The sequence below is a fragment of the Rattus norvegicus genome, chromosome 11, assembly GCF_036323735.1.
Source record: "Rattus norvegicus strain BN/NHsdMcwi chromosome 11, GRCr8, whole genome shotgun sequence".
Lineage (NCBI taxonomy): Eukaryota > Metazoa > Chordata > Mammalia > Rodentia > Muridae > Rattus > Rattus norvegicus.
The window spans coordinates 51,802,274-51,874,362 of NC_086029.1; the positions used below are offsets into that span (position 1 = coordinate 51,802,274).

At 37.0% G+C, this 72,089-nt stretch overlaps 1 long non-coding RNA gene and 1 pseudogene across 2 annotated transcripts; one reads left to right on the top strand and one right to left on the bottom strand.

Annotated features, from left to right (window-relative positions):
- Positions 1 to 21,551: 21,551 nt before the first annotated feature.
- LOC103693547 (uncharacterized) lies at positions 21,552 to 57,198 on the top strand. Of its 2 annotated transcripts, none has more exons than XR_010056092.1 (3): positions 21,552 to 21,725; positions 24,504 to 24,579; positions 56,816 to 57,198. It is a non-coding gene; the product is annotated as an uncharacterized LOC103693547 (long non-coding RNA). The 2 variants fall into 2 exon arrangements; XR_595037.4 differs by lacking the exon at positions 56,816 to 57,198 and adding an exon at positions 52,263 to 52,488.
- Positions 57,199 to 70,922: 13,724 nt separating this feature from the next.
- Positions 70,923 to 72,089, bottom strand: part of Pkm-ps15 (pyruvate kinase M1/2, pseudogene 15) — a 1,676-nt pseudogene continuing 509 nt past the window's right edge.

Below are 72,089 nucleotides of genomic sequence, written 5' to 3' on the forward strand. Positions count from 1 at the left end.
CAGTCTTCTTGAATCTTTTGAGGCCTGTTTCGTAAACTTTTGAGAAGGTACCATGAGGTGCTGACAAGAAAGTATATTCTTTTGTTTTAGGATGAAATGCTCTATAGATATATTTTAAATCCATTTGGTTCATAACTTCTGTTAGTTTCACTGTGTCTCTGTTTAGTTTCTGTTTCGATGATCTGTCCATTGATGAGAGTGCTGTGTTGAAGTCTCCAACTATTATTGTGTGTGGTGCAACATACACTTTGAACTTTAGTAAAGTTTCCATTATAAACTTTGGTGCCCTTCCATTTGGAACATAGATGTTCAGAATTGAGAGTTCATCTTGGTAGATTTTTCCTTTGATGACTATTAAGTGTCCTTCCTTATCTTTTTTGATAATTTTTGATTGAAAGTTGACTTTATTTGTTATTAGAATGGCTACTCAAGCTTGGTTCTTCGGTCCACTTGAGACATTTTTTTCCAGCTTTTAGTCTTAGGCAGTTTCTTTTTTTGTCACTGAAGTGTGTTTCCTGTATGTAGAAAAATGCTGGGCCCTGTTTATATATCCAGTCTGTTAATCTATGCCTTTTTATTGTGGAATTGAGTCCATTGATGTTAAGAGATATTAAGAAATAGTGATTATTGTTTCCCGTTATTTTTGTTAGAGGTGGCATTATGTTTGTGTGTCTCTCCTTCTTTGGTTTCATTGCAAGGAGATTACTTTCTTGCTTTTTCTAGAGTGTATTTTCCCTCCTTGTGTTGATTTTTTTCCATTTATCCTTTATAGGACTTAATTTGTGGAAAGATATTGTGTAAATTTGGTTTTTCATGGAATATCTCTAGTTCTCCATCTATGTTAATAGAGTTTTGCTGGCATTTTTGTTCTCTTAATATCTGCATGACATCTGCCCAGGTAAAAAAGTAGAAGCCCTTAAAGAGGAAACACAAAAATCCTTTAAAGAATTACACAAAAACATAGCCAAACAGGTGAAGGAATTGAACAACACCACCCAAGATCTAAATGGAAATACAAATAATAAAGAAATCACAATGGGAGATAAGCCTGGAGATAGAAAGCCTAGGAAATATATCAGGAGTCATAGACACAAGAATCACCTAAAGAATACTGGAGATTGAAAAGAGAACCTCAGGAGCAAAATATATCATAGAAAAGATTGCCACAATAGGCAAAGAAAATGCGAAAAGCAAACAGCTCCTAACCTTAAACACTGAGGAAATCCAGGACACAATGAAAAGACCAAAACTAAGGTATAATAGGTATAGAAGAGAACAAAGATTCCCAAACTAAAGGGCCAGTAAATATCTTCAACAAAATTATAGAAGAAAACTTTCCTAACCTAATGAAAGTGATGCCCATGAACATAGAAGAGGAAGCCAACAGAACTCTAAACAGACTGGACCAGAAAAGAAATTCCTCCTGTCACATAATAGTCAAAACACCAAATGCACAAAACAAAGAAAGAATATTAAAAACAGTAAGGGATAAAGGTCAAGTAACATATAAAGTCAGACCTATCAGAATTACACCAGACTTCTCAACAGAGACTATGAAAGCTACAGATCCTGGACAGATGTCATACAGACCCGAAGAGTACACAAATACCCACCCAGGATACTATATCCAGCAAAATTCAATTAACATAGATGGAGAAACCAAGATATTCCATGAAAAACCAAATTTACACAATATCTTTCCATAAATCCAGCCCCACAAGGGATAAATGGAAAAACCAAACAGACCAAGCAGAAGGACAAAACTATATTCCAGAAAAAGAAAGAAAGTAATCTCCTTGCAACAAAATCAAAAGAGAGATACACAAACATACCACCTCTAACAACAAAAATAACAGGAAACAACAATCACTATTTCTTAATATCTCTTAACATCAATGGACTCAATTTCCCAATAAAAAGATATAGTAACAGACTGGGCTTCTACATGTTTACCTGTGTTGTTCTGTGTTGTATTTCTTTAAGGGAATTATTGATGTCCTTCTTAAAGTCCTCTCTCATCATCATGAGATATGATTTTAAATCCAAATCATGCTTTTTTCTGTGTGTTTGGATATCTAGTATTTGCTGTGGTAGGAGAACTGGGTTCTGATAATGCCATGTACCCTCAGTTTCTGTTGCTTAGGTTCCTGTGCTTTCCTCTCACCATCTGGTTCTCTCTGATGTTAGTTGGTATTGCTGCCCATGACTGGAGTTTTTGCTCCTGTGTGCCTGTGGGCCTGTGAACCTGTGAGCATGTGAGCCTGTGATCTTAGGAGTGAGAGTGCTCCTAGCAGACCAGCTCTCTGCTGGCAGGTTTTGGGTCTGAGAGCTGTGGGATAGCCCCAGCTCTGGGCTCAGATGGAGACCAGAAGTTTCCTGTCCTAGGCTGCAATGTGGCTCCCCTTGTGTACTCCCTGTGTTTCTGTCCTTGGACAGTCATTGGAAAGAAAGTAAGGTCCCACCTGTGGGCTGTTGGTTTAGGCCAGAGAGTGTCTTGGTGGACCAGTTCTCTGTGGGCAGGTTTTGTGTCCAAGGACTGTGGAACAGCTCTAGCTCTGGGCATAGATGAAAAGCAGAAGGCTCAATTTTCAAATTGGTAGACTCTTTTTCTTTGATTCTGATTTTTCCAATATGGACAGGATTAATGAGAGGAGAAGAGTGAGGAAAGGCTGGCCATGAGTACATGGAGGGAAGGAGGGAGGGGAATGGGGAGAGAATGGACAAAGGGAAAGAGGGCAAGAGAAGAGCAAAGAGGATTCTGATTATTATATTTGTGTTCAGTGTGAGTGTTTGTGTATATGTATGTGTCTATATATGTTTATGTGTGTGAGTTCATTTTTGTTTCTATGTCTATTGATTGAATTATCACCCTGTACAAAGCTCAAGTCCAAGTGGATCAAGGACTCCATGTAAAACCAGATATACTCAAACTAATATAAGAAAAAGTGGGGAAGAGCCTCGAATACATGGACACTGGGGAAAATTTCCCCAACAGAACACTAATGGCTTATGCTCTAAGATCAAGAATCGACAAATGGGACTTCATAAAATTACAAAGCTTCTGTAAGGCAAAACACTGTCATTAGGACAAAATGGCAACCAACACATTGGGAAAAGATCTTTACTAATCCTACATCCAATGGAGCACTAATATCCAATATATACAAAAAAACTCAAGAAGTGAGACTCCAGAGAAGTAAATAATCCTGTTAAAAATTGCTACAGAGCAAAACAAAGAATTTTCCACTGAGGAATATTGAGTGGCTGAGAAGCACCTAAAGAAACGTTCAACATTCTTAGTCATCAGGGAATTGCAATTCAAAACAACCCTGAGATTCCACTTCACATAAGTCAGAATGGCCAAGAACAAAAACTCAGGTAACAACAAATGCTGGTGAGGATGTGGAGAAACAGAAACACTCCTCCATTTTTGGTGGGATTGCAAGCTGGTACAATGACTCTGGAAATCAGTCTGACAGTACCTCATAAAACTGGACATAGTACTACGTGAGGACTCAGCTATACCACTCCTGGGCATATACCCAAAAGATGCTCCAGCATAAAAAAGTACACATGCTCCACTATATTCATAGCAGCCTTATTTATAGTATCCAAAGGCTGGAAAGAAACCAGATGCCCTTCAAAAGAGGAATGGATACAGAAAATGAGATACATCTTCACAATGGAATAATACTCAGCTATTAAAAACAGTGACTTCATGAAATTCATAGCCAAATGAATGGAACTAGAAAATATCCTGAGTGAGGTAACCCAATCACAAACAACAACAATACAACAACAATAACACAACAACAACAACAACATCCCCCCCCACACACACACAGTATGTACTCACTGATAAATGGATATTAGCCCAAAAGCTCTGATTACCCAAGCTACAATCCACAGGTCACATGAAGCTCAAGAAGGGCAAACCAAGTGCAGATGCTTCAGTCATTAGAAGGGGGAGCAAAAATATTCATAGGAGGAAATAGGGAGACAAAGTTTTGAGCAGAGACTGAAGGAATGGCCATCCAGAGAGTATCCCACCTGGGGATCCAGCCCATATACTTACAGCCACCAAACTCAGAAAACAGTGCTGATGCCAACAAGTGCATGCTGACAAGAGCCTGATATAGCTGTCTCCTGAGAGGCTTTGCCAGAGCATGACAAATACAGAGGTCAATGCTAGCAGCCAACCATTGAACTGAGAACGGCGTCCCCGTTGGATGAGTTAGAGAAAGTTTTGAAGGAGCTGAAGGAGTTTACAACCACATAGGAACAATAATACCAACTCGAACTCCCAGGGACTAATCCACCATCTAAAGAGTACACATGGTTAGACACATGGCTCCAGCTGCAAATGTAGCAGAAGATGGTTTTGTTTGGCACCAATAGAAAGGGAAGCCCTTGATCCTGACAATGCTGGACCCCCCAGTGTTGGGGAATGTTTTTGGCAGGGAGGCCAGAAGGTTTACTGTTGGGGGAACACCCTCATAGAAAAAGCAAGAGGGGAGATAGTATAGGCGGTTTATGAACAGGAAACCAGGAAAGAGGATACCATTTTAAATGTAAATAAAAACATCCAATAATAAAAGAAATATTTAATAAGAAAAAACCATAAAATATAATTTTTATACTTTGTATCTGAGTAATTTGTAGAAGAGATCTCCACTCCTTGGGAAGGCTAATTCTTCCTCCTTTAGCCACCATTAAATGCCTCTAGTTCTTTGTCTAGAGATGAAATCCTATGATATTTTCAGCCTTTCCTCTCAGAATGTGTCCTTGAATTACCATTGTTAAATATGACTACTTTGTCATTTCTAATAGAGGAATTCTCACAGTAGACTTTCTGGTATTCTGGTCCTTATAAGATTTTCAGCTACTTGTGTCTGATCTTCCCTGAGCCACAGATGCAGGACTTGTTGCTGCATATATATTTACTGGGGCAAAGTTCCCGACGATCCATTGATCTTTGCACTGTATCTAGTTGTGGTTTTATGTAATGGTCTCCATTGACTGTAGGGAAAAGATTCCTTCTTTAATAAAGGGTGATGCTTACACTTATCCTGGAGAAAGTAATGACAGGCAAACACTAACAATAGGCATGGAGCCAGGTTTGTGCCTGTGGAGATGGCCAAAACATGTCTATTTTCACACACTTTTATTAAAATATGGTAATTATAAATTCTGCCCCTATAATCATATAAATATAACTTCAAATTAAGTCTTATGATTAAAATAAAATAAGATAAAATAATTGTCCATAAATGCATAATTACTGACGGCTGTGGAGATAGCCCAAACAAAAACAAAGTCAGTGTGATTGAAGAAGATCCTTGATATGACTTAAGTTCTCCATGTTCTCACTTGTTTACCACATAAATAAACACAGACAGACAGACAGGCAGACAAACACACACACACACACACACACACACACACACACACACACACACACACCCACAAATAAGAAACACAATACCCCATATACACAAAGTAAAATATACTAATTGCAAATATTCATACAAACTTATATAAATGGAACGTTTCTTGAACTACAGTAGTCTTCTTAGAATACCTAGTGTCTCTATTTCCAGGTGATATAAATCTAAAGAAAAGTACTAAAAATATTTTACTAAATTCCCTTGAACAAGGAAAAAATAGATTTACACTATGAATTATCATCAAAATCACTTGTTTATTATATTTGACTTTATTTTGTCAAATAGTATTATATCTACTATAATTTCACAAGTCTAACAATTCAAATAATCAGTTAAATTTTTATTGTGCTGAAGAAAATTACAGCACAAGCTAGAAAGAATTATTATAATTGAATTTTTAAAAAAATCATTAATGAACTCATCACTGAACTAACAATAAATTACATAGGAAATAATTTGTTCTATAGAAAAATATTTGTGAGTAAAAGTAAAAACAATTTGGGAACATTTGGGAATTCAAAATATCTGAAATTTACAAATATAGGAATATAAGGCAAAATTTTAGATTATAATTTTCAAAAACGAAGAAAGTATGTACATATTTTAAATATTACTAGAACTTTTAAAAGTTTATGGTCATTTATATATCATATTATGAGTCAAATTCATTTGTATTTGTGATTTATGGTAATAATCTATATGTCTATCATAGGTCTTGGAAAATCCAAACTGCCCATCTAAGGAAATAATTGAAAAGGAAAATATATGTCTGTAACTTATTTTACTAAAAATAAATGTTACTAATCATCAATATATTTCAATATAGTTATTGCAAATATTCACACATAAATTAAAAAATACAGGTACTACAATAGTCTTTTCATAGAATACCTAGTGTTTCTATATTTCCCAATTGGTAGAAATCTAAACTCTTAGCTTATTAGGAGAAAAATACTAAGAAAATATTCCCTTGAACAGGGAAAACTAAAAAAAAATAAATAAATAAAAGTTTACTGTATCCATAACTAATAGGGATTTATAAATTTGTATATAATAAATTTTAAAGATCAAAATAGCTGCAAAATCATTATGTCACATTTGATTACTATTATGTGCATAGAAAAAAGAGTAGTAACCCATGTTTGCAATTGGTAATTATAAAAGAAAGGTTAACATTCATTTAAAATACTTAAGTTTGAATTCTTTCTGAGTTCCTTATATAATAATCAATTATAAATACTTCTGTGCAATTTACTATTATATATATGACTTACTTTTCAATAATTGTTTTATTAAACTATACAAATTGCACTTATATTAATATTTGCAATATTTTACAGAGTGTGTGGTTAGATAATAACTAAAATATACTAAAATCAAAGGTGTGCTGTCACTATGCTTAAAAATATCTTTGCAAATGATATCTAAAATAAATTCATAAAATACAGAAAGAAGTGCCTCTTTTTTATGGATTTCTATTTGATATCTTTTCTTATGATTGTTTGATTGCTTTGCACTCCAGATTTTATAATCCTCCTGGTCGACTCTCCAACTGTTTCACAACCCATACCTACCTTACCCCAGTCACCACGAGCATGTCCACCCACCCCCCGACCAGATTTTAAAACCCTGTGGGGCCTCCAGTCTCGTGATGGTTAGATGCATCTTCTGTGACTGAAACCAGACCCAGAAGTCTTCTGCGTACATGTGTTGGGGTCTCATATCAGCTGGAGTATGCTGCCTCATTGTGACCCAGTGTCTGAAAGATATCCGAGGTTTATGTTAATTGAAAATGCTGGTCCTCCTACAGGATTGTCCTCCTTCTCAGCTTCTTAGAGCTTTTCCCTAATTCAACTAGAGGGGTCAGCAATTCTGTACATTGGTTGGGTGCACATATCTGCATTTGACTCTTTCAGCTGCTTGTTGGGTCTTTTGGGGGGCAGTCATGATAGGTCCCTTTTTGTAAATATCCCATAGCCTCAATAATGGTGTTAGGTCTCCGGGCCTCCCCTTGAGAAGGATCCCACTTCGGGGCTATCACTGAACCTCCTTTTCCTCAGTCTCTTCTCCATTTCCATCCGTGCATTTCTTTCAGACAGGAAGAAATATGGGTCAGAGCGTTGACTGTGGGATAACAGCTCCATGCCTCACTTGATGCTTCATCTTTCTGCTGGAGGTGGGCTCTACAAGTTCCCTCTCCACACTGTAGGGAATTTGATCTAAGGTTCCCCCCTCCCTTTGAATACTGAGAGACTCTCGCATCCCAGGACCCTGGTACATTCTAGAGGGTCCTCCCTAGGTTGCCTGTTTCCATTCTTTCTCCTCACCCTCAGGGCTTCACTCCTTTCCCCAATTCAATACCAGATCATGTTCCTCTCCCCCACCCCCATCACCTTTCCCTTCCTTGTCCCTCCCTCCCCCTTTTTGGTTGTTTTCCCCTCCCTCTCATGTGGGACTGAGGTCTCCTCAGCTTGTTGAACTTTCTGAGTTCTGTGGACTGTATCTTGGGCATCTTGTACTTTTTTTTTGGTTAATATTCACTTATTAGTGATGACATACTATGCACGTCCTTTTGGGTCTGAATTAACTCACTCAGGATGATATTTTCCAGTTCAATCCATTTTCCTGCAAAACTCAGGATGTCCTTGTTCTTAATAGCTGAGTAATATTCTATGGTGTAAATGAACCACTTTTTCTGTATCCATTTTTCTGTTGTTTGGCATTTGGGTCGTTTCCAGTTTCTGGCTATCACAACTAAGGCTACTATGAACATCTTTGGAACATATGTCCCTGTGGCATGGTGGGGCATCTTTTGGGTATATTCGCAAAAGTGGTATTGGTGGGAATTTAGGTAGATATATTTTCAATTTTCTGAGGAACCTCCAAATTGGTTTCCTGAGGGGTTGTCCCACCAGCAATGGAGGGGTGTTCCACTTTCTCCAAATTCTCGCCATCATGTGTTGTCACCTGAGTTTTTGATCTTAGTCATGCTGATAGGTATAAGATAGAATCTCAGGATCGTTTTCATTTGCTTTTCTATGAGCACTAAGGACTTTGTAAATTTCTTTAGGTGCTTCTCAGCCATTCGAGATTCCTCTGTTGTGAGTTACTTTAGTTCTATACCCCATTTTTTGATTGGTTTGTTTGTGTTGTTTTGGTTGTTAGCTTTTTGAGTTCTTTTACATTTTGGATATTGGCTCTCTTTCAGATGTGGGGTTAGTGAAGATTTTTCCCCAATCTGTAGGTAACCAATTTATCATGTTGGTTATGTCTTTTGCCTTACAGAAGCTTTCCAGGTTCATGAGGTCCCAATTAATCAATTCTTGATCTTAGAGCACGATCCATTGGAGTTCTGCTTAGGAACTTTCCTCCTGTGCCAATGATTTCAAGGCTCTTTCACACTTTCTCTTCTATTAGGTCAAGTGTATCTGGTTTTATGTTGAGGTCCTTGATCAACTTGGACTTGTGCTTCGTAAAAGGTGACAAATATTTGTCTATTTTAATTTTTCTAAATACAACCATGTAGACCAGCACCAATTATTAAAGGTGCTATCTTTTTTTCCATTGTATATTTTTGGCTTCCCTGTGAAAGATCAAGTGTGCATAAGTGTGTGGTTTTATTTCTGGGTCTTCAGTTCTATTCCATTGATCAACCTGTCTGTCTCTGTCCCAACACCGGGCAGCTTTCATCAGTATTGCTCTGTAGAAGAGCTTGAGGTCAGGGATGGTGATTTCCCCCAGTCATTAATTTATTAAGAATTGTTTTTAATATTCTCATTTTTTGTCTTTCCAGATGAATTTAAGAATTGACTTTTTCATGTTTTTGAAGAATTGTGTTGGAATTTTGATGGGGATTGCATTCAATCTGCAGATTGTCTTTGCAGGATGTCCATTTTTACTATGTTAATTCTGCCGATCCATGAGCATAGGAGCATTTTCTGAGATCTTCGATTTCTTTCTTGAAAGACTTGAAGTTCTTATCATACATACCTTTCACTTTATTGGTTAGACATACCCCAAAATATTTTATATCATCTGTGGCTATATTGAAGGGAGTTGTTTCCCAAATTATTTTCTTAACTTGTTTATCATATGTATGTACTGATTGATTTGATTTAATATTATTCCAGCCAATTTGCTGAAGTTGTTTATCAGTTGGAGAAATTCTCTGGTAGAATTTTTGGGGTTGCTTATGAATACTCTCATATCATCCACAAATAGTGATACATTTAATTCTTCTTTGCCAATTGGTATCCCTTTGTATACTTTTTGTTGTCTTGTTATAGCTAACACTTCAAGCACCATATTGAATAGATATGGAGAGATTGGGCATCCTTGTCTTGTCCCCTATTTTAGTGCGATTGCTTCAAGTATCTCTTCATTTAATTTGATGTTAGCTGCTGGTTTGCAATTAATTACTTTTATTATGTTTAGCTGTGGGCCTTGAATTTCTGCTCTCTCCAATACTTTTAACTTGGCAGGATGTTATTTTGTCAAATGCTTTTTCTACTTTTCTACATCTAAGGAGATGATCATGTGATTTTTTTTGAGTTTGTTTGAATAGTGGATTATGTTAATGGATTTTTGTATATTGAAACAATCTTCCATTCCTCAAATGAAGTCTATTTGATCATGAATGATTGGTATTTTTGATGTGTTCTTGGATTATGTTTGCAAGAATTTTATTGAGCATTTTTGCATTGATATCCATAAGCAAGGTTGTAATAACTTTTTTTTTTGGTACGGTCCTTGTGTGGTTTCGGTAACAGAATAACTGTAGCTCAATAGAATGAATGAATGAATTAGGTAGTGTTCCTTCTGCTTCTATTTTATGGAATATTCTTTGAAGGTCTTGTCGAATTCTCAACCAAATCTATCTGGCCCTTGGCTTATTTTGGTTGGAAGTTTTTGTTGGCTTCTATTTCTTTATGGGATATGGACCTGTTTAGAAAGTTTACCCGCCCTTGATTTAACTTTGGTATGTGGTATTTGTCTAGTAAACCATTTATTTCATCTAGATTTTCCAGTTTTGTTGAGTAGGATCCAATGATTTTTTTTTTTAATTTTCTCCATTTCTCTTGTTTTCTCTCCCTTTTCATTTCTGTACCTCTTCTTACTTGCTTGACTGATCACATTTTGGAAGGACCTTTACAAAAATTTTGTACATTGAAACTCTGAAGAAATATGCTTCAAGTCTTTTTTGCCAATAAAACCATAGCATCACACAAATGAGAGGAAAGTGAAGTCTCAAATATTGGATGGATCTCCAGGTGGGCAGTCTCTGGATAATCATTTTTTCAGTGCCTGCTGTACTCTTTATCCCTTTATTTCCTTCTGTGAGTATTTTATTCTCCCTTCTAAGAAGAACTGAAGCATCCATATTTTGGTCTTCATTCTTAAGCTTCATGTAGTCTGTGAATTGTTTCTTGGGTATTCTGAGTTATTGGGCTAATATTCACTTACAAATGAGTGCATACCATATATATTCTTTTGGGACTCAGTTACCTCACTCAGGATATTTTGTAGTTCCATTCATTTGCCTAAGAATTTAATGAAGTCATTGTTTTAACAGCTGAGTATTAATCCATTGTGCAAGTGTACTACATTCTCTGCATCGTTTCCTTTCTTGAAGGACATCTGGGTTCTTTCCAGCTTCTGGCTGTTATAAATAAGGCTGCTATGAATATAGTCCAGAGAACCAAATTATCCCACTAAAAATTGCATACAGAGCTAAACAAAGAATTCTCAACTTAGAAATATTGAAGGTTGAGAAACACCTAAAGAAATGTTCAACATTCTTAGACATCAAGGAAATGCAAATCAAAACGTCCCTAAGTTTCCACCTCACACCATTCAGAATTGCTAAGATCAATGACTATCTTCATACTCATGAGAAGAGGGCATTTGATCTCATTACAGATGGCTGTGAGCCACCATGTAGTTGCTAGGAATTGAACTCAGGACCTCTGGAAGTGTCTCCGGCCACAAATGTAGCAGAAGATGGGCCTTGTCAGGCACCAATGGGAGGAGAGGCCCTTGGTATTGTGAAGGCTTGATTCTCCACTGTAGGGGAATGCCTGGGCTGTTCAGCAGGAGTGAGTGGGTGTGTGTATGGAAGAGCTCCCTCATGGAGACAGAGGGTGGGGGGATGGGATGGGAGGTTTTTGGAGGGGAAACCATGAAAGGGGATTACATTTGAAATATAAATAAAGAAAATATCCAATAATTGAAAAGAAAAAATCCTCAGGTGACAGCAGATGCTGGCGAGGATGTGGAGAAAGAAGAACACTTTTCCACTGTTGGTGGGACTGCAAGCTGGTACAATCACTCTGGAAATCAGTTTGGAGGTTCCTCAGAAAATTAGACATGGTACTACATGAGGATTCAGTTATTTGAACTTAAAAAAGAATCAATTGATGACTATTTTGCTGTTTTGATTTTAAAAATTAAGGTCATTTAATTTTATTTTCAGTTTTTCTTTGGTAGAAAATTCAGTATTATTTTACAAATTAAGATAATTTTGCTAGCATTTGTTCCCCCCTGACAGGTTAACATGCAAGGAGTGAATAATTATATTGTATCAAGAAATATATATTACTATATGGCATATTTGTTTTAAGGAATTTCAGAAATATGGTTAAATCTTTGAGAGAAGAAATAATCTTTCAGTTTTTCTATTTACATTTCTGTTAAGATAACTGCTTGCTGCCTTTCCAAGTTTCTTCACGTTATAAATTTATTTTGTTTTCCAATGAAAAATGAAATAAGACATAGATAAATGATAAACAAATGTTACATAGGGAGAGAGATAGTTTGGAAAAATGATAGATGGATAATTGGTAGATGATATATATATATATATATATTATACATATATATAGTGTAAATAGTGTAATCAGTTTGGAAATAAGCATGTAATTTTCTTTAAAATTTAGATATAAAGCTTATGACCCAGCACTAGAGCTACTGCTCAGATATCCAAAGGACACTAAGTTGTACTGAAAAGATACCTTCGTATTATGATCATGAATGGCTTCCTCACAATAGCTATGTATAAATAAGTCTATATGTTTACCAACTAATGAATGAATAGTAAACATATACACATAAAATTTTATACAACGGTAAAAATAAAAATTTGAAAATTTCAAATAATATCAATGCCATATGTTCTTATAATTCATTGCATACAGGTATAAAACTTTCAAACAATAAATAAAAGACATCAACCCTTATTTCTACTTTATCTTGAGTCAATGGCACATAAAATTCCTACACTATTAATACCATTTTCATGTTTTGTTTGGTAAAATTGTATAAATTTGCATTTGATAGAAGAAACCTGATATTACTAATATTCTACCTAATATTATATGCACTGTGAAGTGCATCTAGTTTATGTTTTGAAATGAGCATATTTATTTGAGGTAAAATAAATTGCTTTTTTATACTGTATATTTTAATAGAATTGTCTCAGTCTAAAAGCAATTCAAGTCAGCCACATTGAGCTGTAATTGAAGATTCATGACTCCATTAAAAGGTAATGTTGTAGTTAATTCCTAATAATAAAACACTTCATAAAATTTCAGTGTTACAAATGATGCAGACAACCAAAGGCAAGAACTTCTAATTATTTAGGAGGTTTTGATTCGAATACCAATAATAACACCTTAATTTATAATGTATCAGACTGATTTCACTTTTTCATTAAGGGTTTAAGTCATATGTCTCTGAATATTTGTAAATGTATTATGCTACATGGATGAGTAAAAATCCACACTAATTCCTTTCAATGAATTCAGTTTTTTAAAGTAATGAATATCAAATTTAAATATTACAATTTACTTATGTTGTTATGTTCTTTTAAGCTCCAACTATATAAAAGTAAACCAAAATATGTAAATATTACTAGCTAAAATGTCATAGGCAGGTGAAGAACAAAGAGAAAACTATGTTCTGAAAACCACGGTGTTTGATCCATATAAACGTTCTCGTGAAAGGTGTCAATGCATCCTATGTGTGATATTCAAGTTGCAAAAGAAACAGGAAAAAAAAGATGTTACTTCCAGAAGGTATGAAAAAATACCAATGCCAACAAGCTGTACTTTCTAAGAGTGGTTGATTACAGAGCACTGAAGACCCCTCTTCAACAACATTGGCTATTATCTTTACTCTTAGTTACCTGATATAACCAGGTGGTGAGTCTTTTTTTTTCCCCACCCCGGTGAGTCTTTATTAAATTTTCATTACTCAAAATAGAGAAATGGTTTGCATTTGACATGGTAATTTTTTCACTACTGGTTACTTACTGTACCTCCAAAAGGTGTTAGTCGGGCAACTGTAGGAGAAAGTCAGCATGGGTCAGACCCAGAAGTGGACCCTAAGTACTACAATAGCAATCTGCCAGCCAGCATGTACCCACTAGTGCAGTCCTACTATGACTGCTTTGAGGTAACTAAGAACCTTCTGATTGGATTAATAGTTCATTCCATATGAGTATAGACATGCTAGTATGCTCTTATCAAGAACAGGAAGTGATGGGGAGTTCACCAGGACAAAAAGCAATAGATGTGTTACTCATGATATGATAAATAGATATGTAGTACAAAGAGCAATAGATGTGTTACTCATGATATGATAAATAGATATGTAGTACAAAGAGCAATAGATGTGTTACTCATGATATGATAAATAGATATGTAGTACAAAGAGCAATAGATGTGTTACTCATGATATGATAAATAGATATGTAGTACAAAGAGCAATAGATGTGTTACTCATGATATGATAAATAGATATGTAGTACAAAGAGCAATAGATGTGTTACTCATGATATGATAAATAGATATGTAGTCAAGCTGTCTTCTCAATATTAAGATTTTAACCGTAATTAAAGCTGCTCTCTTCATAGGTCAGAAGGTACTTTTGTCCATGGGCAGTCGTTAATGCTACTCAAAACAGGTCAAACCACTGATTACAAGTGACTGTTAAATATTCATCCAGCCCTAAACAAGACAGGTATTCCATCCCTATTCTATTGCTCAGGAAATGGCATGGAAGAGTTATCAGAAAATGTTAAGAGTAGAGGACGGGGAAAGTTGCTGTGAAACATTATCTTCTGAATATTATGGGTACTTTACCCAAAAAATCCCCACCCTAAAACAAAAAACAAGAACAAAAAATCAGTTAGTCACATTAGCATGGGTAACAGAGGGGCTTAGGAGGTCCAACTTCCAACTGGACAGCTCTTGGCAGGTCATACATGCTGTGCAGGAGGAAGCTATTTTCCTCGCAGGTAGGAAGTTGTTTTCTTTGCAAGATGTTACTCGGAGCAATTTACTGATGTTCCTCTTACCAGACCAACATCCATACACATGTGGGTATATTTGTGGTCATAAAATTTTAAAAAAAAGAAAGAAAAAGGAACACAGGAATTGGAGGAGGGTGTGTCTGAGGATCCTAGAGGAATGTAGTAGTGAAGTTATCAAAGAATAAATGAAATATTATTAAAGTAAATGGAAACTTTTAAAAACAATCTATTACTCTAAAATAAATAGTTGAAAATGTTTTATACTAAAGTACATACACATATTTCCCATACCAAAAGCATAATTATTACAAATTAGATAAATTATAAATGCAACAAATTTTAACATCGAATGTTAAAGATGTTAAAACATTAAATAAAATGTTTAAAATATTAACAATTTAACATGTTAAAAAAATCAATGTTATAAAATATAATGTAAAATATAATGACACCTCAACTAACATTAAAGAAAACATTCAAATTTCTGTTATTTGAATGACAAAGTTTTAATAGGTGAAAAAATTACTTTTATTGTTTTACACTCCATTTGCTAACCCCTCCCGGTCCACTCTTCAACAGTTCTTCATCCCATTCTCTTCTACCCAGTCTGCTTAATAGAAATGTACTTATTGTGTAGCATAAGTTATATTATGTATAGTATGTATGATAAATATAACTTGAATGGAGGTTTATGTGTATACACAATGGAATTCAATATTCTTAGAACAGTTTACTGAGGAGACTACCATTTTTTCTATTCTGTATTCATGGGAGTTTTGCCAAACTCAATTAATTGTCCCCAAGCATGCTCAATTATTTACATCTATTCAGCTATATGGGTTAATAAGTTTGATTTTATTCAGAAACGCATTTTCAATATAGTGATGTTTAAAATCAGGATGTAAGTCATCTTTCTCTCTCTCTATTTTATTGGCTTAAGACTAATTGTCCTTATTGTTTATAGCAGAAGTAGAAATTGGAAAAGGAGAAAACACTGAGGTGTCAAACTTTACATTTATATCTTTATTTTCCATGAGGAAATGTCTAATCTTTTCACAGTATATTAACTCAAGTTTCAAAATCTTTATTTTAAAACTTATAATATGTTAAATAAATCTTTAGGAAAATCGTTAATACATGAGAATTTATAAATCTCATGAAAATAGTTTACTTTTTTGCTCAAAATACAATGATTAAAGTGTGCCAGAGATATGGCTCTATGACAGAGCAGTAAACTAGCATTTGCAAAGGCCCCAGGCTAAATTGGAACTCTACAGTAAAAGAAAAGAAATATGTAACTCCGATCTGTAATCTCAGCACTCCAGAATGTGAAGCAAGTAGATTGTCACAAGTTTAAAAAAATGTGCCTAATACTGGCTTCCAGGTCACCTTGACCTGTTAAGTGAAATATCTCAATGAAAGAAAGAAAAAAATGTTTCCCTACATATTGAAATGTAATAAAAGTTATGAAAATCCACATAAGAGCACTAAGAGATACTAATTGTCAAATATTAAAATTACATACTACTTTTTGAATATCAAAAATTTTCATTTCATTGCTGCTATTAGACATCGTTTATAATCATTAAACCAGTCTCTGATATGATATTAAAAATATCAAGAAGTATGTATACTTAATTGAAATCCTGAAAATGGTTTTTTATTATACTGATCTTTTTTTTTTTCCGGAGCTGAGGACTGAACCCAGGGCCTTGTGCTTGCTAGGCAAGCGCTCTACCATTGTGCTAAATCCCCAACCCGATATTATACTAATCTTTAGTCAAAAGTACACACACATGTCAACATATCTATAAAAACCTTATGTTGAAATTTAAACTCTCTCTGAATAAATACCCAATATATTCGCAGTATATTAACTGAAACTTTAGAATCCAAATTAAGTAGTTCACAATATTTTAATAAAATTTCTTTTTAGAAAAAAAATTATAGGCAGGAATTTTGTATATGTTGGTAAACACTCATTATTTTTTGTTTTGTTTTTGTTTTTTGGAGGGGGTTTTCTGTTTTTGTTTTTGTAGTAGTTGTTGTTGTTGTTGTTTTGTTTGTTTAAAGATAGGGTTGATCTGTTTAGCTTGTAGAACAGCATGGCTGTTCTGAAACTGAACAGGCTGGTCTTGAATTTAGAGATTAGCTTGCCTTTGCCTCCCACATGCTGGGATTAAAGGAGTGCATCATTACTCTCTGGGATTAAAGGAACAGACCTATTTGTAAATCTTGAACATTTTATATACCCTCCTCTTTCCTGAAAATAGTCTTCCACTCCTCAATCCACAAATAACATGCTCACTTTTTCAAGTAATTATGCCTAATAAACTAGGCCTTGAATATTCTTCGGGAATTTTGACTGTTTATAAATAATTTGCTTTTATTACCACTGAAGTAATGATTTGAATTTTCAGGATGTGATTCTTGAATTCAGTGTCTCTGATGACAGAACCTGTTGAGAGGAAGGAGGAGCTCTTTGATAGCACATTGCCCATGCCCTGAAATATCCTCCTCAGACATTGCTTTAAGGTTGTAACTTGTTCTATAGACACAATTGTTAAGACTTAGAACGATGACAAAACAACTGCTCCCAGAAGCCAAGGGTTATTATGGCATTCTCAATGTCACGATTATAGTATCGTGTGCTGGATAATGATGAAAAATGTAAAATTCTGTATCTGAGCGGGGAGGGGTGACTTGCTGTTTGTTTTGAAGAACTCAGGTCTACCATATGGTATGTTGGGACAGAAACAGAGATCGCAAAATGATTATTGCAATCTCAGGGAAAAAAAAAAACCCTCATTAAATCCCTACATAGAAAATCACGTCTGACATTCATATGTCAACCTAATGATAAATTACAGTCTTGAAAAATGAAGCATATAATGGAAAAGACCTTTAAACTCTGTTATTTTAAAGTATATTGTTATTATTACTAAGCATATTAACATTAAAATTATTGTTTGTTTAATTTGACCAATAACAGAGGGTGACATTTTTCTTATCATTCTGTAACAGAATTAAGTTCAAGTTCCTTTTAATTTATTTAAATTGTATAGCATATACACTAACAAAAATAAATGTAAATTGTTGTAGAAATTCAATTATCTTGAAATTCTAAATGTTTCATACAATGAAAAAATCAATACAATATATTTATTGTTTAATATTTGTAATTATCTTCTATAAATCTATATTTTATATGTTATTTCTCAAAATATGACTAAAGAGATGGTATTACTAAAATGACTACCATTACTATATGTATTAATGCCGACTAATTCTTTGTAATCCTTTTGTAATCCTTCCAATTAGTTCAGAGGATTGCTCTGTTTGGTAGTTAGCATTTACATTTTATCCAAATACATTATCTGTTTTCACTGTTGGAATTTCACTACCATTATTAGTTTTCACTGCTGGAATAAAAAAAATTACTTGACATATTAGTATTATACAATACTCCATATACTGCAGCAGAAAAAACATAATAAAATCCATATGCTCTATTCATTAATCCATGAATTCATGAAAAAATATTATTAACATCATTTTACTGGCTACAGCTAAGAATATTCCCTTAAGTCATTCAAAGTGATAATAATAATAACAATAATAATAATAATAATAAAAAATTAGGGACATGATATCCTTCATGATAGGCAAAAATAATATAAAATACCTTAGTGTGACCTAACCAAGCAAGTGAAAGATCTGACAAGAACTTCAAGTCTCTAATGAGGGAAATTGAAGAAGATGTCAGATGATGCAAAGACCTCCCAAACTCATGAACTGGTAGAATTAATATAGTAAGAATGGCTATCTTGCCAAAAGCAACATACAGATTCAATGCAATCCCTATCAAAACTCCAACTCAATTCTTCATAGATCTAGAGAGAGCAATTTACAAATTATATCATCTAGAGATGGCGATGAGGATGGGATGAGGAATTGTGGGAGGGGAACATGAAAAGGGGCAAGAGCTGGAATGTAAGAAAAAAAAAGAAAAACTTTTAATAGCTGAAATTGAAAAAGGCCAAAAATATACAAAGGAACACCTAGCAGAATTATTCCTGACTTCTAAACAGAGACACTAAAAGTCTGAATAGCTTGAGTTGATATTTTGCAGACCCTAAGAAACCACAGATGCAAGACTACTATATTCAACAAAACTTTAAAGCACTATTGACAGAGAGAACAAGACATTGCATGCCATATCCAAATTTAAACAATACATTTCTGATAACCCAGCCCTACAGAGGATTCTTGAAGGAAAACTCCAACTGAAGGAAACTATCTACACACAAGAAAATGATAAAAATATATAATTTCACACCAGAAAACCAGAAACACACACACACACACACACACACACACACACACACATCTACTACTGCCACAAACACCAAAATACCAGGAATTAACAAACATCAGAACATCAGTCATTAATATGGCCAGCATCAGTGGACTAAATCCTCCAATGAAAAGAAACATTGTAATAGAGTGAATGCTTAAATATTATCCTTTGTTCAGTGGTAGACATGAAACATACCTCAGCAGCAAGTATTACCTCAGTGTATAGTGTGAGAAAATGGTTTTACAAGCAAATAGACCCAAGAAATAAGCAGGAATAGCCATTCTTGTATCGAATAAAATAGACTTTTGAAAGAGATGCTGAAATGAATTTCATACATATCAAAGGAATAACCCACCATGGTGACTTCTCAATTTTGAACATTTATCTCCCAAATACAAGGATACCTGCATTTGTATAATAAACATTACTAAAGCCTAAATAACACATTGAACCCCACATATTGATAGTGGGAGAAATCTTCACCCCATTCTCATGACTCACAGGTCATTAAGATAGAAACTAAACAGAGAAATAGTGAAACTAACAGGTTATGAATCCAATGGACCTAACAGGTAACTATAGGACATTTCACCCCACCTACCAAAGAACATACTTTCCTCTTAGCACGTCAAAGAACCTTCTCCAAAATTGACAATTTTCCCAGTCACAAAGAAGCCTCAAAAAATACGAGAAGATTGAAAAAAACAAAACAAAACAAAACCAAACACTTGTGTCTTATCAGATCATCATAGATTAAAGTTGGACTTTAACAACAGAAATAACAGAAAGCCTACAAACATGTAAACTAAACAACTATGTATTTACTCTCAATTCAATAACCACTGAGTGAAAGAATGTCTCAGTTTCTGTTCCCTGCCATTGGATCCTCTTTATCCTTCCTGGACTGCCTGGTTGGGGCTCACTGGGAGAGGATCTGCCAAATTATATTGGGACTGAATGCTTTAGGATAGTGTGACATTCAAAGGCCGTTACCCATCTCTGAGGAGAAGGGTGGAAGAATGGAGGGGGTGGGAGACTGTGACCAGAATGTAAAGTGAATTCTAAAAATAATTTTAAAAAAAAGAGAGAGGGAGAAATGTCCAATATCCTTATTCATCAGAGAGATGCAAATCATAACAACTCTGAGCTTCTACCTCACACATATCAAACTGAATAAGATAAAAAATTCAAGGGAAAACATATGCTGACAAGGATTTGGGGCAAGAAAAATACTCCTTCGTTGATAGTGGGAGTGCAAATTGCTACAGTCACTCTGGAAATCAATTTAATGATTTCTCAGAAAACTTGGAATAGTCCTAACTCAAGACCCAGCTATACTACTCCTCGGCATATACCCAAAAGATGACACAACATACCACAAGGACATTTTGTCCGTTATGTTCAGAGTAGCTTTAGTCATAATGCCAGAAAACTGGAAAAAAACCTAGATGCCTCTTAACAAAGAATGAACTCAAAATAAAATTTAAAAAATGGAGTCCCTTTACACAATGGAATATTACTCAGTTACTAAAATCAAGGACATCATGAAATTCTCAGGCAAATGAATGGAATGAGGAAATATCATCCTGAGTGAAGTAACTCAGACCCTAGAGGTCTTGCATGATATGCACACACTTATAAGTCGATATTCTCCATAAAATAAAGGATGCCTACTCTACAATCCACAAAACCAAAGAAAATAACAGAAAAGGAGGGAACAAGGGAAGATGATTTAATCTCACTCAGAATGGGAAATAAAATTGTTATTAGAATTGGATGGAGGGGGAGATCTGGGTGGAAGAGGGGAAGGAGAATTGAAGGGCAGATCAGGACAGATACCTTGGATGAGGGAGCTCCAGGTAGGTTGTGAGTGTTACTCTAGCTGAGGGTCCCAGCAGTGTGGGATATCGAGCCTGAAGTGGGAGGCAGGACTCCCAGTGGACAGATAAGGAAACAATCCATCCACAAAGTCCCCAGCACAAAATGTGTCCCACCTAAAAGATGTTCAGGGACAAAAGCAGAAATTGAGAGAATGGTCAGTCACTACCTGGTCCAACTTGAGATCAATCCCATTAAAAGAACAAATCCCTGACATTATTAATGATGCTCTGGTATGCTTGCAGACAGAAGCCAAGCATAACTGTCCTCTGAAAGGCCCCACCCAGCAGCTGATCATAATAGATGCAAGGCCCCACCCAGCAGCTGATCATAATAGATGCAAGGCCCCACCCAGCAGCTGATCATAATAGATGCAAGGCCCCACCCAGCAGCTGATCATAATAGATGCAAGGCCCCACCCAGCAGCTGATCATAATAGAAGCCAAGCATAACTGTACTTTGAAAGGCCCCACCCAGCAGCTGATCATAATAGAAGCCAAGCATAACTGTCCTCTGAAAGGCCCCACCCAACAGCTGATCATAATAGATGCAGAGACCCACAGTCAAACATTAGATGTAGCTTGGGAAGTATTTTTCAAATGTTGGGGGAATCATTGAGAAAACCAGAGGGGAGAGGGACTTTGCAGGAAGACTAACAGAGTCAAATAATCTGGACATTGGGGGGTTGCAGAGACTGAACCACCGATCAAAGAAAATACAAGGACTGAACGTAAGGCTCGTGAACATATACAGCATTCGTGCAGCTAGGAGTTCATGCAGGTTCCCCAGTAACTAGAGCTGGGCCTTACCCTGACTCTGTTGACTGACTGTGAATTCTATCCCCCTATTGGAAGATATCTTTCCTAGTCTCAGTAGTATAGGGAGTACCTAGTCCTGCTGTGACTTGAAGTCTCAGTGTGGCTTAGTATCCAGGGGGAACCTCACTCTTCTCAGAGATGAAGGAGAGGGAGGAATGTGGGGTAGGGCCATGAGGAGGAGGAACTGATTGTAAGGGGGACCGATATTGATACGTGAAGTGATTATATAAATGAATGGGGGAAAATTCAAAATCATATCCAGAAATCTTGTATCAAGGGTAGCTGGTACATATATTACTGAGGCTCTCTGCTGGCTAAATTTATTTCACCTAAGCATAAATTATACTCATGTGAGAGGAGAGAATCTCGATTTTAAAAATGCCTCTTAAAGATCAGGCTGGATCCTAGCTCATTTCCTTAAGTAGTGATTGAGGTTGAAAGCCTGGTCCATTGTAGATGGTTCTATTCCTTGGCTTGCGGTCCTAGGCTCTATTAAAAAAAAATGAGCCTGAGCATTAACTCTCTACCAGCTCCTGCCTTTGAATGCCTGCCTTGTTGGATTCTAGTTGTAACTTCCTTCAGCATTGAACAGTGCTGTGGAATCCTTTCTTGACAAAGTTACAAGTTTTCATAGTGTTTAATTACAGCAATAGTAGCCTACGGAGAACAGCTCCTGGTCTTGTCATTAAGGAGACTACAAAAAGAATGGGATGAGGCATCCATATTTTAGAGGAATTTTAATGAGCAACATGGCATTTCTAGCAAGGGATTGCCTCTAAAGACCTCCTAGGTCTGTGTGATCTGGCCGGAATGCAGACGTGTCACACACGTTCAATCCCCTTAGCTGTAATACAGAAAGCTAGTACATATCTTTAATCTCAAACAATATAGATGTGTTTAGTTTGTAGAAGAAAACACCATTAATTGAGGAACAAAGGGATGTATCAGAACTGACAGAAATAGTTAGAGGAGGATATGACCAACTCTCACAAGAACAGAGGGGAAGCAGAGGCTACTTAAAAAGCAGCACATATAGAGAGTAGTCAGTTGAATGTAGAGCAGTGGTGTGAAGTCTGTTTGGTGCAGTACATCTCCATTCACAGCAAAGCACTTCAGTTCATGGAGTTCAAAGACAGTTTATCCAAGCAGAACAATTCAGTCCAAAGCTGAAAGAAGCCAATTTGAGTCAGTCAACTTGGAGAAGAGTTTGAGTCAAGAACAACTGAGTTGAACCATTCAGAAAGAGCTAGAAGGGGATAGAAGCACTCTGACCTCAATCCAAGCTGTGTATTTATACTGCTTGGGTGGGTATAACTATTATGCCATCTCTCCATCAGTGGAAATTAAATCAAAATTTACAGTTGCAACAGGATAGAGAAACATGAAAAGCAATCATAACTGAATGTGTCTTTAGATTTTTTTTTTTGTTTTAACAATTTGAAAAAAATTAGTTCTTGATTTGCTTAAGGCATAACTAAAATATAATTCACAGAACATTTTAAAATTCAGTGGAATTACAAAAGAAAAATGATAAGTACTTCTCAGGTTTAAGAGAGCAGAGACAGTAACCAGTTTATTGTGTAGGAGTGAAGTCCTGTTTCTTGGACAATAAAAGGAAGAGCAGTATTTGAGTTGCATTAATCTGAACCTTCAGTGATAAGAATCTAGACAGCAGTTTGACATTATGATGTCCTTTAGCCAAACTGCTCTAACAGGTTAATCTCTGGAGATTATGAGTTCCCCAAGCATGGTTCTTGAATAAATTTAAAGTAGTGTTTTCTTTTGATTAAACAGGCCTTAAATCGAAACAGAAAGTGATTGTCCATACCAGTTGGGTTTCAGTTTTGCATCTATATGCATGCCTTGCAACTCTCAGTGCTGTGAAAGCTAGCTGGCGAAAGAGCTTCCTGTAAAATATCAACTTGGTTTCTCTTTATCCTACGAAAAAGTTATGATGTCTTCAACAATGAGGTCTTACCACCAAAACCTGCATGGCAGTCATTTGAAAATATGCCTTTTAATTGTAGAAATAATAGTTAGGGAAATAGCTACTATAACCAGAATATCCAGAAAGCATGCAATCAAATACATTACCAAGATTATTGTATGTTTTCTTTAGAGTCAGTCAGTATATAATAATTTTTCCACAGATGTGGAGCCTATTTCTCCATGCATTTAAATTTATACACTTGTTGAAAAGTTTAAAACTTTATGTATCAAAAAACAGTGTTTTCCAAACATCTTTATTTTTTCCTTGTACATACACTTTAAACCCTGTCCATGTCATCTCAAGAAATAAGGCAAGTTGCTTAAATTAAGTTGTCTAAATGAATTACATTGAACTGTTTGAAGAACCAGTACAATATTAGCAATTTTGAAATAAATGAATATTTAATTTTTATTAAAAGCAGCATGAGAAAATGCATCTTGATTTTATATTGTGAGAGGGTAAAGAATTAGCACACAATAAACAAACACAATTCTAATTTTAATCAGAAATAACAAGCCCCAGAGTTATCACCCTTGGAGATTAGAACAGCCCTTCTTAATAATGGAGGGACATTTTTTGATGTTCTAGGACGTTGAATAGGCTAGTTATTAAATTAATGTTCAAGACAATTTCATCTAAATATTTTGTGTTTCTGTATTGTTTTCTAGCAATAAGACTGATGATCTTTTTCTGATTTCAGCTAGAAAATAATAAATCAATGTTGAATATACATCTAACAATCATGTCAAAAAGCCCAATGATCCCAATGCTCACAGGTAAGTAACTGCATTTATATACTCCATGATTCTTGATTAAAATAATTAACTTGTAGGCATACCAAAATCTAAAATTTAATTTCTTTCTTTTTTTTTTTTTTTTGGAACTGAGGACCGAACCCAGGGCCTTGCACTTGCTAGGCAAGTGCTCTACCACTGAGCTAAATCCCCAATCCCTAAAATTTAATTTCTAGTCATGCTATATCATGTAAAAGCTATAAATGTAAAATTTATTTTTATTATATTTATTCTAGTTTGAAATCTGTTTATTTCTTGCTAGGAATATTTACGTAGTGTAGAATTTTTTATGTTTTTCTCTATGATATTTGGTAATAATTTCTTCTACATCTCCTCCGAGATCCTCTGCATTTCCCTACATACCCACACCTACATAACTTACTCTTATGTGTCATTAAAATATAAACAGACATCTAAAATAATACTAAATTAAGACTAAAAACAAGCATAAGGGAAAAACAAATAAAAAAATAAACAAATGAAGGAAAAAGAGCCAAAGAAAAAGCACTAAGAATCAGATATAGATGCTAGACACAGAGAAAGGGCACAAAATGAAAGCCATAATACATAAAAAGAAATCCGTGAGGAAAAGATAAAAAATTAAAAAATCTTGAAAAAAATTATGACCCATCCTCTAAATATACCATTGTGTTTATTTCATATTTGACATTTATTGTGGGGAAAAGTGCCCATGCTTAAAAGAGGCATATGTATCTTCTGAGACTTACTTGAGAAAAACTAATTTTTATTGTCAGTGGCTATCAGTTGGTTTGAGTTGGGGGGGGGGGGCTTGTGTCTACTGCCTCTGTCAACTGAGTTGGGCATGCTGGCAGTGTCTGCGAGATCATAAAAGCTCATCAGTCAGCTTGGTTTTAGAATAACTTGTTTTCTTTTGTGTCCTCCATTCCCTCTGGCTCCTTTTCTTAAATTCTCTGAGTCCTGAAAAGAAGGAATTGTTGAAGAAGCCCATATAATACTAACTTTCCCATGATCTCTCACTCTCTGCACATAGGTCAGCTTTGGGTTTCTGTGTTTGTATCCATTTAATACAAGAGGAAGCTTCTCTGATAATGGCTGAAAACACATTAATTTATGAGCATAGGATAATGTTATTAGAGTCATTTTATTCCTACTGCCACATGAACAATTTCAGTGATATGTTCCACCTCATAGAGTGTGCCTGAAATTCTACCAGAACTAGTTGGTTATTGTAACAATCTTTGTGCCACAATTTCACTAGCATATCTTGAAGGCAGGACACTGTTGGCGATCCAAAGATTTGTTGTTATATTAATATTTACCTTCTTCCTTTGATAGATTGAAGAGTACGTTTCAGAACCATGAACAGTATTGTCTTTAAGAATTAAGGCTCTAGGTAGGGGCTAACTGGATCTCTCTTGGTGCTCAATGAATTATATAGATATTGTCTTCAGTGATAGGGTTTGACAAGATTACAAAGAACACCTGTGAGTTTTATCAGTAGCCTTTGTTGTTTAGGTGTTTCTGTGGGGACTCTTTTGCCAATATTCAATTTAATGTAGCCCTTTACCAGAAATGGAGCGTTCATCCAGTAATGAGAAATGTCAAGCTGAGGATAATCTTTATATATGTATATTTTATGAAGCTTCTATTGTATTATGTTCATGTACTACCCCTCAAATAGACATTAGTTTTGTCTCTTTCTTCCTATATTCTCTCACTCCTCCTCTCCTGTACCCTTTGCCATTTGATCCTCCCAATCCAGCCACTTACACGTCATCAATCCAAAACCATACTCACACCCAAGAAAATACAAGTAAAAAAAAATCTCAGCAAAGCAAATCAAAGAAGTTGGGGAAACCCACACCATATAAGAAAAATAATAAGAATCAACAAACACAGGAAGTTGATAACCATGGGCATCTATTGTCTTAATTACCAGAGAAAAGACACAGACTAACAGATTGTATACATAAGTAGGATCCTTCTTTCTGATGCACCCAAGAAACACACCTTGACATAAAGGAGATATATTACCTCAGGCTTAAAGGATAAAAAAATAAGTAAATGAGATTAAGAAAAAAACTGGCTTACCAATTTTAATATCTGTCAAAATAGATTTCAAACCAAAACTAATCAGAAAATATGTAAAAAAACACCAATATATACATATCCAGGGAAAATCAACACAAGCTCATATATTATCATTAAAAAACAAACAAACTAGAACAACAATTGACTTGGAATTTTGATAGGGATTGTGTTGAATTTGTAGATTGCTTTCGGCAAGATGGCCATGTTTACTATATTAATCCTGCCAATCCATGAGCATGGAAGATCTTTCAATCTTCTGAGATCTTCATTTTTTTTCTTCATAGACTTGATATTCTTATCATACAGATCTTTCACTTGCTTGGTTAGAGTTACACCAAGGTATTTTATATTATTTATGCCTATTGTGAAGGGTGTCTTTTCCCTAATTTCCTTCTCAGCCTGTTGATCGTTTGATTAGAGGAACGCTACTGATTTGTTTGAGTTAATTTTATATCCTGCCACTATGCTGAAGTTGTTTATCTGTCTTAGTAGTTCTTTGGTGGAACTTTTGGGGTCACTTAATATACTATCATATCATCTGCACATAGCGATATTTTGATTTTGTCCTTTGCAATTTGTATCCTTTTGACCTCTTCTTGTTGTCTGACTGCTCTGGCTAGGACTTCAAGTACTATATTGAATAGGCAGGGAGAGAGTGGGCAGCCCTGATTAAAATATTAAAATAGCCCCTGATTTTAGTGGGATTGCTTCAAGTTTCTCTCCATTTAGTTTTTTGTTGGCTACTGGTTTGCTATATATTGATTTTGCTATGTTTAGGTATGAGACTTGAATTCCTGAATTTCCAGGACTTTTATCATGTCAAATGCTTTTTCAGCATCTAATGAAATGATCATGTGATTTTTATCTTTAAATTTGTTTATATAATGGATTACATCAATGGATTTCCATATATTGAACTGCATCCCTGGTACAAAGCCTACTTGATCATGCTGGAGGATCATTTTGATGTGTTCTTGGATTTGGTTTGCAAGAATTTTATTGAGTATTTTTGCGTAGATATTCATAAGGGAAATTGGTCTGAAGTTCTCTTTCTTTGTTGGGTCTTTGTGTGGTTTAGGTATAAGAGTAATTGTGACTTCATAGAAGGAATTTGGTAGTGCTCCATTTGTTTCTATTTTGTGGAATAGTTTGGACAGTATTGGTACTGATACCAATGTGCATGCTGACAAGAGCCTGATATAGCTGTCTCCTGAGAGGCTCTGACAGAGCATGACAAGTACAGAGGCAAATGCTCGCAGCTAACCATTGAACTGAGAACAGCGTCTCCATTGGAGGAGTTAGAGAAAGGATTGAAGGAGCTAAAGCATTTTGCAAACCCATAAGAACAATAATATCAACCAACCAAAGCTCCCAGGGACTAAATCATTCACAGAGTGCACATGGATAGAGTCATGGCTTCAGCAGCATATGTAGCAGAGGATTGCCTTGTTGGACACCAATGATAGGATAAGCCCTTGGTCTTGCCAAGGCTTGTTCCCTCAGTGTAAGGAAATATCAGGGCAGGGAGGTAGGAAGGGGTAGGTGGATGGGTGGGAGAATACCCTTATAGAAGTATGGAAAGGGGGGATGGGACTCATGGATGGGAAACCGGGAAGGGAATAACATTTGAAATGTAAATAAAAAAATATCCAATAAAAAACAGAACAAAACAAAAAAAGAACAACAAACGAAATGACCATTACTATTACCACAGCTTAAATCATAAATGACTCATGAACAGGGATCTGTAAAGACTTCAGAACTCTTGTAAACAAACAGGTCATTTAGGGAAAAAATAAACAGAAATATTGTAGATAAATGTTGTCATGGACCAAATGAACCTAATTCATGTTACAGAACAAAGAAGCAATATTCTTTTCAGCACTCCCTGGACCTTTTTTTCAAAAATGATGGTATAGTTGGACACAAAGCAATTCCCAACAGATTAAAAAAATAAAAATAAAAATAAATAAAAGCATGCGTAGTAGTAGGTGATAATGTGGTGGCAGTGGCAGTGATGGCACAAGTTCCTTGTTACCCATCCCAATGTTCTGGTTTCCCAAATGAAAGACCCACATTCACAGTCTTGTATTTAATGTCTTAATCATCTCAATGTCTGGGCCACTTTCAATATCAACATGGCTAATACCTCCCCTCTGATACACCTGACTTATTACTTACTAAAATCTGTATGCCATCTTCGTTGCCCTAGGCCCAATAGGGTACCCACTCCGGCTGCTCTTTCTGGCTCTTAAATGATGGTATGCTCTCTTTACTGCAGCCCTCAAGCCTGAATCTCATTCCCTTTTCTTTTCCCAAACCTCTTGCCGGTGAATCCTAAATTCCTGCCTCTGTCTCCCTGACCAGGAATTGGCTTCTAGCAATTTAATTTACCAATAGAAAATGACTGGGGACAAGAACCACCAGTATCTTACATCTGGGATTCTCATACAATTTTCAGATCCGAATTAACATAATAGAAGTGTTAAACTAAATCTACAAGCACATATCCTATCTGACCTGACTACAATGTATAAAAGCTTGATGACATCAATAACAGAAACAATAGGGAGTTTACAATTTTCTGCAAATGAATAACTCATCACTGAAACATATTTGGGTGAACACAGAATTGAATGAAAATGAGTTACACAATTTACCCAAACTTACAAAACAAATTGAAGGCAAGTCTAAAAGGCAAGTTCATAGCCATAAAAGTTCCCACAAAAAAATGGAGAGATCTCATATTTTCATCTTAATAGCATACTTCTTAAGTGAGTTTTCAGCATAACTGACTCTTGGAGAGCATATGATAATCCAGTTTTTTTCTATAATTTCTATCATACTTAGTACTTTGCACAGTGTTTTGATTCTTTTTCCAGATGTTTCTTCTATTTTTATAGAGACTATCTCTGATTTGTTACATTTAAGTTCAATGATCATTTCTTCTATACTATAAAATATGTTACTTTTAATATTTTTGGATTTTATATTGAACAAATGTTCATTTTTAGTTTTAAAAATTTTTTATTGTAAAGTGTGATTTTACTCTCATGAGTACACTTCAGTAATTATAGTAGGTTAAAAAATATCTCCTGTACATTCTAATAGCTGTCATTTCAGTGTCTCTTTTCACTTTTCATAACTGACTAGTAGTTAACATTTTTCAATGCAAATAAATTGTTTTACTTTTTTTATTAAAGAAAAGTAGCAGCATTTGAATTTGCCTCCAACCTTTAAGATGTCTATTTAAAACTAACTCTGGATAATGCTAATCACATTTCTATGATACGTCTTGATTCACTACCAAAGTGCAAAAGTCAATGAAAACTGTACAAATGGTTAATGAGCTCTAAGCAATATTTATCATTTTCTGGGCATACTCTGCTTTATGCTTGTATACTGTATGAATTAACAGTAAGTATTCAAACAACATTCTCAGAGACTTCTGAAGCATTCAGATTGCTGCAGTTCTAGGATTTTCCAAATTCTATTTTCTCTACATGCTTCTGCCATAAGTCTCTGAAATCAGTAACCTTACTCTCTTCTTGAGTCAGTTTTCTGATTGCATTAATGTCTAGATCATGACTTTCAATATAAGACAGAAGATCTATAAATGTCAATATTTATTTCTTCTTTAGTAGAACAAGAATCCCTCAAGTGCCAGGATCTGATATTTGACAAAAGTATATCATTTTTTCTCAATTTTGTAATGTTTTATGACAGGGGAAACTTAATCCAATTTCTTTGAAATATTTATTTACTTATTCTCTCTGTCTCTATCTTTGTCTCTGTGTAGGGGGATATGTGAGTATTTATAAAATTTATAAAGATAAGGAGACTAAAATCAGACATCCATTTTCTTTTATACCTTCCAACTTACTATTTGGGAGATGATCTTTACAAAAAATAAAGTTAACAGTTGTAGCCATATCATCTGGCAAGTAAACTCTTGAAATCCATCAGTCTCCTTACAATTTGAGGGTTTCAGGAATGCAAGATCACATCTTTCTTTTAAGTGGTTCTTTGATTAATCTTTCCTGCATCCACTGCAAGTTTCCTTACTCACTAAAACAATTCAACAGTCTATATGAGTACTTTCCTATAATTTATATACATCTCCATCTCCTGAAACATAATAAAGAATAAAACCACTAAGTCATCAGGGATATTCAAATCAAAACAACACTGAGATTCCACCTCCCACCAGTCAGAATGCCTACGATCAAAAATCTCAAGTGACGGCAGATGCTGAAAAGGGTGTGGAGAAAGAGGAACACTGTTCCACTGGTAAGATTGCAAACCGGTACAACCACTCTGGAAATCAGTCCAGCAGTTCCTCAGAAAATTGGACATAGTGCTACCTGAGGACCCAGCTATACCTCTTCTGAACTCAGACCCAGAAAATGCTCCAACATATAACAAGGACACATGCTTCACTATGTTCATAGCAGACTTTTTTATAATAGCAAGAAGTTGGAAAGAACCCAGATGTCCTTCAACAGAGGAATGAATACAAAAAATGCAGTACATTTATGCAATGGAGTACTACTCTGCTATTAAAAACAATGGCTTCATGAAATTCATAGGCAAGTGGATATAACTAGAAAATATTTTCCTGAGCGGGGTAACCCAGCAACAAAAGAACATATATGGTGTGCACGCATTGATAAGTTGTTATTAGCCCCAAAATTTGGAATAGCCAAGATACAATTCACAGATGATATGAAGCTGAAGAAGAAAGATGACCAAAATATGGATGTTTCATCTCTTCTTAGAAGGAGCAACAAAATACTCAAAGGAGAATATATAGAGACAAAGTGTGGAGCAGAAACTGAAGGAAAGGCCATCCAGAGACTGCCCTGCCCGAGGATCCATCCCATATATGCACTAAACACAGACACTATTGCAAATGCCAAGAAGTACTTGTTGACAGGAGCCTGATATATCTGTCTCCTGGGAGGCTCTGTCACAACCTGACAAATACAGAAGTGGATGGTGTCAGCCAACCACTGAACTGAGCTTTCCAATGGAGGAGTTGAAGAAAGGACAGAGGAGCTAGTGGGGTTTGCAACCCCACAGGAAGAACAATAATATCAACCAACCAGACCTCTTCTCCCTAGATCCTAAGGACTAAACTACCAACCAAAGAGTGACCCATGGCTCCAGCTATATATGTAGCAGGGGATGACCATGTTGAGCATCAATGGAAGGAGAGGTTTTTGGTCCTGTGAAGATTTTACTGGCTAGTTTTATGTGTCAACTTGACACAAGCTAGAGTTATCAAAGAAAAAGAAGCCTCCCTTTGAAAATGCCTTCATGAAGACCAAGCTGTAAGGCATTTTCTCAACTTGTGATCAAGGGAGTAGGATGCAGCCCATTGTAGGTGGAGCCATCCCTGGGCTGGTAGTCTTGGGTTCTATAAGAGAGCAAGCTGAGAAAGCCAAGAGAAGCAAGCCAGTAAATAGCATCCCTCCATGGTCTCTGCATCAGCTCCTGCTCTCTGACCTGCTTGAGTTCCAGTCCTAACTTCCTTTGGTGATGAACAGCAATATGAAAGTGTAAGCTAGATAAACCCTTTCCTCCTCAACTTCTTGGTCATGATGCTTGTGAAGGAATAGAAAATCCTGACTAAGACAAATTGATACCAGGAGTAGAGTATCCCTGTGACAACTTGACCATGTTTGGGGAGGACTGTGGAAGGACTTTGATCTTTGAGCTAGAAGAACCACTAGGATATTAAGAGCTCAGTGGGATGCTCTGAAGGAACTTGAAAGATAATGTTAAGAGCAGTGCAGCCTGCCCCACATGTGGCCCAAACATATACAGCCACCCAATTAGACAAGATTGATGAAGCAAAGAAGTGCAGGCCAACAGGAGCCAGATGTAGATTGCTCCTGAGAGACACAGCCAGAATACAGCAAATACAGAGGGGAATGCCACCAGCAAACCACTGAACTGAGAATAGGACCCCATTGAAGGAATCAGAGAAGAACTGGAAGAGCTTGAAGGGGCTCGAGACCCCATATGTACAACAATGTCAAGCAACCAGAGCTTCCAGGGACTAAGCTACTACCTAAAGACTATACATGGACTGACCCTGGACTCTGACCTCATAGATAGCAATGAATATCCTAGTAAGAGCACCAGTGGAAGGGGAAGCCCTGGGTCCTGCTAAGACTGAACCCCCAGTGAACTAGACTGTTGGGGGGAGGGCGGCAATGGGGGGAGGGTAGGGAGGGGAACACCCATAAGGGGTGGGGGGAGGGGGATGTTTGCCCGGAAACCGGGAAAGGGAATAACACTCGAAATGTATATAAGAAATACTCAAGTTAATAAAAAAAAAAGAGCAGTGCAGAAGATGTGAAATTTCAGAGGGACGTTTAAAGACTCTAATCAGGACTGTTGCTGTTTTGATTGTGAAGATTCTGTGGTTTTGGGTAGCTGGAGCTGAGGAATCAGCTGTGATTAACAAGATAACAGAACTGTTAAAGCCAATCCTTTGCATTACTGGAACTATTGATGCTGGTCAGCTGTAGCTAAGACATTAGTGGTGACTAAGAAGAGACCAGTACCATTGATGCAAAATATTCTGGAAAGTGCTTTCTGACAGCACAAAGAGACTGTGTTCCAGAGAATGCCAAGGTAGTGCCTCATGCTGTGACTGGCCTTTGTAGAGTGCAAGAGCAGCTGAGGCTGGGCACTGTGAGAAGCCAAGGAAGGAAATTGATGAAGGTGCAGCCTCAGTTGCAATTGATGACCCAGGACTGAAGGGGTCATGCAAAGGAGTTGAAGCTTGGCACCATGAAGAGAGCCTGTGAGAAGCTATTGGTGAAGCCTAGTTGGAGCTGAAGACAGCAGTGTTTTGGAAATGCCAGTACCCTGAGATGATCACCAGGAACAGCAGCAGCAGTGGAGTACAGGCATCTGGAGCCTAGAAGACAAGATGTGTGCTACAAAGGGCAGAGTTAGAGAAGTGACCTTAAGCCTTTGGAGGAGCCTAGATGGCCATGAGTGGATCCCAGACTTTGGATTTTTTTTTTTTTTTTGCTTTTGATTGTGACTTTGCCCTGATATTTTTCCCTTTTAAAGTAAGAAAGTATTTTGGTGGAATCCACAGTTAAGAGACTTTGAATTTTAAAAGGTATTGGATATTTTAAAGGGATTGAACTATAATTATATATATATATATATATATATATATATAATATGTAAAGACTGTGGGACTCTTAAAGCTATTTAGATATTGGGGATGAGTAAGAAAGTAAGGGTTGAGGCTTAATAGTGATGTGTTTGTGTGTCAAGTTGACAAAGGATCAATTGTACTGGCTAGTTTTATGTGTCAACTTCATAAAAGTTGGAGTTATCAAAGAAAAAGGAGCCTCAGTTGTGGAAATGCCTTGAGGAGACCAAGCTCTAAGGCATTTTCTCAACTAGTGGTCAAATGGAGAAGACCCAGCCCATTGCGGGTGCTGCTATCTCTGGACTGGCAGTTGTGGGTTCTATGAAAGAGCAGGCTGAGCAAACCAAGAGAAGCAAGCCAGTAGGTAGCATCCCTCCATGGACTCTGCATCAGCTCCTGATCCTGACCTGCTTGAGTTCCAGTCCTGACTTCCTTTGGTGATGAACAGCAATGTGGAAGTGTAAGCTGAATAAACCTTTTCCTCCCCAGCTTGCTCCTTGCTCAGGATGTTTGTGCAGGAATAGAAACCTAAAGCAAGGCTCAAAGCCCCAGTGTATAGGAATGCTAGGGCTGGGACACAGGAGTGGGTGGATGGGTGGCAGAGAATCCTCACAGAAACAGGGTGAGGGGTGAGGAGATAGGGGGTTTGGGGAGGGGTAATTGGGAAAGGGGAGAACATTTGAAATGTAAATAAATAAAATATCCAATAAAAATAAAACTGCTAACTCAACATTTAATGATGAATGCTTTGGGAGTGCTTGCAAGGATATGTTATAAATGTGATGAAGAGAATAAAAGACAAAAATTGTAACTCTCAACTGTTATTCTATCAGTAAAATGAAATGGTAAACTCAGTCAATTGACCATGTCAAAACTGATTATGATGGAGAGAATTTTTATGAAGAAAGCTTCATGCAAAATGATAGTGAAGCATGAGTAATTTTGAACAGCTAAGTCTGTTTAATATGCAAAAAGAATTGGTTATGAGGCTGCATATATTTAAATTACTGTAAGAAATTAGAGATCACAATATGAAACGGTTTTTACATATATTAGAAAATGAATCCGATATATACTGAAAATGGCACACTTTTCTTTCTTATTTTTTTAAAACAGCATTTGCTTTGAAATATATCCTTAATGGATAACACACACACACACACACACACACACACACACACACACACACACACACACACCATAAACTTTAGCACAAGCTCCAGAATGCAAATGAATATTCATCAAATGAATCAAAAATATAATTGGATATACCAGTGAGTAGAACATGATTTGGAATATTTAAAATTGATCTATCCTCAGTTGTACAAATAACCATGCAAAATGCATAAAAATCCTAATCTAGATAAAAATCATGGTTCACAATTGAATCTTAATGAAGTCAAGGGTATCACATTGAAACCTTGACCTAATGATTTGATTGGATATATAAATCATCAGAAAAGTCACACTGGTCACATCCAACTAGAACCTCAAATCAGTGGCAATTAGAAAGATAGTTCTGTCACATAAGAAACCAGAAAACAAACAAACAGAAGAGAATCTGTCTTCAATTCAGCAACTAGTTTAAAAGGCCATAGTTCATTTTCCCATGGGGGTGTTCTTATATAACTATATAGAACTATTATAAGAGTTCTGACTCACATTGTCACTCGTTAATATTCAATGATTCCTAGGAAAAGCTAACAAATAAATATCATTCACTCAGACAAAATTGTTCAAGCTATATTTATCACTCCCATATAATATACAGGGTGAAATAGTTAGATGTGCACCAGAAAATATCTTCATTGAAAACATAAAAGTACATAAAGATCTCCATTTTATCTCTCAATATGCCTCTATCTATTTAAAAAATAAATTCACCATGGTTGTATTATTTAAAGTCTCATTCCATTCTGAATCCATATTGTGAATTGAAATGTATCTTCTAGATTCTCTTCTCATGCTTTAAAACATTTGCATGTAAAGATATTTCAAAGATCTCACTTTAGTTTGATGGGATCATAGTATCCCTGAGCGTGTAATAATTGTTCGTTGTTTGTTTGTTAGAAAAATCTGAGAATCTACAAATGTCACAGGATTATTTAATCATGTTCAGAGTCTGTTCTCCAGAAATGAAAATTAATCACAGTTTTGAAGTCTTTTAGTTCCTTCTATTCTTTTTTCAGTTGTACGAGGCACAGATCCAGGGCGATTTGCTCAGTATGAATTCTACCACTGAGCTATGTCTCCAGCCAGTCCTTTTCGATAACCCTGACAAATACTCAACAACCCCTGCTGACATCAGTTATAACAGCTTCCTCAGAATACATTCTACAGAAGTAAACCACCTTAGGGATATTGTAACTTATATTTCTGAAAGCTTTAATGACAAAATGGACCATCAAGAAAGTTCAGTGAAATGATGCCTGGCCATATTCTATTTTTCTTCCCATGATATATCAGAAATTCTTTCACAAATGTGTAGGATTTTGCATTTCTTTCATAAAGCATTCCATACACTGAAGTGATTTCCTTAATACCTTGGTTTTGGCAACTTTAATATAAATGTCACTTTGAGTGCTCTCCTTCCCTAAATCTTGACATCACAGATACCATTAGAAACTATGAACAAATATTTCTACATACTAAAAGTCAGGAAGCTGAAAGGATATTGGAGATAGCTAATTTGTTATTTCCTTTTTCTTATGCTCTATATTTCTTTCCATAATTAACCCTGTTAAATTCAAAGCTCAGTCACATATTTTTAAATTGGTTTGCTGGTACATTTGTGGTTTATATAGCATATTCCAAAAAGAGTTAAAAATTACAATCCATCTCACAGAGATCTGAGCAATTATATTATATTTTTAAAATATATTATTAAAATTTTAAAATATATTTTAAAGGTCATGTGTTCTTATTATTTTTCTCCTCTTCCTCCTCCTCTTCTTCCTCCTAGTTATGTTCTTTTCTGCAATTCTGTTTAAGAAATATGAATGCGGGGTGGAGATTTAGCTCAGTGGTAGAGCGCTTGCCTAGCAAGCGCAAGGCCCTGGGTTCGATCCCCAGCTCAAAAAAAAAAAAAAAAAGAAATATGAATGCTTGTCTCATAAGAAACGTATACTTTACTTTCCATATTAGTAAGCAATAACTATTTTCTTTTTAGAATTTCATTATTAAAATTAAGATTTCTAAAGTATATCAAATTTTCAGTGAACTATGTTGATTTTACCTCACTCTTTGTTGAACAAAATATGACAAATAGGATACCTTCTATCTTTTTTTATGTTCCTCTAGTCATACAGTATATATCATACCAGTTTGTTACTTCAAGAAACAAAAACAAAACAGAATTCTTAAAAACATATGGTTGGCAAATCAGTGCACAGAAAAATTTACATAAGATATTGATTGTTCCATCATGTCAGATATCAAAATAGATTCTTGTACAAGCTCTGACTAATAACTTTATTCCCATAAGAAATATGCAAAACTACTGCTACCACAAAATTATTTTAAAAAATGTTGTCTTTTATCCCGATCTATGCCCAGCATCATAGTGCTCCAAGATATCTAGTAGATATCTTCATCTCGGTCAGCAAAGCCTCTTAACAGCTTTGCTCTATCCCATATCACACTGCCTAAGGCTTCTTTCTGAGCCTGGCAACAATCTCTCTACTAATCTAGTTCCCAAGGCAGATTGCCACCAGGCCAGAAATATACATCTCATTCCATGGCGGCTTAGTGTCTCTGGCTGCCATATACTCTCTTAAACTTAAATTACCACATGAAAGAACACACAACCTCTGATCTAATTGATAAGATATAATTGCTCACCTAAAAATACAAAACCCTGTACATATCCATCCCTTAAGAATATTCATAATAACCTGTAAATACGCAGAGAGGAATTTTTTTTTTATTAACTTGAGTATTTCTTATATACATTTCAAGTGTTATTCCCTTTCCCGGTTTCCGGGCAAACATCCCCCTCCCCCCTCCCCTTCCTTATGGGTGTTTCCCTCCCTACCCTCCCCCCATTGCCGCCCTCCCCCCATAGTCTAGTTCACTGGGGGTTCAGTCTTAGCAGGACCCAGGGCTTCCCCTTCCACTGGTGCTCTTACTAGGATATTCATTGCTACCTATGGGGTCAGAGTCCAGGGTCAGTCCATGTATAGTCTTTAGGTAGTGGCTTAGTCCCTGGAAGTTCTGGTTGCTTGGCATTGTTGTACTTTTGGGGTCTCGAGCCCCTTCAAGCTCTTCCAGTTCTTTCTCTGATTCCTTCAACGGGGGACCTATTCTCAGTTCAGTGGTTTGCTGCTGGCATTCGCCTCTGTATTTGCTGTATTCTGGCTGTGTCTCTCAGGAGCGATCTACATCCGGCTCCTGTCGGTCTGCACTTCTTTGCTTCATCCATCTTGTCTAATTGGGTGGCTGTATATGTATGGGCCACATGTGGGGCAGGCTCTGAATGGGTGTTCCTTCTGCCTCTGTTCTAAACTTTGCCTCTCTATACGCTCCTAAGGGTATTCTTGTTCCACTTTTAAAGGAGTGAAGCATTCGCATTTTTATCATCCTTCTTGAGTTTCGTTTGTTCTAGGGATCTAGGGTAATTCAAGCATTTGGGCTAATAGCCACTTATCAATGAGTGCATACCATGTATGTCTTTCTGTGATTGGGTTAGCTCACTCAGGATGATATTTTCCAGTTCCAACCATTTGCCTACGAATTTCATAAACTCGTTGTTTTTGATAGCTGAGTAATATTCCATTGTGTAGATGTACCACATTTTCTGTATCCATTCCTCTGTTGAAGGGCATCTGGGTTCTTTCCATTTTCTGGCTATTATAAATAAGGCTGCGATGAACATAGTGGAGCACGTGTCTCTTTTATATGTTGAGGCATCTTTTGGGTATATGCCCAAGAGAGGTATAGCTGGATCCTCAGGCAGTTCAATGTCCAATTTTCTGAGGAACCTCCAGACTGATTTCCAGAATGGTTTTACCAGTCTGCAATCCCACCAACAATGGAGGAGTATTCCTCTTTCTCCACATCCTCGCCAGCATCTGCTGTCACCTGAGTTTTTGATCTTAGCCATTCTCACTGGTGTGAGGAGAAATCTCAGGGTTGTTTTGATTTGCATTTCCCTTATGACTAAAGATGTTGAACATTTCTTTAGGTGTTTCTCAGCCATTCGGCATTCCTCAGCTGTGAATTCTTTGTTTAGCTCTGAACCCCATTTTTTAATAGGGTTATTTGTTTCCCTGCGGTCTAACTTCTTGAGTTCTTTGTATATTTTGGATATAAGGCCTCTATCTGTTGTAGGATTGGTAAAGATCTTTTCCCAATCTGTTGGTTGCCGTCTTGTCCTAACCACAGTGTCCTTTGCCTTGCAGAAGCTTTGCAGTTTTATGAGATCCCATTTGTCGATTCTTGATCTTAGAGCATAAGCCATTGGTGTTTTGTTCAGGAAATTTTTTCCAGTGCCCATGTGTTCCAGATGCTTCCCTAGTTTTTCTTCTATTATTTTGAGTGTGTCTGGTTTGATGTGGAGGTCCTTGATCCACTTGGACTTAAGCTTTGTACAGGGTGATAAGCATGGATCGATCTGCATTCTTCTACATGTTGCCGTCCAGTTGAACCAGCACCATTTGCTGAAAAAGCTATCTTTTTTCCATTGGATGGTTTTGGCTCCTTTGTCAAAAATCAAGTGACCATAGGTGTGTGGGTTCATTTCTGGGTCTTCAATTCTATTCCGTTGGTCTATCTGTCTGTCTCTGTACCAATACCATGCAGTTTTTATCACTATTGCTCTGTAATACTGCTTGAGTTCAGGGATAGTGATTCTCCCTGAAGTCCTTTTATTGTTGAGGATAGTTTTAGCTATCCTGGGGTTTTTGTTATTCCAGATGAATTTGCAAATTGTTCTGTCTAACTCTTTGAAGAATTGGATTGGTATTTTGATGGGGATTGCATTGAGTCTGTAGATCGCTTTTGGTAAAATGGCCATTTTTACTATATTAACCCTGCCAATCCATGAGCATGGGAGATCTTTCCATCTTCTGAGGACTTCTTCAATTTCTTTCCTCAGTGTCTTGAAGTTCTTATTGTATAGATCTTTTACTTGCTTGGTTAAAGTCACACCGAGGTACTTTATATTATTTGGGTCTATTATGAAGGGTGTCGTTTCCCTAATTTCTTTCTCGGCTTGTTTCTCTTTTATATAGAGGAAGGCAACTGATTTATTTGAGTTAATTTTATACCCAGCCACTTTGCTGAAGTTGTTTATCAGCTTTAGTAGTTCTCTGGTGGAACTTTTGGGATCACTTAAATATACTATCATGTCATCTGCAAATAGTGATATTTTGACCTCTTCTTTTCCGATCTGTATCCCCTTGATCTCCTTTTGTTGTCTGATTGCTCTGGCTAGAACTTCAAGAACTATATTGAATAAGTAGGGAGAGAGTAGGCAGCCTTGTCTAGTCCCTGATTTTAGTGGGATTGCTTCAAGTTTCTCTCCATTTAGTTTAATGTTAGCAACTGGTTTGCTGTATATGGCTTTTACTATGTTTAGGTATGGGCCTTGAATTCCTATTCTTTCCAGGACTTTTATCATGAAGGGGTGTTGAATTTTGTCAAATGCTTTCTCAGCATCTAATGAAATGATCATGTGGTTCTGTTCTTTCAGTTTGTTTATATGATGGATCACGTTGATGGTTTTCCGTATATTAAACCATCCCTGCATGCCTGGGATGAAGCCTACTTGATCATGGTGGATGATTGTTTTGATGTGCTCTTGAATTCGGTTTGCCAGAATTTTATTGAGTATTTTTGCGTCGATATTCATAAGGGAAATTGGTCTGAAGTTCTCTTTCTTTGTTGTGTCTTTGTGTGGTTTAGGTATAAGAGTAATTGTGGCTTCGTAGAAGGAATTCGGTAGTGCTCCATCTGTTTCAATTTTGTGGAATAGTTTGGATAATATTGGTATGAGGTCTTCTATGAAGGTTTGATAGAATTCTGCACTAAACCCGTCTGGACCTGGGCTCTTTTTGGTTGGGAGACCTTTAATGAATGCTTCTATTTCCTTAGGAGTTATGGGGTTGTTTAACTGGTTTATCTGTTCCTGATTTAACTTCGGTACCTGGTATCTGTCTAGGAAATTGTCCATTTCCTGAAGATTTTCAAGTTTTGTTGAATATAAGTTTTTATAGTAAGATCTGATGATTTTTTGAATTTCCTCTGAATCTGTAGTTATGTCTCCCTTTTCGTTTCTTATTTTGTTAATTTGGACGCACTCTCTGTGTCCTCTCCTTAGTCTGGCTAAGGGTTTATTTATCTTGTTGATTTTCTCAAAGAACCAACTTTTGGTTCTGTTGATTCTTTCTATGGTCCTTTTTGTTTCTACTTGGTTGATTTCAGCTCTGAGTTTGATTATTTCCTGCCTTCTACTCCTCCTGGGTGTATTTGCTTCTTTTTGTTCTAGAGCTTTTAGGTGTGCTGTCAAGTTGCTGACATATGCTCTTTCCTGTTTCTTTCTGCAGGCACTCAGCGCTATGAGTTTTCCTCTTAGCACAGCTTTCATTGTGTTCCATAAGTTTGGGTATGTTGTATTTTCATTTTCATTAAATTCTAAAAAGTTTTTTATTTCTTTCTTTATTTCTTCCTTGACCAGGTTATCATTGAGTAGAGCATTGTTCAATTTCCACGTATATGTGGGCATTCTTCCCTTATTGTTATTGAAGACCAGTTTTAGGCCGTGGTGGTCCGATAGCATGCATGGGATTATTTCTATCTTCCTGTACCTGTTGAGGCCCGTTTTTTGACCAATTATATGGTCAATTTTGGAGAAAGTATCATGAGGAGCTGAGAAGAAGGTATATCCTTTTGCTTTAGGATAGAATGTTCTATAAATATCCGTTAAGTCCATTTGGCTCATGACTTCTCTTAGTCTGTCGACATCACTGTTTAATTTCTGTTTCCATGATCTGTCCATTGATGGGAGTGGGGTGTTGAAATCTCCCACTATTATTGTGTGAGGTGCACTGTGTGTTTTGAGCTTTAGTAAGCTTTCTTTTACGTATGTAGGTACCCTTGTATTTGGGGCATAGATATTTAGGATTGAGAGTTCATCTTGGTGGATTTTTCCTTTGATGAATATGAAGTGTCCTTCCTTATCTTTTTTGATGACTTTTAGTTGGAAATTGATTTTATTTGATATTAGAATGGCTACTCCAGCTTGCTTCTTCTGACCATTTGCTTGGAAAGTTGTTTTCCAGCCTTTCACTCTGAGGTAGTGTCTGTCTTTGTCTCTGAGGTGTGTTTCCTGTAGGCAGCAGAATGCAGGGTCCTCGTTGCGTATCCAGTTTGTTAATCTATGTCTTTTTATTGGGGAGTTGAGGCCATTGATATTGAGAGATATTAAGGAATAGTGATTATTGCTTCCCGTTATATTCATATTTGGATGTGAGGTTATGTTTGTGTGCTTTCATTCTCTTTGTTTTGTTGCCAAGACGATTAGTTTCTTGCTTCTTCTAGGGTATAGCTTGCCTCCTTATGTTGGGCTTTACCATTTATTATCCTTTGTAGTGCTGGATTTGTAGAAAGATATTGTGTAAATTTGATTTTGTCATGGAATATCTTGGTTTCTCCATCAATGTTAATTGAGAGTTTTGCTGGGTACAGTAACCTGGGCTGGCAGTTTTGTTCTCTTAGGGTCTGTATGACATCAGTCTAGGATCTTCTGGCCTTCATAGTTTCTGGCGAGAAGTCTGGTGTGATTCTGATAGGTCTCCCTTTATATGTTACTTGACCTTTTTCCCTTACTGCTTTTAATATTCTTTCTTTATTTTGTGCATTTGGTGTTTTGATAATTATGTGACGGGAGGTGTTTCTTTTCTGGTCCAATCTATTTGGAGTTCTGTAGGCTTCTTGTATGTCTATGGGTATCTCTTTTTTTAGGTTATGGAAGTTTTCTTCTATGATTTTGTTGAAGATATTTACTGGTCCTTTGAGCTGGGAGTCTTCACTCTCTTCTATACCTATTATCCTTAGGTTTGATCTTCTCATTGAGTCCTGGATTTCCTGTATGTTTTGGACCAGTAGCTTTTTCCGCTTTACATTATCTTTGACAGTTGAGTCATGATTTCTATGGAATCTTCTGCTCCTGAGATTCTCTCTTCCATCTCTTGTATTCTGTTGGTGAAGCTTGTATCTACAGCTCCTTGTCTCTTCTTTTGGTTTTCTATATCCAGGGTTGTTTCCATGTGTTCTTTCTTGATTGCTTCTATTTCCATTTTTAATTCCTTCAACTGTTTGATTGTGTTTTCCTGGAATTCTTTCAGGGATTTTTGTGTCTCCTCTCTATGGGCTTCTACTTGTTTATTTATTTTTTCCTGGAATTCTTTCAGGGATTTTTGTGTCTCCTCTCTATGGGCTTCTACTTCTTTATTTATCTTTTCCTGGAATTCTTTCAGGGATTTTTGCGATTCTTTCAGGCATTTTTGCGATTCCTCTCTGTAGGCTTCTACTTGTTCTCTAAGGGAGTTCCTCACGTCTTTCTTTAAGTCCTCCAGCATCATGATCAAAAATGATTTTGAAACTAGATCTTGCTTTTCTGGTGTGTTTGGATATTCCATGTTTGTTTTGATGGGAGAATTGGGCTCCGATGGTGCCATGTAGTCTTGGTTTCTGTTGCTTGGGTTCCTGCGCTTGCCTCTCGCCATCAGATTATCTCTAGTGTTACTTTGTTCTGCTATTTCTGACAGTGGCTAGACTGTCCTATAAGCCTGTGTGTCAGGAGTGCTGTAGACCTGTTTTCCTCTCTTTCAGTCAGTTATGGGGACAGAGTGTTCTGCTTTCGGGCGTGTAGTTTTTCCTCTCTACAGGTCTTCAGCTGTTCCTGTGGGCCTGTGTCTTGAGTTCACCAGGCAGCTTTCTTGCAGCAGAAAATTTGTTCTTACCTGTGGTCCCGAGGCTCAAGTTCGCTCGTGGGGTGCTGCCCACGGGCTCTCTGCAGCGGCAGCAACCAGGAAGACTTGTGCTGCCGTTTCTGGGAGCTTCAGTGCACCAGGGTTCCAGATGGTCTTTGGCTTTTTCCTCTGGCGTCTGAGATGTGTGTGCAGAGAGCAGACTCTTCTGGTTTCCCAGACTTGTCTGCCTCTCTGAAGGTTCAGCTCTCCCTCCCACGGGATTTGGGTGCAGAGAACTGTTTATCAGGTCTGTTTCCTTCAGGTTCCAGCGGTGTCTCAGGCAGGGGTCCTGCCGCTCCTGGGCCGTCCCCCACGGGAGCCCAGAGGCCTTATACAGTTTCCTCTTGGGCCAGGGATGTGGGCAGGGGTGAGCAGTGTTGGTGGTCTCTTCTGCTCTGCAGCCTCAGGAGTGCCCACCTGACCAGGCGGTTGGGTCTCTCTCTCACAGGGTCTGGGGGCAGAGAGCTGCTGCGGGCCGGGATCCGCGGGTGTGGGACTTCCGGTAAACATAGAATGTGCCTGGTCCTAGAGGAATTCTGCTTCCGTGTGTCCCAAGCTCACCAGGCAGCTTTCTTGCAGCAGAAAAGTTGGTCTTACCTGTGGTCCCGGGGCTCAAGTTCGCTCGTGGGGTGCTGCCCACGGGCTCTCTGCAGCGGCAGCAACCAGGAAGACCTGTGCTGCCGTTTCCGGGAGCTTCAGTGCACCAGGGTTCCAGATGGTCTTTGGCTTTTTCCTCTGGCGTCCGAGATGTGTGTGCAGAGAGCAGACTCTTCTGGTTTCCCAGGCTTGTCTGCCTCTCTGAAGGTTCAGCTCTCCCTCCCACGGGATTTGGGTGCAGAGAACTGTTTATCAGGTCTGTTTCCTTCAGATTCCAGCGGTGTCTCAGGCAGGGGTCCTGCCGCTCCTGGGCCGTCCCCCACGGGAGCCCAGAGGCCTTATACAGTTTCCTCTTGGGCCAGGGATGTGGGCAGGGGTGAGCAGTGTTGGTGGTCTCTTCCGCTCTGCAGCCTCAGGAGTGCCCACCTGACCAGGCGGTTGGGTCTCTCTCTCACAGGGTCTGGGGGCAGAGAGCTGCTGCGGGCCGGCAGCAGAGAGGAATCTTAACATCAGCCTCCATATTCTCACCGCAGCTTCTTTTGCCTTGCTTCAGTCTCCTGCTCTCTCTAAAAGTCTTCTCCCACCCATCCTTCCTTCTCATCCAATGACAGGCCTCATTCTATCTTGTACCTCCCTATACCTGTGTGATGACATCGTCCTACAAACTACTTATTACTGAATAAAATCACTTCGAAAGACAAAAATATTTCACAGTACATAGTTTTTGTTCTCTTTCTCAAAAATGAAGAAGTCATGTAACATTTAAAAATGTTTACTTTTATTATTCATTCAAAATTTGTCCCATGGCATCAAACCTTAAGCCATATCCATGTCTGAGGCGTTTATTCACCAACTAAATTGCAGAAATAACTTAAAAATATTAAATAATTCTTAATCCCTCAAATACTAGAAATCTTCCATCTGTCTTGGTATGTTGAGCCTTCCACATCTTTGCTATCTTCTCAATTACTGCCTTTGTACCCCACTGTAATTTCAAATTAGATTCCAAATTTTTCAATAGAAAATGTTAATGATGTGAACTCCTTAATCCCCATAATATAAAATTTGTCTACAAAGCCACAGTGCTTCGCTGTATTGGTTTGCTTTAATTTCCATGACAAAATAGCACAGGTTATATGGCTTAAACAACAATGGATATAAGGTCTGAAGGACCAAAATGTCAAAGGCTGAGATCCTACTAATTCTGCTGTTGCATTGCAGAAAGTTGTATTCTTACCATGTCTTCCCACATCCCGAATCTTTGTGTGAATACATCTTTAATGCTTGTTTTGTGTGACTAAATGTCCTTTTCTAATATGCTCCTTTGTAGCTCTTAATATTTTTCTGTGTTCTGTATGTTTAGTGTTTTGATTATCATGTGCCATGGGGAACTGCTTTTCTTATCATTTTATGTTCTGTTTGATTAGAATACTTTGATAAGAATCTCATTCTTTAGGTTAAGAAATGTTTACTCTATGAGTTTGTTAAAATATTCTGTGCCTTTTCCTAGGTCTCTTCATATTCTCCTATACATATTATCAGATTTTCTCTTTTTCAAATTTTATTTAATTTTTATTTTGCCCTCTGACTTTTATTTTCCTCAAGATTTACTCTCTGAAATTTCTACATCCCACACCTCTTCACCCTGTCTCCAGAGGATGCTCCCCTCTACCCCCAGCACTCCACCAGACTTTCCAACTCTCTGGGGCCACCAGTCTCTTGGGGGTTTGGTGCATCTTTTCTGACAGAACCCAGACCCAGCAGTTCTTTGCTGTATATATGTTGGACCTCATATCAGCTGGTGTATGCTGCCTAGTTGGTAACACAGCAAATATCCTAGGTGTTTTGCACCAAGATTTCTTCGACCAAGGTATCTCTTTGTTCTATTGTGTTTTCAGATCCTTATATTCTTTCTTCTTCCTTTGTATGTTATTGGTGAAGTATACATCTGAGAGTGTTGCTCAAATCCCTACATTTTTCACTTTCAGATTTCCTTCAGTTGGGGTTTTCTATTTTCATTCTATTTCTGCTTTCAAGTCTTAGACTGTTTTATTCATTCCCTTGTTTGCATATAGGATTTCTTTAAGAGATTTATGAATTTCCTCTTTGAAACATCTATCATATTCATTAAGGCTATTTTAAGGTCTTTATCTTGTGCTCCAGCAATTCTGAGGAACTATTGTGGTAGTTTTGCTGAATTCTAATGGATATGTATTGTCCTGATTGTCAGTGATTATTTTATACAGGTGTTAGGCATCTGAGTTTAGGAGGATTCCAATTCTCGGTGATAATATCTTTTTCTGTCTCTCTGGTTTGGTGTTTTGCTCCTTATCTTCTTCTACTGCCTCTTGTCCTTGGATGGATTCCCTGACTGTGTGTTGCCTGGGAGAGAGCTCTTTGAGAATTCTGCTGGATGTGAATACTGAGGGTTCAAGCAACGTGTATTTCTAGGTAATGAGAGCTGACACTTAGAAATGGGGATGGCATTAGGTCATGCGTAACACACACACACACACACACACACACACACACACACAAGGGAGATTTTCAGATCTGAAATATTTATCCAACATTCATTAAGTGAATTAGCTGAAATAAGCAAAACATGGCATGCTTAACATGTCAGGAATAGAGAAAAATGATAAACAACATATCCATTTCATATTGCTAGATTCATTTTTACTGACATTTATGAATGTTATTAAGGAAGTTTGGAATAGGGCTGGAGAGATGGCTCAGCGGTTAAGAGCTCCGACTGCTCTTCCAGAGGTCATGAGTTCAATTCCCAGCAACTACATGGTGGCTCACAACCATCTGTAAAGAGATCCAATGTCCTCTTCTGGTGTATCTGAAGACAGCTACAGTGTACTTATATATAATAAATAAATAAATCTTTAAAAAAAAAGAAAGTTTGGAATATAAGAACACTTTTGAAGAATATTTCAAGAAAGTGCACATTTTGGCAATTAAATTATAATGATTTTGAGAATGAACTCAGCCTCCACTTTAAATTTTTCTAATATTTTTCCAAAATGAATTTGATAGAAAACTCACAGGTTATGGCTATATGGTACAGATATATAAAAATATTTAATTCAAGAATTATGTTTCTGTCTTTGAAACCTTTTCATTTGTATATATTCATGTGATTGAGTGTGTGCAAGTGTCCCTATTTTTACTTGTGCTGGGAGTCAGACATCAGAGTTCTCTGCTGACCTCAGATGGTTTCTACTTTGTTGGACTGAGACAATATTTTTCCCTGGACAGAAGTTGGTCAAGGAAACTCTATTGACATCCCTGGGATCCCAGAGATCTGCCTGTGCCTTCTTCCTCAATGCTAATATCACTGCCTTGTACCAGTCAGGCCAGTATCAGGTAGAACAGTCCTCTGAGGGAGAAGTGAGGATGACTATAGGGAAGATGGAAAAGAATCCGAGACAAAAGTTAGAAATCAGGAATACTGTCCAGCCAGTACTGCAGCATCCGAGTTTAATTCTTATAAGCTTTATATACTTTATAGCATCATGGGAAATGAAGTCACAAGGTAGCAGGGTAAAGGGCTGATAAACATTTGCTATCTATACGCATACGGAGGCCTCCCTATCTTTTCCTGCACTTTCCTACAAAATTATCTGAACATTTACCCCCTTGTCTTGAGTTTCAAGTTTATCCCCTCTTATAGTTTCATATATCAGCAGGCTAGGAAATCTTTCATCAGACCCTGGCCTGACATGACTCTGCTTGACAAAGAAACTTTCACAGAAGCAGACAAAATGGCTCTCAAAATAGCCCATAGCCCCAAACTCAGTTTTCATTTTACCAATGAAGTATTTTCTTTAGGCCTTTTTTCTTACTTTGTGTATTACTTTTTTCTAAGGCTGACGCTTGTATTAAAATACACATGTAATTTTGTTGTTAAAATTCATTTGGCAAAACAAGTATGTAGTAGTTTTAATAGTAACCTCAACAATACCATAGAATAATATGACCCAAATCAATCTACTGTACCATAGTACAGTAATAAGAAAGTAATCCAAAATAATATGTGTTCATTTAGTAGTATTTTTTAACTGTCAGGCCTTTTCAAGATGCTGAACTCCACACTGGATGTTTATTGTTAAAAGTTGAATAATACTTCTGTTATGAATTCTCTGTTTACTTCTATACCCCAGTTTTTGATTGGTTTGTTTGGTTTCTTGGTGGTTAGCTTCTTGAATTCATTATATATTTTGGATATTAGTCCTCTAGTAGATGTTGGGTTAGTATAGTTTTTTCCTCAATCTGAAGAATCTCAAATGGCTGAGAGGCACTTAATGAAATGTTCAAAGTCCATAGTGATCAGGGAAATGCAAATAAAAAAAAAACTCTGAGATTCCACCTTCCAACAACCGGAATGGCAAAGATAAAACCTCAGGCAATAGCACATATTGGTGAGGATATGGAGAAAGGGGAACACTCCCCCATTGCTGGTACGACTGCAAACTGGTACAACCACTTTGGTAATCAATCTGGATGTTCCTCAGAAAACTGGAAATGGATCTATCTGAAGATGAAGCTATACCTGTCTTGGACATATAATCAAACAATGCCCTACCATGCCACAGGGGCATATGTTCCACAACATTCATAGAAGCCTTATTTGTGATAGCCAGAAGCTGGAAACAAGCCTGATGTCCCACAACAGAAGAATGGACACAGAAAATGTGACTCATTTACACAATAGAATACTACTCAGATATTAAGAACAAGGACATCATGAGTTTTGCAGGTAAATGGATACCTGAGTAAGGTATCTGAGACCCAAGAGGAGAGGCATGGTATATACTCACTAATAAGTCAATATTAGTCAAAAATGTCCAGAATACCCGGAATACAATTCACAGAATTCAAGAATGTTGACAAGTGGAAGGGCCCAATGAAGACATCTCAACCCCACTTGGGAGGAAGCAAAAAGCAATCGTGGGTGGGGATAGGGGTGAGGGAGTGAGAAACCTGGCTGGAAAAGGGGACAGGGAAAGAAAGAGGGAAACATGATTAGGTTTTGAGTGGGGGGAATAAGACTGAAGCCCCGAAGGCCAGCAGAAAGAATGGAAACAGGCAAGCTCGGGAGGTAGGAGGAGGAGGAACCTCCAGAGTGTACCAGACATTTGGGAGGTGAGAGACTCTTAGGACTCAAAGGGAGGGACCCTAGAAGAAATGTCCTACAGTGGGGAGAGTAAACTTGTAGAACCCACCACCAGTAGAAAGACAGGGCATCAAATGGCGAGATGGGGTTGCCATCCCACAGTCAAAAACTCTGACCCATAATTGTTCCTGTCTGAGAGAAATGCAGGGACAAAAATGGATAAAATCTTGAGGAAAAGCCCAAGGTCTGACACTATTACTGATGCTTACCAAAGGGAGCTATCATGAATGCCCTCTGAAAGAACCAACAAGCAGCTGAAAGAGGCAGATGCAGATATTTACACCCAACAAATTGACAAAAGCTGGTGAACCCTGTGGTTGAATTAGAGAAAATTGAAGGAAGCTGAGGAGGAGGGTGGAGTCTCAACTAACCTGAACCCTCAAGATCTCTCAGGCACTGAGCTTCCCACCGGGCAGCATACAACAGCTGATATGAAGCTACCAACACATACACAGCCGTGTCTGGACTCAAGCAGAGAAGATGCAGCTAACCCTCAAGAGACTCGACGCCCCAGGGAGTGGGGGTGGTCATGGGTGGTGGGGATATCTCCCTGGTGATGGGAGGAGGAGGTGTGGGATGGAACTGTTAGAGGGTAGACCAGGAGGGAGATAAAGTCTGGACTGTAAAAAAAATATAGAATAAATTAAAACAAAACCAAAAATAGTTGGAGAATAACAAACTTAAAAAGCTATATTTATGGGGTTGGGGATTTAGCTCAGTGGTAGAGCGCTTGCCTAGGAAGCGCAAGGCCCTGGGTTCGGTCCCCAGCTCCGAAAAAAAAAACCAAAAAAAAAAAGCTATATTTATCTTGGCAAGTATGTTATAAAGCAGTTTACATATCTCTCTTGGACATATAACCAAATGACCTACCTCAGTTCTATTGACCCTAATTTCTCAGGGGATATACGTGAATGTACAACACTAACTGGTATAACTCACAGTGTGGAAGGGTGCTCTGGTCATTCTAATTAAGTTTGATATTTATGAAGGAATAAACACAATGAAAATCTCATTTGTAGAATAATCCAGAGGATTTCTACCATGGTAGGGCAGCAACAATACTGTCAACCACCACACAGACACTACAGAAGTATCATAGCCAACTCTCTCTTTGTATTCTGAAGTTGCTTAAGGTGAATTATTTGGAAGAGAAAGAGGAGGAAGACAAGAGTTTCACACCTCAACACATGCATTGACTTCCTTTATACATTCTTATTCTTGCTAAAGCATAATTCCTTAGACACAGTCATGTTTAATCATTACAAAATTTCCTGTGATTGTTCTTAGGTCTTGTAGAATACTGTTAGGAAAAAGGTTCTCCTTTTATATTAAGCATAAATGTTATTCTTCCTTCAAACCAACTCCTGAGCATAATTTCCCTCGTATCTCCATTAGTGCCTTTTTCTACCTAGTATTTCTTTGAGTTATGGTATCATTGGTCCCATTTACCAAAGCGAGTTTGCATAGATACCAGAACTTGATCAATAACTTTGTCTAACAATAACAGCCCTTGTGAGTGATTCAACCATAATCACCCGAACTTAATATATGAATACCATCCTGTGTTTACTGTCTTGTTTCATTGTCAGAGGCAGAAAATATCTGACTTCTTTGGTCACATAGTAGGATATGTTGCTTGTGTAACATCTCTCATTCTCTATTTTTTTTATTATTTAGATTACAATAATACAATAATACAATTACATCATCTCCCTCTTACTTTTTCTAGGTTTAAGCCATTCTATTTATTTATTGTATGTGAATATGAGTTATAGTATGACACAGTGCACGTAGGGAAATTTTCAGGAATCACTTTCCCCCATCTACCATGTGGTATTGGAAATGAAAGTCAGATTATCACACAGGACTTTACACGTGTTCCCACTCGGTTGCCTCTAGTGCCCTGATGCTTTTTGTTGCCGTTGATGATGAGCAGTTCTCAATCCTTAAAACATTTGTTTCTGTAAATCATTCCTTATAAACATCACCAAAACTCTACCCATGGTGTTAAAAATAATCTATCAGAACTAAAATACAAAAGATGCCAGAAATATATTTATCCACAATATTAAATATAAATTTGTTGATGCTGTCATTGCATTATGTATCTACCCTATAATTTTTCCCTGGCAAAGTAGGAATTTTTTCTTTGCAATGATTTTCTCCAACAAAAAATAATATTTATCAAAGGCTTATGGTGATTTGATTTTCTTGAGGTACCTTACAAGACTAGAAGTCTATTAATAATTATATTTAAAAGACAGTGTGGTTTGCATATATAAATCAGTTGTTTTAGAACCGGGAGCATCTGAATCTTACAAGATAGCAATCAATGTTTTATTCAAATATTCAGTTTTTATTAGTAATTTGAGGCAAATATACTTTTGTTTGATGGATAGTAGAAAGAAACTGGATATATTTCAGATCATTTAGTGAAAATTCCAAAATAACTTAGGAACTAGAGTGTTTCTAGATTTTATAGCCATTTATGTGTATTCACAAACGTTTATAGGTAGGATGCTTCAAAGGTGTTGGGAATAAACTACTCAAATGTCGTGTGTTTTAAAGCAGTGCCACCCCGACGCAACAGAACTCTTTAAAAGTTCTTTTATAGTAAAATTCGAAAATGCATATTTTTCTTCTTGTCTCTTAACAGCCAGAAATTCTGTAGGTGTGTTCGTACCCGCTGACAGCATATCACAGAAAGCAAAGGCCAAGTCATGCTAAAATGAATTCTAACAAAACATCACTGGGTTCCCACGCTGAAAATGTCAACACTGAATAATAACGTCAGCTGCAAAAAAAGTTGTATATATTAATACAGGACTGAGAAAAATCTCACTTTTCTTGCTTTTTTTTTTAATAAAAAGGATTTTCAATAACTGTTTCAGCAGGAATTTTTTTGGAAGAAGGAGCTTGAGAAACAATGCGTCTCCTTGAAATGTCTATATATATATATATATTTCTTCTAAAAAAAAGTTAACATTATGTCAGCCCTACATATTTAGGTAAAATATGCTGCAAAAGTTAACTAATCTGCTACTTAGTAAACGACTCTTAATTTTGTCAATAGAGAAGTGAAGTTAATCACATTGTGTCAGATATAGAGTTTTTGGGAGGTGCTTTCAAAATACCTTGATTCTGAGTAAACTCTTTGTTTTTATAAATGAAAATAAAGGAGAGGAGAGGAGAGGAGAGGGGAGGGGAGGGGAGGGGAGGGGAGGGGAGGGGAGGATAGGAGAGGAAAGGGAAGGAAAGGAAAGGAGATATCCTTGCTGGATCATGATATCTTTAAGAAAATCTTGCAGTTGAGGTCTCAAAATTCTATTCAGAGATAACAGAGCAGGAATATAATCCCTAATCAACCCTGCATTCAGGGCTTGCTTTTTCCAGATGGAAGAAGCTATGTAGAAAGAGTTGCAGTGGGCTAGTGAGCTTCTAATAAAGGCAATCCACCATTTTTGCTTGGCTTCAATGGATGTATCTTGGAGAGGCACAACCCAAGGGGCTTCTATCCAGGCTTGCTTCTTATTATATATGTGCCTTCTCATGTTTGTCATATTCTTCAAACAATCTATAGTCCTCATTAATCTTGCGTGATGTGATTGGACATTGGGAGACCCTCACTACTTATAGCTTGGCGTTATTACTTTCTTGGTGATTGCCCACTCTTGGACAAGTTTCCTGCAGATCAAGTAGAAAGTGAACATTCTTGAGATAAAGCTATTAGGTGAATTATGGGATTCCTGTTTTGATTTAAGTAATTTTAGGAAGTTAGTTTGATTTAAATAATTTTGGGAAGTTAGGGTAATTGACAGGGGTTTAAAACTAGGATCAAGGATAGAATTTGTCCACTCATCATAGAATACCAAAAAATGCAAAAGGGAGAAAAGGAGTATAATGAGCTTTCATGAGTTTCAAGCACATAATTATAGTAGCAAGAAAAATAGACTTGGGACAAGTTAAAGAAAACAATCATTCTAGGTTAAGCTTGCATTCTTGGATCTTATTATCTCATGATGTGGCTATAAGTTTTTATGTGTACCATGAAAAGACAGGATTATGAATAAAGAGTAAATAAAAACAGATAACAGATAATTACCCAATTACAAGAGTTCAAAAAATAAGACATAAATAGATGATCTATTCTTAGTAAATACAAATTGTTGTCAGCTACAGGTCTGGAGAAACTTACTAGTATAGACTTGGCTTGTTTCACCTTTTTAGTCATTGACAATAGCATCACTACTTTGGGATTACATGAGTTTGTGGAAAGGAAGATGGATGAGAGATAGCTGTAAGTTTCAACACAACAATCAATTGTTATTTCTTTTAATATAATGATTGTAATCTGTTTCTGAGGGGTATATTTTTATGGTGTTTGTTTTTAGAGAATATTTAACTTGTGGTTATGAGGTAATTTGCTTCTTAGAAAACTTTTTCATAGAGTGTATAGGAGGGATAACGGAAAAAAATAAAGTTGTTAGAATCAGTTCATTGGAATTTGTTACATCCACCAAAGGTGTAATATATATATATATATATATATATATATATATATATATATATTTGTGTAACATAAATATATTTGTGTAATATATATATATGTATATTTGTGTAATATATATTTGTGTTATATATATATGTGTGTGTGTGTGTGTGTATTTGTGTGTATGTGTATGTGTGTTTGTGAGCATACGCAAAATTGCTGGAACCTGCTAGGTGGAACTTTGTTCCATTCATCCAATAATATCTGGTTTTCTGTCTGTTTAAATGTATGTATGTATGTATGTATGTATTTATGTATGTATGTATGTATGTATGTATGTATGTGCATACATATGTGTGTATGTATAAGTGTGTGTATGTGTAAATGTGTAACATTGTTAGAGTTTGCTTTGTGCCATCCACTAATGGTGTGTGTGTGTGTGTGTGTGTGTGTGTGTGTGTGTGTGTGTGTGTGTGTATTTAGGATTTCTGCCCCTTTCTCTAGACACCAGCTGCCATAGGTAGCACCCCTACATCAGTTGCTATCTGGACACCCCATCAGGTATAATAGTGCAGGCTTGTTGCTGCTATTAGAACCAACCCCAATTGCTGACACTACATTTGACCCTCCTCAGTTAAAACTTATTGATAACCTTATCTTTTGACACCCAAACCAGGGGTGAAAAAAGGTAGGAAACTCTCACTCACAGGAAAGAGTAAAGAGTTTTCACTTCGTAGTGTTCACTCCAAAGAGTTTTCGATTAAAAAAGAGAAAAATCAGTTCTTGGGCAGAAAAATCACAAGTGGTATTCCAAGTTGTTGAATCCATCTGGACACTGTTAGGAGTATTCAAGCATATACAATGACAGAGAAAGATACAAACATTCAACCTAACATGCATTGTTAAACTAAGCATCCTTAAAAATAGGAAAAAAGGTCTAGAGCTCACTTTCAACAGTATAGAAGGTATTCAAAAGAGAAATACTTTCTACAATAATTTATATTTTAGCTAGCAATGATATGTGTTTTATAATAGATATTTTATTGTTATGAGTACATTTTAAGTGAAAAGACAGTAAAATGTGTTCTCATATATATCATTTTCTCTTAAAGTATTCATTCTCATAGTGGTATTTATGGGATATGCATGTGGCTCAAAATAGTTAACTGATTATTTTGCAATGAATTCTAAACAGGTCCAGATACTGGCTTAGTGAAAAATGTAATTTCTTTTGTATAACAATGTACTTGCTTGTCTTTGTCTAATCATAATGGTACAATCAACACATTAATCATTTTATTTATACTGGAAAACTCTTTGAGAATTTCTTTACCATTTACTTCCACTTTTCTACTAAAAGATTGTTATTAAGTTTTCATAAATCATTTGGCTAGAGGAAATTATTCAGGGGATTGTGGGCATTATGAGTCATTTTGAGTTACATTTTCATTTTCCATTTAGAGTTTATTAATGGCACTTTTCAAGACTTTGCAAAATAACTCTTTTTGTAGTAATAATTGTTTTACCTCTTTGTCAAAGCAACAAACCATTCAGGCAACTTTCTGCCATGTTCTGCAATGGCTCTCAGACCCTTCTCATTCACAAAATAAGATGCTAAATAGAGTCAAATCAAGTTGACTTTACAAACATTTGCAATGTTTGAAAAAATAAATCAGATCCATTGATAATTTAAAAGTTACAGTGGTCTTCTTATTACTAACAATTATAATGCTCATTAGTATACTTTATAATGAGAATCTCATGAATAAAAGTATCAGAAGGCAAGAGTTTAAATAACAAGCATATTTAAACCGGAATATAGGAATGAAAAAAGGTAAGCTAGACAAAGATGCAAACTGTGCATAAGTCCAATTTCTCTTGATTATAAACGACAGAAGATAAACTGGTTTCAAAGAGGCTTCTGAGGTTTGGGTATTTTCTATATGAATCTGAAAACTGAGCAAAATATGGTTCGAATATGTACTTCTTTGTAACATTTTTTTTATTATTTTCTTGCATATAAGCTGTTTCACAATTAAAACAACTTGGACCTAATGAAACATTGTTAATAATAAGCACTCTGAGGTTATAGTTTTGTTGGTGAATTATGCAAATTTAATAACATAAAAACCTATTACATCATCAATCAGTATGCATTTTGTACATATTCTAAAAGAATGATTTGTAGGTTCTCTGAAAATCCTACTATTTTCATCCCTTAGTTATAAACCATGTATAAAAAAATTAGATTTATTCCTTCCTCATTCTGCTTTTTTTATCACTATTTAGTCACCTAATTAATCCTGATTTACAGTTTATCCTCACTTGACTTGCTGGATTGACAAGTCAAATTCTTATTTTAAGATTTTTTTCCACAAGTTCAAAATGCAGTAACAATAATAAGAACAAATATTAGTTGATGACTTCCTTGTTAAGTAATAGATATGTTGGAGCTTAAAATGATTTGATCAGAGTGGCTGTCTCAGAAAAAGCTGTACCTAGTTTTACTGCAACTTGCTAAGGCTGGTTGATATCAGAGAACTCTCCTTTTACAGGCAAAAGGGAAAGGTGGAGTGATGGAGGGAGTGAGATAAGAATGGAGGATTAAGAGGAGAGAAGGGAAAGGAAGCTGCAGTTGGGATGTGAATTAAGTAAGTAACATAAAAATAGTATTTGGTCTGAAAATTACATTACAAATAGACTAATGATTCTTTTAACAGAGGCATCTATTTGAGCCCATTCTACTTTGAAAGCATAAAGACAAAGAAGGTGCCCAGAAGATAAACTGATGGTTCTGGGTAAGTGTCCTGAAAACTAGTTAGACAGGTAAAAGTTCCCCACTGAAAATAGACATCAAGCTGGAATAATTGTCCTGAAAATTCTTCCCACATGTAGAAGTTATAAATAAACCAAATCTAACCTTTTAAAAACTATGTCTGTTACTAAAGTTTTGGTTTTAAAATTCTGAGAAATCATTTATCCTCCTTGGTAATTTTCTCTCATCTTGGATAAATAATTCCAAATTACCTGCTTAGTACTCAAGCATTTCTGCTCTTTCTGAAACAGTTCTTGTTAAATATTCAAAGTTGAGTTACCCCTTACCCTTGCCTTTGTTGAAACTCCAAAGTTTTTTTTTTTTGTTGTTGTTAACAATCACCATATATATATATATTTATGAAAATAAATATATTATTATGTATTTAAATCATTGGTGTATTTCTTTATATGCTACATAAGAGAATCATCACAAGCCTTTATAGAGAAAATCTCAGAGGTAATTTAGTTTCATCAGGATAAAGTTCATCTAATTTCAAACAATGACAATTTTATTGAGTTAATGTTGGTCTCAAAAATGTTAAATATTGATTTATCAGAATATAATTTAGTGAGGGGTTATCCATAGATATGTTTTCTTAAAATGTGATGTCTGTAAATTGTTAAAAATTACAGTGTATTTATTACCGGGAAAGTTATATTATGTGAAAATTTATCATTTACAAAGATCAGAATAAATATAAAAGAGGTTCATTATTGTCAATGTGTCTAAATAGTTCATTTGGTAATTCAAGTTCTAAAGAATTTTCATTATATTTATTGTTTCAGATATAATTTTTTTATTTAAGTGGGATTAAAAATATTTTATTAGCAAAAACTACATCTCTCCGTGTTGTTTCAACATCTCACATTTCTGGGTTTGTTCATCTTGTTTTTAAGAAATTCTCATTACTAATATTATCCAAAAAGCTTTAACTTCATAAATCAGATTACTTTGTGAAAATGTAGTTCCTAAAGCTCAGCAGATTTCCTAAGCACGATATTTTTCAACATTCAGGGTATTTTTTGTAAATTAATATTATAGCCATCATTTTAACATTCTTCAGTTAATTCATTTCAAATTGTCACTGATGATTCTCTTGAAGGCCTTGTCTGCTAATTCTGAAATAATAAGAAAATTTTAGACTTTGAAGTGTCAAATTGTTTAGTAATAATCTTTGGTGCTATGATAAGATGACATGTTTCTCTTTCTCTCTTTCCACTACTATAAAAAATAAACTCAGTCTGTTATCTTTGAAAATGATTTTGAAGAATAAGAAAAATTTCATCAGTACCGAATGGTTTTGATGCATGAGGTGAAAATTGTTTATTTCTTTTCTTTAATAACAAAACATAATTTAATGACTTTTCAAGATATTCAACAATCCCTTTAAATTGTCTTAGTTTGAAATGTTAACTCCCACTTAAAGAGATGATTAATAATTTTATATTTTTATTGAATCCACTTAGTAAAACAGCCTAGGAGTAAATTCCTCTTTTTCTACTCAGATTGGTAAAAATGCTGTTTGTTCATGCTATAATATGGTTACAGCATGTGGCTTCCTCAGGGAGGAAGACGCGTGCAACACCCCATGCTTCAACTAGATGATGAGTGACTTTCTTCTGCACACATTTCACCTCAACATTTCTAAATGTCAATTTGTAGAATTTGTGAAGAAACCATTAACAATTCAATCCAAATTACTGACAAGGTATAGAGGAATATTATACAATGCTGGTTTCTGTTTGTCATTCCATAAAATATAAATAAATTTAGAAAGCACAGCTTTAAGTCTATGATATAACAAATTTCAGTTAAAATCTCAAGTTCCAAAATCTTAACTGTACTTAATGAGCTTTCTCATTTAAAATTTAAACATTCCATAAAGATTTGGTAGCTTATGATACAACTGCTAAAATGACTTAAAACTATTAAAAATGTTGGCATATTTGATAAAAATTTCACACATCCGCAGTGTTGCCACATAACAGAAACATTTCCAGTCAAATCAGTTAATAAATCTCTTTAAAAATTAAAGTGCTCTCATTACTCCAATTCCTCTATGTCTTCTGATACCTACCATATGAGTTTGATTGAGAGCTATTAAATGTCAAACAAAACTGATGGAAATAGTATCGAAGCAAAGAAAAAATTCTGCTTCAATAGATTGGCACAGATCTTAACTAAGACCACAGAGAAGACAAATACTTGTTTAGCTGAAGTTCTCCAGAAGCTGGTGAGATGGCTCAGAGGTTAAGACAACCTATTGTTCTTCCATAGTATCAGCATTCAAATCTCAAAACTCATATCAAGTCAATCAATCATAAGAACCGGCATCTCCAGCTCCATGACATCAAATATCTTCTGGCCCCTACAGACTCCTGCACTTATATTCACCTAAGCACATACATGCATACACATAATTTAAAATCAAATAAATCTTCAAAAGTAGCAACAAAACAAAAATTCAAATAAAGATTCAATTAAAAACTTATGGTTGTGTTTTATAAATTTTAAAACATGTAGACTGCAGGGAGACAAATAACCCTATTAAAAATGGGGTTCAGAGCTAAACAAAGAATTCAAGGCTGAGGAATATCGAATGGCTGAGAAGCACCTAAAGAAATGTTCAACATCTTTAGACATAAGGGAAATGCAAATCAAAACAACCCTGAGATTCCACCTCACATCAGTCAGAATGGCTAAGATCAAAAACTCAGGTGACAGCAGATGCTGGCGAGGATGTGGAGAAAGAGGAACACTCCTCCATTGTTGGTGGGATTGCAGACTGGTACAACCATTCTGGAAATCAGTCTGGAGGTTCCTCAGAAAATTGGACATTGCACTACCTGAGGACCCAGCTATACCTCTCTTGGGCATATACTCAAAAGATGCCCCAACATATAACAAAGACACATGCTCCACTATTTTCATAGCAGCCTTATTTATAATAGCCAGAAACCGGAAAGAACCCAGATGCCCTTCAACAGAGGAATGGATACAGAAAATGTGGTACATCTACACAATGGAATATTACTCAGCTATCAAAAACAATGACTTTATGAAATTCATAGACAAATGGATGGAACTGGAAAATATCATCCTGAGTGAGGTAACCCAATCACAGAAAAACACACATGGTATACACTCATTGATAAGTGGATATTAGCCCAAATGCTCGAATTACCAAAGATGCACAGACCAAATGAAACTCAAGTAGGATGACCAAAATGCAGAAGCTTTATTCCTTCTTTAAAGGGGTAACAAGAATATTCATAGGAGGGTATAGGGAGGCAAAGTTTAGAACAAAGACTAAAGGAATGCCCATTCAGAGCCTGTGCCACATGTGTCCCATACATATACAACCACCAAACTAGATAATATGGATGAAGCTAAGAATTGCAGGTACCTAGTGTAGATCACAGCCAGAATGTGGCAAATACATAGGTGAATGCCAGCAGCAAACCACTGAACTGAGAACGGGACCCCCGTTGTAGGAATCCGAGAAGGACTGAAAGAGCTGAAGGGGCTTGAGACTGCCTATGAACAACTATGCCAACCAACCAGAGCTTCCAGGGACTAAGCCACTGTCCAAAGACTATACGTGGACTGACTCCAGGCTCCAAATTCATAGGTAGCAATGAATAGCCTAGTAGGGGTACCAGTCGAAGGGGAAGCCCTTGGTCCTGCCAAGGCTGGACCCCCAGTGAACGGGATTCTTGGGGGGAGGGTGGTAATGGGAGTTGGATGGGGAGGAGAACTCCCATATTGAAGGGGAGGGGGAGGAGTTAGGGGGATGTTGGCCTGGAAACCGGGAAAGGGAATAACATTTGAAATGTAAATACGAAATACCCAATTTAATAAAGATGGAAAAAATAATCAGTGAACCCCCAAACTATTAAAGAATAAAGCTAATAAATGATCAGGGAGTCATATTTGGCTGCAAATAATTATTGAAGTAAATTGGATTTTGATTACTTGAACAATATTTGAAGTATGATGCACAAAATAAGAGCAAGTATGTATGGATTAAGTACAAGAGATTTGTTGTACACAAACAAAATTCTTAATAGTCAGAGGAGCAAAGCAAATCTTATAGTTGAATCAGAGCCTTAAGGGGCATTATGCAAATAAACTATCCTATCCACTTTTGTCTGTTTCTTGAAGCTCTGACAAATTTAAATTTCATTAATTATAGATGTTGCCAATATTAACTGAGGTACACAGTCATGCAAATCATTTGTATGACAATGTGAATTGTTGACTCTAACAGAGCCAGGTAGAATCTGAGCAGTGTAAACCCAGCTTTAGTGAGGAAAATATATCGTATGCCTTCTATATGTCAACAACGCAATGCTTATCCTACACGTTGCAATCCAATGATCGTGCTCCTCTTGCCCACGGAGCATAAAATGGTTATGAATAGCAAAGAGGTGTGAAATTTTCAGTAACTGTGGCAAGTCTCATCGTAGTCTCATTTTCATTTTAATATCTTCTTTTCCTTGAGTCTTCATACCCAGAGAATAGTAATTCCTTGATAAGCACAGGATCAAATTACCAGCCATAGTCAAATGATGTTTCTCACAGCTTGGAATGGATGTTTAAATGCCCAACAAGTATCTGGAACAAACTGAAAATGAGCTTAGTTATTAGTGAATCATGGAGAAAGTGCTGTTAAAAGTAACGGACCTTTTTTTTTTTTAATCCAGATTTTCATGACTTGTCTCTCATTATCATTTTGTTTTGATTTTATATTTAACATCATTCTAGGGAAAGGATATAATTAAATCATTGCTATGAATTTTACCATAATCATACTGTATAATTTTTGTTTGTAAATCTGAAAAAGGTAGCCCACTAGGTATTTTGTGATTCACAGAGGCATATGCTTTGTGAACAGGGGAATTATTCAAAAATCGCTATAGCACTATACCTTGCCAACCTGTATGCTGGATGCTGTTCATGGAGTGCTAGGGGGCTCTGGTCCAGTGGGAGTGGTCAAGGAACTTCAATCTCCAAAGGAGATAGGGGAGTCCCACAGCTGTTACATAGTCAAGAAGCAGCTAGACACTGCACAGAGCCATTGTGGACTCAGCTAGTACATGAGGTACAGTGGCTAGGCCACCTGGCAGAAAGTTACCTATGTGGACCTGGGAAACTTCCAGTGGCAAAAACATTGGGAGCAAGCCCTTTTCTCCTGGAAGTGTTGAAGCTCTTCTGTGACAGAAGCTCTCAGATGATCTTTGACGGAGTAATTCTTATACCTTTATTCCTTCTGGATAGGATCATATATTCCTTTTGGGGTGGGTTGGTGTTTGACAGCAGATTTTTTCTATTGTCTTGGTCTGAAATATTAGGGATGCCTCATCTGCATGTGGAGGTGCCTAGGATGCTGCCCCTATGCAACTGATTGTCTTGTTCCTCTCCATAACTTGCTGTGGTCATGTGAAAGGGGCCTGGTTGTGGTACAGAGATGCACTTGTGATATGAGGTTCTATGACTTCCAAACCAACTCAACCTTACCAAGTTTCCTTGTATGATTCATTGCCCCACAGTACCTTACATATCTGTGAATACATGCATATTATGCTAACATTCTCCTTCCTTTAGTAGGAGGTCAAGAACAAATTTAAAGCCAGTGGAAGGACAGTTGCTCTCTCTTTTTCTTTGTTACCTTTAGCAGAAGAAAATGTATGGTACTAAAGAAAAAATCATTAATAAGAAACACTAGTATACCACAGGAATCCCAACAAAGTCAACTAACTTGGGCTCTTGGACACTCCCAGAGATGGAAACATCAAATAAAGAGCATACAAAGGTAGGACCTAGGACGCCCACACATATGTAGCACATGTGCAGCTTGGTCTCTATGTGGGTCTCCCAACAACTGAAGTGGGGCTGTCCTTGACTCCGTTGCCTGCTTGTGGATGCTATTACCTAATAAGGCTGACCTGTCTGGGTTCAGTGAGTGTCAGGAGCCATAACATGACAAGCTAATAACTAGCAAGTGATCATCCTAAGATGGCCAGCCTTGGATTATTATATAATCTGTGACTGGTTTGCCCTTATTAAGCAAGGCTGTAAGGGATTCATTTTGGGAAAGATTCCTGCTATTAAAATGTGTTTCCTGTTGTTATTATTAGACATATATAACAATCATTGAGTAATAGCACACCCCTTTGGAGCAGATCTCTGCAGACCTACGAAGTTGTACTGTCTCGTAGTCATGCTATACAGACAAATAAATGATTTCTTTAGTCTTAATGATGATCCTATAAGAATTTCTAAAATTATATCAATGATTATTAAGCTCTTTTATAATGGGACTGCTATTAAGTCTCTTTCTGATAGTTAAAATTGCAGTGGGAACTCTGCCAGTCTCCCAGGTGTCACCAGTTAATTGCTCTTAGATAGTAACCAGACTTTCTCCTACTCAGAACACATTCCAAGAGGTTGTAAAACAATTATCAAGAGTCATAAATAGAGAACAAATGATTTATTACAGGTGCAAGAACAGAGGATAAGATGTTGAATGGGTTTGTCTATACATAACTTCACTAACTACTATGGTTTTAGACCTTCTGTGAACCTGTAGACCTGACACTGGTGATTAATTATACTCCTGATGGATATTCATGTAAACACTCTTGGTTGTAAACTTCTAATTCAATTTATGCTTTGATCTTTCATATGAACTTGTGATGAACTTTAAACACGTGATCATGTATTCTGAAAGATGTTTAAGTGCTGAGGAAAAAGAGAAGAGTCACAGAAGGACTGAGAGAGAAGGACTGAACAGAAGGACAGAGAGAAGGACTGAGCTGGAGAGGAACTGAGCGGAAGAATCAGGTTTGAGCTAAAGAGGACTGAGCTAAGTAGAACTGAGTTAAAAAGATCTGGGCTGAGAAGAAATGCAGAGAGAAAGAACTTAGAGACTATAGGTAACATGACAGAGCAATGTGCAGAATGCAGAGGAAAAGAGGAAAATGAAGAAACTGGAGAGAACAGAAGGAGCAGGCAGGTTTCTTCTTACCACGGGACAGAACAGGCAAGGCAGGCTTGGTCTTATTAAAAGGAATAAGCCTTTTCTCTGACAAACTTGGGTTTAATTCATTTAGTATTAAAAGGGTAGAAGCTATTTCTTTCTCTTTATAATAAAGATTGGAGCTCATCTTTCATCCAGAATGAGTGAGTTCTTTCTGCACAGATGCTTGGCCTTTTGCTCCATATGCATATGTAAGTATGAACGACTGTGTAAGTATGTAATTGTGAGAATGTATGCATGTGTGTGTGTGTAAGAATGTAATTGTTAGAATGCACTTAAGCTGGGCCCAGCTGAATTTGAGTGGAAATGTGTCAATGTGCATTTATTGAATCCGTGTGTGAAATTATATATGTTTTTGTATATTTGGCTATGTAAAAGTTTTTTCTTCTGCAAGCGCTATTCACTTCTCTTGGTTCAATAGAAGTTTATTGCTCCAAACTTCCCCCTAGCCTGGCAAGGAAGAAGCTTAGGGACAAAAGGGAAAAGGCTCCAGCAATTAATCCTCTACTTGATCTCCAGCTGTTTTAGAATGAGGTGCTAAATGCTATAGACTGCAGTGTCTGGCCTCAGAGGAACACAGAAGGCAGGTCAGTTACAGTAGCAGAGTACAGTGACTTAGACATAAATAAGTAAATCATCTACAGTAACATAGTAACTTAGACTTAGATAAGTAAACTTAATATTATACAGCAACCCTAAATATCTCATAAGACAAAGTCTTACTCTCCGCCCATGCTCTTCTCCCTCTGTTGCCTCAAAAAGAAAAAACAGGAGAAAGAACAATGTCAGGGCTGCCCCCCTGGGAGGGCAAGTGAGAGAGGTAGAGCTTACTTTGCCTTGATTTGAACTACCATATCGAATTGGTACCCAGGAGAGCCCTTCTGTTCTCAATAGAGCAGGTATGGGGAAGGACTCTGTGAGGGGAGAACTGGGAGGGGAGGCTGTGATCAAGATGTAAAGAATAAATGAATAAATTACTGGAAATAACTCTAGTTTAATATTGCGTTATTATTTGTGCTGGTAGAAACACTCTTGTGTTCCTTTGGTACTCTAAACTCTCTGTCCTAGACTATATCCCAGGACAGTCTTTGCTCTTAGTAACCCCAGAATAGTTAAGACACAGTTACTGTGTAAATTTTTTGCATCTCACTGAACTGACTCCCCCCTGGAATTTTTTGGAATCTTCTGTCCAGAAACATCATGAACTATATGTAAATATTACAAAAAGGAAGGATGGATGTGTGATGTGGTATTCCTTTCTGTATACAAAAGTGATCTATGACAATACATCTTTATGTACAGGACACTAGATGAAAGGTAGAAACGATTAATATCAGAATGGTAACAGTTGAGTACTATCTCAGTGTCAGGGTCCTACTTAGAATAGGTCACATGACTATGAATATGGAGCCTGGTGTCATGATAATTCTTCTCCAAATACTATTTAGTGATTTTTCTCTCTTATTTGTTATGGAGTTTCTCTTTACCTGAAAAGTGAGTATAAATTCTATATTTTCAGGTTTTCAGTGAGTGGATTTTGTTCATTTTTTAGTTTCTTACTTATATACAGAATATATATTTACTTTATATTTACATAATGTGTATATTACACATTCGTATGAGTGTTATTTTAAAATTAAAATATGATTACATGATTTTCCTCCCTCCCATTCCTTTCTCTGGTATAACCTGTACTATACTGTTCCAATGTACACCCTCCTTTTTCTTTCTCAGATTCACGGGCTGTATGCAACCTGCTCTAACTATATAATGTTACTTTTGTATATGATTTCAGGGCTGACCACATGACACTGGATACTCGATTTGAATATTCTTCCATAGAGAGAACTATTTATCCTGCTCTCCATATTGTTTTCTTGCCTGTAGTTCTTTAAGATTGGGACCCTCTAAGAATTCCATTTTCTGAACTAGTATGCATATTGGTGGTGCCCCTATTTAGGTCATTTAGGCGGTGGGAATCAACTGTCCAGACCCAAGTGAAAGATGTATAGGATTTGACAAATTATAGAATTTCTGTGATTTAACTTTCAAATAAAATTTTTCATCATAGCGGATGGCCTAGTCATAAGTGTTTGGTTCATGTTCAAGTGGCCCTTTTCCCATCATAGATAGATGTGAATTTTAAGTAAAATGTTGAAGAATTTCACACTTTAGATAATGCCTTGAGTCTCAGAATACATTAGGACTCCAGACTTTCAAATAGAGTTGGAAATGTTAAAGAAAATGGGTGCTTTTGAAATTGGACTACGTATTTGGCATTATGAGATACTATGGTCACAAGCAGAATAATATGGCTTATAAAGGATGGGTTTCAGTATCAAGTTCACAAGGAGTGGGGTTGCAATGCTAAGTATTGCCAGGAGGACAGAATATAGAAACACCTAGGAGATAAGCCTTAATGCAATGCCTATGAGAGTTTGCCAGTATTAGGTTACGTTCTGAAAAAAAAAATTTAGAGAGTATATAGACTAGGTTACTTAAGTTATGAAAATCTTATAACTACCACTCCAATCAATATAGGGCTAGAGTCCTAGTCTGCATAAAAAGGAGAAAGTGATCAGAAAAGGAGTATTAACTTCCCCTGCTTTTCGAAACTGGCATGAGTCTCATATGGTCATTCTTTGATTTTGAGGAAGTGAATATAATTTCATTGTATAGTATATTTGGAAAATTGTGCTCAACACTGTGAGTTATGTAGGTTTTATCTTTCTTTCATCTATATGGTAAGACTTTTTGGGGAATACACCATACATTTGTGTAATAGAACATGGAAATGTCAAGATGACATTGATACAGAAACTTCTCCATTAGTTAACTGCTATATTGTGTAAAGGTGTTTTTCACTTTAGCAGAGGTGAAAAATAATCATGGATATTATCCATCTGGGATCCCTATGACTTACAGTGATGTCTAGCCTGGAAATACAGGTCTGCTGATACAATAATGACACAAACATCATTAATGTAAACAATAATATTAGCATTAGATTTTTTACCCACACACATATGGAATCTATATCATAAACTGTTATCTGGGCCAAAACCTATAGCTAGACAGGACATAGGCACCATAGTATATTTTATTTCTATTAGTCTGCTATGGTACACAGTATTAAAATGAATCCTAATAACATGTAATTCTATTCATATAATCTCTACGCACTGATCATAAAAGCTTTTACTTGTAGTTCGTGACAACACAGCGTCTTAAAACTAGTCAATGTGTAGAGACTAAGAGATTGTGAACTGCAGTTCTAAGTAGGACATTCATGTCACATCCTTTCTTTGAAGGTTAAGGGGTAACTATCTAACAGTGGCAGCAGAAATATTTTAAAAGCTAAAGGTCATATATGTATAGTATTATATATATGTATTATATATGTTATATATATATATATATATATATATATATATAGTGATCATATATATCACTACCATGAAGCAAAGTTTCTGGACAAAGTTAGGCAGTTTTGCACATGGTATCACAACAGTCATGATAGCCTACATAAGATTTTTCAAAGCTCAAGGGAGACAAAGTACAAGCATGGAGAAAGGAGATGTTCATGAAGGTTCAACACACAGAGCAGAATTATTGTCAGTTGACAGTTGTTGAGAGAGGGAGAATTAGTTTGCTGTAAGAGTACAGAATTTAGTAGTTTTGGCTACATTGGATGGCAACACACAAGGAATCACTAGCTGATGGTCTGAGTAAAAATATGATAACACACAACTTTAGGTGTATGGCAAAAAAGTAGATCTAGAAGCAGTCAGAGAATGGAGTGATTAAAATGAAAATATAATGTATAATGTTCTCCATGAATTAATTAAGGTGTATTTAGGGCACAATAAATAGCACAAATCAGCAAACCTCAGATTAGAAAAAAATCTTCACTAACTCCACATCTTATAGAGGGTTAAAATCTGAAATATATAAAGAACTCAAGAAGGTAACCACCAAAAACCCAAACCACTCAATCAAAAAATGGGGTACAGAACTAAACTAAGAATTCACAACAGAGAAATCCTGAATTGCTGAGAAGCACTTAAAGAGATGTTTAAAGTCCCTAGTGGTCAGAGAAATGCAAATCAGAATGACCCCAAGGTTCCACATCACAATCAGAATGGCTAAGATCAAAACCTCAGGAGGCAGCACATGTTGGCGAGGATGCAGAGAAACAGGAACACTTCTCCATTGCTAGTCATATTGCAAACTGGTAAAACCACTCTAGAAATCAATCTGGAGGTTCCTCAGAAAATTGGAAGTAGATCTATCTAAAGACCCAGCTATACCACTCTTGGACATATATCCCCCAAAAGATACCCTATCATGCCACAAGAACACATGTTGTACTTTGTTCATAGTGGCCTTGTTTCTGATAACTAGAATCTGGAAACAAGCCAGATTTCCCACAACAAAAGAATGGATAGAGAAAACGTGTTTCTTATATACAATATTGAGAATGAGGACATCCTGAGTTTTTCAGGCAAATGTATGGAATTATATAATATCAACCTGACTGAGGTAACTCAGACCTAAAAGGACATGCATGATATTTACTCACTAAGAAGTGAATATTAGCCAAAGAAGTATAGAATACCCAGGATATAATCCACAGAACTCAAGAAGGTTAAGAAGCCTAAGGGCCCAAGTGAGAATGCCTCAATCCAGGTTGGCAAGAAGAAAGCAATCTCAGGAGGCAGAAAGAGGGTGGGAAAAGGAACAGGGGAACATGGTCAGGTATTGGGTGGGGGTAACAGGGTAGAAACCCTGAGGGCCAGTAGAAAGAATGGTAACAGGCAACCTCCGGAGGAAGGAGTTTGGGGTACCCTCCAGAGTGTAGCTGAGATCTGGGAGGTAAGAGACAATAGGGATTAAAAGAGAGAGGCCTTAAATGAAATGCCCTAAAGTGGGGTGAGGGAACTTGTAGAGCCCACTCACCTCCAGCAGAAAGACAGGGCATCAGTCAAAAATTCTGACCCAGAATTATTGTTCTCTGAAAGAACTTCAGGGACAAAAAATGGAGAAAAGCCTGAGGAAAAGGAGATCCAAGGACAGGCCCAAATTGAGATCCAGCTCAAGGGGAGGCCCTAAGGCCTGACAGTATTACTGAGTCTGTGGTGTGCTCACAAAAAGGGGGCCTATCATGACTGCACTTCCAAAGATCTAACAAGCGGCTGTAAGAGTCAGATATAAATATGTGCACCCAACCAGTTGACAAAAGCTGCTGCCTCCTGTGGTTGAATTAGGGGAATGCTGGAAGAAGCTGAGGAGGAGGGCAACTCTGTAGGAAGATCAACAGTCTCGATTAATCTGGACCCCCGAGATCTCTCAGACACTGGATCACCAACCAGGCAGCATACACCAGCTGATATGAGGCCCTCCACACTTATACAGCAGAGGACTCCGGGGTCTGGACTCAGAGAAGATGCACCTCAAGAGATTGGAGGCCCCAGGGAGGAGGTTTGGTGTGGTGGTGGCTTCCATACTTGTGGAAGACATGGGGTTGTGGGTGGGGGAAGGAGATGTGGGATGTGAAATAGTCAGAGGGTAGACCAGGAGGGGGAAAAATCTGGACTGTAAAAAATGATTAAAAAAAAAAAGATGGCATTACGATTGGAAAAAAAAAACCTCCAATTTAATATTATGTATTTATACAAACTACTATGCTTATGTGCCTACAAAATTAGAAAAATATTACAGATTTTTAATAATTTTTTTCATAATTGTTCCTCAAATTACATGCATTATTAGTCACAGTTTATTAATCACCTGCTGCTAGAACTATCTGGTTAACTAATAACTCAATCTTTGGGATTCAGAAAGTATTACTTTCTTCTCTAAACTCTTATCCTTGAGTTGGCTGATCCTGGCTCTAAGCTGCAGGATTCATATTTGTTCTGTATCTTTCTCCTGTCATTTTTCATGTGGGATTTCTCTTCTGAATGGACAATGCATTCTTTGGTTAAAATAAATTAGTAGATGTAGTCAAAGATAGGCAGTTAAGTATTCCCATTCCACGTTAAGTGAAGGTGAAGAGAAACAAGTTTAATTTAACCTACCACATGGAGGAAACTGTACATTATCCTGATCATTTACATGGAAAAGTGGAGTGAAAGCGAAAATTAGTTAAATTTACACATTCCTAATTTATTAAATGCAAAGATATTTAAGTGATAATGAAATATATATTTTCATTTCATATTACAAAATGTCCTGATCATATGAGTTAAAATTATGTAATTTCTATAAATCATGTTCACTTCATCATTGTTTTGTCAAGATTGTAAAAATATCAAAGTGTAAATGAAAATATTACTACTAATTTTTACTATTTTTCTTTCTATTTAGTTTTAAACAGAGATGTATAAATCTAGAATATATTTGAAATGCTAAGGACAGGTTTTTATTCTTTTCTTTTTTTTTCTTTTTTTGCTTCAGCTGCTGTTGATTGACATTCAGGTGGGCACTATAGCAACAGGCCTGGAGACTGCAGAGTATGAGGTAGAAAGTGAAGTGTCTGAGTGACATCAGTGGAATGCACAAGGAGGGGGGAAGCCAAAGCTGTTGGGAAAGCAAGTCAGGGCCAGGGCCAAAAGTCTTTACACTAGAACCCTGGGCCCCATGTCCTCAGTTCCTGCTCTTGCTATCCCCTGACTGTAGCTCTGGACAACTTTCTACAGGAACAAAGTACACAGAGCTGATGCTGCCACTGTGTGATAAAGTCAGAGGATTTGCAATCCTTCATTTCTCCTTCACCCCTGGCTCAAGTAGAACCATGAAAAATAGCTAGGTTCTATCGCACATTTCAGAGGCATTAATTTTCCCTGGTGTCCCAGCCCACCAGTGCCACAGTATGGTCCAGAGTGGGCACTACAAGCGTTGCTGGCCTATTAGATAGGATAGGGGAGGGGAGGGGACGGGCTAGAAGAGGGACTCCAGAGGGTCATTAAAGTACAGGCACTACAAGCCTGGTTTTGGTTATGTCAGAGCCAAGGGACCACCTGGTCAGCACAATGACCACATCTCCCTTTTTGAAGAAGTCTTGGGCCTTGCCAACATTCTTGGCCAAGTTTACAGGAAGGTCAACATGGTCAGCCCAGGCTTCCTTACACAGAACAGGGAAGATACCATGGTACGGATGGGCCTGGCGAGCAGTCTGGGGATTGTATGTCACAGCAATGATAGGAGCACAAGGGCAGTACCTGACCACTTGGTGAACACTCGTGCCAGACTTGGTGAACACAATAGAAGCTCCATTGCATCACTTGACGGGTTCTTCCACGGGACTCCCACAGCAGCAGCTTCCTTGGGATCGCTGGTAACGGGCACCAGGCAGAGTTCCTCCAATAATTACAAGTGGTAGAAGGCAGGCTCTGCCTCTAGGGCAATCAAGTGCTGCATGAGAACAGCCTCCAGAGGGCAGTCCCCTTTGGCTGTTTCTCCAGACAGCATGGTGCAGTCTGCTCCATCTAGGACTGCATTGGCCACATAACTGCCTTCAGCACGTGTGGGGTGTGGCTTCTTGTTCATGCGCTCTAGCATTTGTGTGGCACAGATGACAGGTTTCCCAGCTTGGTTGTATTGCCCGATCATCATCTTCTGAGTCAGGAAGACCTTCTCTGCAGGAATCTCAATGCCTAGGTCACCACGAGCCACCATGATCCCATCGCTGGCCAATAAATCTCATCAAACCTGCGGACACCTTCACAGTCGAGTTTACTGATGATCTTGCTGTTCTTGCTCTTGTCTCCCAGGACCTTCCTAACCTCATGCACATCAGCTGCCTTGCAGATGAGAGACGCAAACACCATTTCTACATCCTGCTCCACCCCAAACTTCAGGTCCTCCATGTCCTTTTCTGACACATCGGGGAGGTCCACAGAAGCACAAGGCAGATCCACGCCCTTCTTGCTGCTCAAGGAGCTACCATTCTCTACCTCTGTCACCAGATAGTCAGCACCTTTCTCCTTCGCCTGCAGTGGGATGAGCCGATCGTCCGTGTAGATCTTGCTGCACACCTCCACCACCTTGCAGATGTTCTTATAGTTCAGCCACAGGATGTTCTCGTCATACTTCTCCATGTATACATTGTCCAGGGTGATCTTCAGAGTGG